We start from the raw sequence: 72,089 nt of genomic DNA on the forward strand, positions 1-72,089 counted from the left end.
AATACGGGGAGTCCGCGTTTCAATTTCTCTTAAATACCCCACTAAGTAACCGTTAAACACACGACCTTGCGATTAAACTGCCCATTATCCGTCCAACTTCCACAATTATCCGCCTTAACTGTTGTTATCTCATTAATTACGGTTTAATTACGGTTTAAATTCAAATTTTTGGATTAATTAAATCATTCACTTCCCTCCTTTTCTGATTAAATCAAACCGACCCGTCATCCTTCCAAATCGGGTCTGGGGGGCAAGTTGTTTGGGTCCAATTTAGTCCAATTGGGCCTAGGCATTAAATGATCCAATTAAAAGCCCAAGGTCAAGGTTCATCTCTCCAATTGTGCTAAAGTCAAAGATTAGTCCTCAAGGCAAGCCAATTGGACATCAATATTACATTTGTACATTCATTCAAGCAAAGCCTCAAGCAATTAATTCTCTTGCATAGTGTTCTCTTTCTACACACTGTACTGACTTTAGCATCGGAGGGGCCTTCCTCGGCAACACCCCCGAGGCTAGTTTACGTGTGTTTACTGTGCAGGAAATCTTCGGCCCAACATCACTTGGACCGAATCCAGTCTTCTCCACTTCATCGGACCTTCGACAAGGTCCCATTGTTTTCACCCGAAACAGAACCTAACCTAGTTTACCATATTTTCTAGCTCTTCATATATATAGAAAGACAAAAATCTAAGGATGAAAGTTTATTTCTAACCAATTTAGGCCTCTTTTTTTGTAAGAAAATTCTGCCTAAATAATCACGCACTACCAATTTATTAAAATGGGTTTAGATTCATCTATCATATGTTGTATATATGCCTGTATGAATATACAAGTAGTATATTTGTCAACTAAGAAAATTCTTGTAGGCATATTCCCATAAATCCCATAATAATATTAAGAACCATACGTATATCGTGATAATGGAACCATTTATTTCAAAGACAGCTCAACAGGCGACTAGACGACTCCTCTAAACTTAGCTAACAAGTGAAAAACGCAAATCATGCAAGGTAATGCATGAAAATTGCAACTATGCATAGTGTTGCTATTAATATATTATTACAAGAAATTATTTAGATCGTAAATTACAATGTACTGCAGAGCACATGTTACAAAATAGATATTTCGTAAGAAAAGAATCATCGATCTCATACTCAACTAATAAAGTATGATAATTTTTGTTTTAGGAATTTAGGGTTCATCATTTCTTTTGAAACATGTACCAATGCATTACTCTTGCTCTTTCTATTATTCGTTGATTTATATTTTTAGATAAGTTAATACTGTAATGAACTGACTTTTGACGAATAATATACCCTTTTAAACCTTGTACTTCTTATTTCTACCATTGTATTCACTTTTGTTTGCTTCTAGTAGTCTAGTATGTAGTTCGCATCTTTAAGATTTGAGCACATCAAATTTATATATCCACAATCCAATTGTAGTAAACCTCCATGTTTTGGTGTGAATGCTGTTTGATATCTCTGAAAATAACACTGTATCAGAATGAAATACTTGTTTTTTTAGTTTTAGTTTGAAAAATTAATTAAGGAAGTAGGACTATACTTTTTTATTTATTTATTTATTTATTTTTTGACAAAAGGACTATACTAAAGAAATGAATAAAGTCGATCATAAACCTTGAGTTCCTAACCCTTGACAATAATCCCTAGTACTTGAGAATTTGGATTTAAAATGCTCATTAAGGTGGCTTGACCAGAGTTCAACTAAACATCGCATTTGACTATGTCAATTTTAAATACTCCGAAGTTGTGAAAAGCTTTACTCCCTTTGTTGTTGAGTGACATCTTTTTAAGTTGGTTACACTTTTCATTTTTATTTGTTCTTTCTTTAAAGTCGAATAATAACTAAACAATTTTTGAACGAATTTAATTTCTAAAATAAAATTAGGGTTTATTATATTTTGTAATTACCAAACTTTATTATTTTTTTGTAAGAAATTACTACTGAACATTATACTACGTATACTTTTTGATGATTTGAGTATGCTTAAGCATGCTTAATTATACATTATTTGTTCCACACGGAGTAGAGTATAGTGTAATATGTATAAACACCATACCAATAACACAATATTATATATTTAATTTGTTCATTTTAAGTATCAATATACAAAGAAATTACTGATATTGAAAGTTTAACTGGCTAATACAAGAGGGGGGGGGTGAATTGTATTTGAGATGAAATCTAAAAACTTTTGCGGAATTTAACTAAATGAAATAATGACGAGAGAAGATATAGGCTTTTCTAAATTTCCACTATGTAATCAAACTCTTTACAAGTGAAGATTCAAACCCGTTAACAAGTTCCATAAACTAGGAACTTGTTCTCAACTCTCACAGAAGACTTCAGCAGCGAAGCTTCCTTGACCTCACCTTACACAAACTCACAATCCCAACCCCAAAGTACTTGAATACAATCTGTAATTACAAATACCTATTACACTCAAGAATATATGAAGGAAAATAACTCTCTTTATGTTAGTAAGTTGCTACTGGAATTTTTATGCTCAAGAGTTATGTTTTTCTGAGATAGTTTGCATGAGTATTTATAGAGAAGGCTTAGTCATTAACCTCCACTATAATCACGTCCACATGCCAACACCCCACTAACAACTTGTGGAGTTATCTTGACAGATGGTGATCAAGAAGAAGTTTCCTAGCCTTATCTCACTAATCCACTATCTCAACAACTTGATAAACATTAGCCGTATAATCAGAGATTTTCACAAAGAAAACTGCTTGCTAACTTTATCAAAAGTTCATTTTAAAAAGATTTTATTTTAAAAAGGATTTTATTTGAAAAGATAAATTAATTATTTATATTAAAACAACTAGATAATTATCTTCGATAATTATCTTTATTCGAAATTAGATGACTAGATAAAACTTTGATAAATTATCTTTTTCCTTAAGAAATCATCTTTTAAAACTAACTTTTATTCCATTAGTCTTTTTAATAACATAAGTCATTGAGTTCCTTTCCGACTTTATATTATTGAGTGCTCACAATTAAAACTAGAACGTGAGATTTGCATGAGGCTTTTTAGAGAATTCTACTCCGCATCCAAGTTCCTACTCCGGAACGAACTTTGCTTGAACCCTTTATTCACCAAAGACTCAAAACATTCATTAGTCGAGTTTGTCAATTTGTCACCTAATCGTAAAATGAATGTGAGTATCTTTGACTGTAGCCGTGCATACACCATTGTTGTGTTTGAAAGTATTTTTGAATTCAAACAAAAGCTTAGGGTAAATTGGATAGTGAGAACAATTTTGGAACAAATTCACCCATTCTTGATAATCAATTAAGGAGATGAATTCGGAGAACTTACTTGCCGTACACCAGTCATAATTGATGTGATAGCCGTGAGTGTAGTTCCAAGATGGAAACTTTTGAGAGATTCGCCTCTTTCTGTCACCTCCTTTCACGGTTGTAGCCTTTCTCTTTGTCGGAGCTTGAGGGTGAACGACGGCAAGTGGGACTGGTTCAGGGGAGCCGCCAGCAGAGGAAGGTTTGGGAGGAGGTATTCGGGTTTTTGGTGGTTTCGGTGTTGAGTTTAGATTGGTTTTCATGGTTATGAAGGTGAGTTGAAAGGAAGGAGAATATGAATAGTGTGAATAGGAAGGAGAGAGAGTGAGGCCGGTTTTTATGAGGGTGTATGGAGAAGTTAATTTGATGTGATTGGTGAGGGTGGAGTGTTAAAGAAAAAAGAGTTTAATTGGGAAGGGTGAGAAAAAGTGACGGTTTATATGGTGAGGTAGTAGAGTAGTTTTAGGGGTAGTAGGATTTTAATAGGGTGAATTAATTGCAACTTTCAAACTTATCACAATAAAAGATAAACGTGTAAAAGATAAGAAATATACGGAAAGTAAGGAGTAGTGAATATACTAGCTCCTTATCTTACGAAAAAAAAATCTTTTTGTATTTTTGAATTGTATGAGGAATAGAAAAAGAATTGAACATAAAAAATAAGGAAGGAAAAAGATAAGAAAAAATAAGGAAGGAAAAAAAATAATAACAAGAAGGAAAACAGAAAAAAAATTTAAAAGATAGATAAGTGCAAATTGATCGTAAATTATGATAATAATTTACGTGATCATAATACAGAGAATAAAGAATGATAAAAAGGGAACTTGAGTCAACATGGCTCAATATTTTTAACATATTAAAAGTATGTATAAGTGACTTTTCAATACTTCACAAATCTTTCCCCTGGGTAATTTCAGTTGTGTTATGCACACAAGATTGAGCATAGCATTGTTAGTTACATCCGATTTTACCTTAGGGGTTCCAAACAAAAATCACTTTAGCCGTAGCATCCCCAATTCCACACGCATCTTTTCAAACTTGTCTCTGCTTAAAGGCTTAGTTAATATATCAGCAATTTGACATTCAGTAGAAACAAAATCTAGCTTAATTAAGCCCTTTTCAACATTATCTTTCAAAAGTGATGCCTTACATGTATATGCTTAACTTTAGAGTGTTGTACTGGATCTTTAGAGAGGCAAATGGCACTTGTGTTGTCACAATGAATAGGAACGCACTCTAAAATAATGCCATAGTCACGCAACTGTTGTTTTATCCATAGCAATTGAGAGCAACATGCAGCAGCAGCCACATATTCTGCTTCGGCAGTGGATAGAGCAACAATGTTTTGTTTCTTGGAACTCCAAGAAACCATGCAAGAGCCTAAGAATTGGACCATACCTGACGTGCTTTTACGATTTACTAAGTCTCCTGCATAGTCAGCATCAGCATATCCTCTTAGGTCAAACGAGTCACTTTTTGGATAGAACAGACACAAGTCTTCCGTCCCTTTTAAGTATCGTAGAATCCTTTTGACGGCTGTTAGATGCGATTCCTTTGGATCCGATTGAAATCTTGCACAAAGACCTACACTAAACGAAATGTCAGGTCTGCTAGCAGTTAAATATAACAAGGAACCAATCATACCTCCGTATTTTGTTTGGTCCACACGAGTTCCCTTGGGGTCTTGGTCCAACCTTGTGGTTGTTCCCATGGGAGTGTGGTTTATCTTTGTGCTTTCCATACTGTATTTTTTCAATAACTCCTTCACATATTTCTGCTGATGGATCATTATTCCTTCGTTAGTTTGCTTAATTTGGAGCCCAAGGAAGAAGTTGAGTTCCCCCATCATGCTCATCTCAAACTCACTGCTCATTAAATCGGCAAAGTACTTGCACAAGGATTCATTAGTTGCACCAAAAATAATATCATCAACATAAATTTGTACAATTAATAAATGAGTTCCTTTTGATTTTAAGAACAAGGTTTTATCAACTTTTCCTCTTTTGAAATCATTTTGTAAAAGGAATTTAGAAAGTCTTTCATACCATGATCTTGGAGCTTGTTTTAATCCATACAGTGCTTTATCAAGCTTAAAAACATGGTTAGGAAAGTTTGGATCCTCAAATCCAGGTGGTTGTTCAACATAGACGTCTTCCTTTAAAAAACCATTTAAAAAAGCACATTTGACGTCCATTTGATAAAGTTTAAAACCCATAAATGCAGCAAATGCAATTAAAGTACGAATTGCTCATAATCTAGCTACAGGAGCAAAAGTCTCCTCAAAATCGATACCTTCCTGCTGATTGTAGCCTTTAACAACTAATCTTGCCTTGTTCCTTACAATTGTGCCATGTTCATATAGCTTATTCATGTATACCCATTTGAGACCAATAACCTTTTGATTCTTTGGTTTAGGTTCAAGGTGCCACACTTTGTTTCTTTCGAATTCATTTAATTCCTCTTGCATGGCAACAATCCAATCAGCATCTTCCAAGGCTTCTTTGTGATTTCGAGGTTCCAGTGTTGATAGGAAGGCGTTGAATGCACAAAAGTTTCTCAGTTGGGATCTCGTCTGATTTCCCTTGCTTAGGTCACTTATAATTTTATCCAGGGGGTGTGACCTTTGATGTTTCCATGGCTTTGGTTGGAATGATTGAGCTGGTATAAAAGTGTTATTTTGAGTTGCTCTTTCTTCCATTTCTTCATGGTGTTCTGCTTCTGCATTTGCTTCGCCTTCTGTGTTTTCTGTTTCTTCTGTATTTTGAGCAGAGGCTTCAGTATTATTTGGAACTTCAGTAGGTTCCTTATCAGTATTTTCAGTAATTCGAACAGGCTGCTTTCTGGGAATTAATTCTTCATCTTGGTCTGTTGAACGAGTGAGACCAATTTCAAAATCTCCATCTTCATATTCCTGTATACAATCATAATTATTAGTTTCATCAAAAATCACATGTATACTTTCTTCTACACACATAGTCCTCTTATTGTAAACTCTATAAGCTTTACTATTAGATGCATATCCTAAAAAGACTGCTTCATCACTCCTTTCATCAAATTTTCCAAGATTTATTTTATCATTATTGTGAACAAAGCATTTTCATCCAAAGGCTCTTAAATGAGCAATATTAGGTTTTCTCCCTTTTAACAGTTCATAAGGTGTCTTGTCCAACATTGGTCTGAGCATGGCTCGGTTGATGATATAGCATGCTGTGTTGACGGCTTCTGCCCAAAAATTCCTTGGAAGCCCACTTGCTATTAGCATTGTTCTTGCCATGTCTTCCAATGTTCGGTTCTTCCTCTCAACCACACCATTTTGTTGTGGTGTTCTTGGCGCTGAGAAATTGTGACTTATTCCCTGTTCCCTGCAAAATTCATCAAACTTGGAATTTTCGAATTCCGTACCATGGTCAGTTCTCATATGAATAAGTTGATTACCTATTGATTTTTGTGTCTTTTTCAAGAAAGTCATAAACATATCAAAAGTTTCATCTTTACTATGTAAGAATATGACCCATGTAAATCTAGAATAATCATCCACAAGAACTAAGACATATCTTTTTCCACTTCTACTTTGAATTCTAACGGGGCCACACAAATCCATATGAATGAGTTCCAATGGTTTTGTGGTGCTTACCATTTTCTTTGATTTAAATGATGATCGAACATGCTTTCCTTTGATGCAGGCTTCACAAATTTTGTCATTTAGGAACTTGATAGAAGGTAATCCGATTACCAAGTCCTTTGACCTTAATTTGTCAAGCAATGAAAGACTAGCATGTCCAAAACGTTTATGCCATAGAAGTGGATCATCCTCAATAACACTTAAGCAGGATAGTTTGTATTTTGGAACTTTGTTAAGGTCCACGGTATACGTGTTCCCTTTACGAGTTCCTTCCAAAACGATTTTTCCAGTGTTATTGTTGATGATTTTGCATTTTTCAGAAGAAAAGCTTACAGAGTTTCCTTTATCACAAAACTGAGAAATACTGAGTAGATTATGCTTCAAACCCTCGACTAAAAATACATTGTCAATTGCATGGGAACTTGACCTTCCTACTTTGCCAACAGCAACAATGTTGCCTTTCTTATTGTCTCCAAAGGTCACTGTTCCCCCTGTATAGGCCGTTAGTGAGAGAAATCTAGATTCATCTCCTGTCATGTGCTTAGAACAACCGCTATCGAGGTACCACTGGTTGTTCCCCCTCACTGCGACCTGCAAAAGAAATTAAGGGTTAGTAGCAGGAACCCTTTCATTCATGGGTTCCTGTGTTGACACATTTGAATCAGATTTCTTCTGCCAAACATAGTTCACATTCTTATTGTACAGATTTGCTTTCTTAGTACATTCTTCACTGCGATGTTCCTCTTTACCACAAAAAGAACAAACGGTCTCACTAGGTAAATTCACATACTTCTTTTTCTTTCCAGTGGACTTATTCTTATGAACATAGCCTAGACCTTCTGTTCTTTTTGTCTGAGCTTCCTTTACCCACTTGGGAACACCCATGCTTGCTGTATTTTTAATTTTTCTTGCAATTTCTAGGTCCTTTTCTAGTTTTTCATTTTTATCATTAGTATCCTTTATCTCTTTCTTAACATGCTCTAGTTCATTATTAAACATGATTAAAGGAACTTCAGTAGACCTGCAAGAATCAATGTTAGTACACAACATTTTATATTGAGTTAATTCAATATTCAGCATGATATTCTCACTCTTGACTCTTTCAAGGGATTCTTTTAGCATAATATTTTTATCTAACAATTCAAAGAATCTGCCTTGAACATCATTTCTTAAGCTATTCAGATACTTAACATGATCTCTACAAATTCCAGTTGCCTTTTCGGCTTGCCTTAGTTTTGCACATAATTCTTTATATTCATCTAAGGTTTCTAACAATAAAGAGATTAATTTATCCTTTGAGAGAGATTTCAAATAACTAGGTTGAATGACTACCTCATCATCATGCTTTGCCATTAGACAGAGATTGGCTACTTCATCGTCTGTGTGTTCCTGTTCCTCTTCTTCGGAACTTGATTCTCCCCACGTGGAAATCATTGCTTTCCTGAAATTTGTTTTAGAAAAGTTAGGCTTGGAGTTTCTGTTTTGATCAGCTTCTTTTCCCTTGCCTTTCTCAGATTCCCATAATGGACACTCTTTGATGAAGTGGTTGGTGCTTCCACATTTGTGACAAGAAGACGTGGCTTTGGATTCCTGATTTCTTTTACTGTATCCTTTCTTCTTGTCTAAAAACTTGTTGTTACGGTAGAATTTTTTCAGCCTTCTCACCAACATTGCAGCTTCTTCTTCATCAATGTCAGACTTCTCTTCGGATTCTTCATTAGCTCTTAGTGCTAGCCCTTGACTTTTGACAGTCTCCTGAGTCCGATTGTTCGACTGGATCTCGTGGGTAATGAGGGAACCCGCAAGCTGTTCCAGATTGAACTGGGTGAAGTCTTTTGATTCCTGCACAGCTGCAACCTTTGCTCTCCATCTGTCATTGTCTGGAAGACTTCTTAAGACCTTTCTGACCTGCTCATCTATAGAAATTATCTTACCAAGACACGTTAGTTCGTTAATAATACTTTTAAATCGAGTAAACATGTCTTTAATGGATTCTTTGTTTCCCATCAAAGCGCTCATACTGAGATAAAAGAATGTCTATTTTGGAACGTTTAACATCTGACGTTCCTTCATGTGTAACTTCCAGAAGATCCCAAATTTCCTTTGCGGATTTGCACCCTTTGACACGAGTATGTTCATCGGGTCCAAGTCCCCAAATTAGAAACTTTTTGGCAGTAGCATTCATTTCTAATTTTTCGAAATCAGTTTTTTCATATTCATCCATAGGTTTAGGGATTACCTCATTGTTAGCATTCGTTTTCGTAATTTCGTAATCTCCGACTTGTATAATCCGCCATACCTGACAATTCTCTGCTTGGATAAAGATTTCCATCTTATCCTTCCAATAAGGATAATATTTGCCGTTGAAGTATGGAGGCCTTTGAATGGATGTACTCCCGAATTCCTTTTCCTCTGTGTAAGCCATTTTCCCAGGAACTCACTCAACAGGGTTGCCTGCGTGCTCTGAGTTCCCGCTCTGATATCAACTGAAAGTTTAACTGGCTAATACAAGAGGGGGGGGGTGAATTGTATTTGAGATGAAATCTAAAAACTTTTGCGAAATTTAACTAAATGAAATAATGACGAGAGAAGATATAGGCTTTTCTAAATTTCCACTATGTAATCAAACTCTTTACAAGTGAAGATTCAAACCCGTTAACAAGTTCCATAAACTAGGAACTTGTTCCCAACTCTCACATAAGACTTCAGCAGCGAAGCTTCCTTGACCTCACCTTACACAAACTCACAATCCCAACCCCAAAGTACTTGAATACAATCTGTAATTACAAATACCTATTACACTCAAGAATATATGAAGAAAAATAACTCTCTTTATGTTAGTAAGTTGCTACTGGAATTTTTATGCTCAAGAGTTATGTTTTTCTGAGATAGTTTGCATGAGTATTTATAGAGAAGGCTTAGTCATTAACCTCCACTATAATCACGTCCACATGCCAACACCCCACTAACAACTTGTGGAGTTATTTTGACAGATGGTGATCAAGAAGAGGTTTCCTAGCCTTATCTCACTAATCCACTATCTCAACAACTTGATAAACATTAGCCTTATAATCAGAGATTTTCACAAAGAAAACTGCTTGCTAACTTTATCAAAAGTTCGTTTTAAAAAGATTTTATTTTAAAAAGGATTTTATTTGAAAAGATAGATTAATTATTTATATTAAAACAACTAGATAATTATCTTCGATAATTATCTTTATTCGAAATTAGATGACTAGATAAAACTTTGATAAATTATCTTTTTCCTTAAGAAATTATCTTTTAAAACTAACTTTTATTCCAGTAGTCTTTTTAATAACATAAGTCATTGAGTTCCTTTCCGACTTTATATTATTGAGTGCTCACAGTTAAAACTAGAACGTGAGATTTGCATGAGGCTTTTTAGAGAATGCTACTCCGCATCCAAGTTCCTACTCCGGAACGAACTTTGCTTGAACCCTTTATTCACCAAAGACTCAAAACATTCATTAGTCGAGTTTGTCAATTTGTCCATCAAAACCAAAAGGCTCAACAGATATATAAATCACCATGTTAGCCCTTATAAATATCATCGTATGCATTTTTCAAGACTTTATTAAGTAAATTATCCCCATGCTGATCATATCTTTCATTTTATTCTTCTTCTTTTTTTTTTCAGGATTTACCCCATATCTATATTCAAGTAACCAAATCAATTAAGAGAGTGAATGAAATGCTGACCTAATAGTTAAATAATCAAATACATTAAATTTCATACTCGTATCTTGTCCCCCATCTAATTTTAATTAATCGGAGTAAAGGATATCAAAATCATATATAGCCATTAATTTACATACATGTAGAGACACAATGAGATGAACTTAGAAATTTAAAATGACCTTTCGTAAGACACAAGTTATTGATGGCCAGCCATTACATGTAAAATGAGATTTAAATGTTTTAAATTTAGTGTAATTGTTGAATATAAGTGGGGGGAATTATATTTATGAGAATTAATAGTATATTAAGGGATGTTGTAAAATAGTATATTACGGAGTATGTTGTAAAAATAGTAAAAATAGTTGCTGGCATGCATGCATGATATCTCGGGTCTTTGTATGTAATATAAGTTCTTTTTTTTAACGGAATATAGGTGTAAGAAAATGGCCGGTTTGATGACAGAGAAAAATATAACTGATGATAAGTTACAAATGTTATGAAAATAAGTGACTAACATTATAGTCGGTGTGATAAACTAATGAGCAATAAACTTTCATAGATTAAACAGTAACGAATCCTCTGCTTTTCGAGCAATGATTGTAGATTTGAGTCTTGATTGACACATATTTTAGGGCAAGGATGTTGCTGGCGTAGGAGAGTTTTAATAGAGACCAACCTCGCATTTGACCTTATTATTTAGATGGGGATAGGTTATGATTCTTATGAGGGTAGAAATCATATCCAATATGGGTAGTGGGACAAGGCCATAAGGGTAAATTTTAGGGTGTATTTGCCCCACTATGCCCCCATATCTATCTACTAATATCACTATAGATGTCAATTATCTTAGTTATTGATACTCTTGAGAGCCACTCTATCTAAAACATGAGATGTCAAAGTATCTTAAGTATATGGTTACGATTATACGGAGTATTTTTTGTGTAATTAAGTGTGTTGAAATCATTCTCTCTTTTTCTGAATACTTACATAGTTTGTTACATTGACGACATACTTGACAATGTTAAAGTTTGACCATAAATCTATGCAATTTGTATTACTTGTAAAATGTTGATATTTGAAAAACTAGTGTGTAACAGTACAGTACATTACACAATAATTTATGATTTATTTAAACCAAGAAGAAAACATGATCAAACTTATTTGTATAATTCATCATTGCAAGTATGAAATATCAGAGAGAGTATAAATTCCTCCTTTTTTTTTTTTTTTTTAATGCAACAGTCTGATCGATATATTTGCCGAGACACATATTTGACCACTAATAACTTTAATTGCCAATCAGTGAAAAATATAAAAATTCAAATTATATCTCTTGATTAATCCAACAATAATACATGGTAGTATTTTTTTTTTACTGTAACAGTAAAAGAATTAAGTCAACTTTGCATGTTAAGAGATCAAAAGTCGGAGGGAGTAATTAAATGTATGCTTTTAAAACGGATAAATTAAGTGACGAACAGATTAAGTTAGATATTTAAGTAGTTTGTCAAACAAGGATCGAATCATTAATTAGATTTTGTAATTTTAAATGTGAAAGAAAATAAAGGAAGACGAACAGATTAAGTTAGATATTCAAGTAGCCAGTCAAACAAGGATCGAATAATAAATTACATTTTGTAATTTTAAACATGAAAGGAAATAAAGGACCAGTATCTGTATCAAACCCTAAATAAAATCCCTAAATCTAGGTGAAAACTCTCATAAAACTCATTCTTAAGTACAACATTTGGAATTCATTCATTCAAGTAGATCCAAAAAACCTCACTATCTTCTTCAAAGTCCACAAGAGAGAGAAAACAAGAGAGAGTGATGTCATCATCTTAAGTGAGAGAGTGTAGGAGACGAGTCGACTCACTCACTCTCTATCTCCTCCGCGTTAAAGCCAGCTGGTCTCTCCTGTGGATTCCTTGGTGGCGTGCATTGTGGAGCTTTTGGGTCCCATTTTTCTTTCTCTCTCCTCCAAATAATATTTTTAATTTTTTTATTTAATTTTCCTTTTTTTTTGTAGGAATTATTTAATTTTCCTTTTTTCTTTTTCTTTTTACTATTTATTATTCCCACCTTCTTCACTCTGCCTTTCCTCGTGCCCCCATTCCTTAACTCACTACACTCTCTCTTTTTTCTCCCCCCCCCCAAAAAAAAAAAAACAATTGTTTTCTTGTATAGTTGAATTTTAATTTTTATAAATTCTACAAAATTACTCACCAAGATTAAATTTTGATGAACACCCAATTCAATTGGGTGTGAGATTCGATCTGGGTTTCAATTTTTTTTTTTTTTAAAAAAAGCGAAATTTAATTTTGGATGGCAAAAACAGGGGTAGTTTCAGAGGGAGATACAATTAGGGTAAATGAGTTGAAAAAAGAGCTTAGATTATTAGTTAAAACTATATTAGAAGAAGAAGATCACATTAATCATCTTAATTATAATGATAGTAATGATGATTATTGTGTTTCAAATTCAAGTAATTCGTCTTCTTCATCTGTTGTTGACGCCATTGATAAAGCAAAAGATGTTCTTTCTGCTTTAAAAGAGGCTAAATTGAAGAAAACGACGTCGTCTTTGCGTTTACATGATGGGTCTTTCTCTTCTTGTCCTTCTGAGTTTCGTTGTCCTCTCTCTAAACAACTCATGCGAGATCCTGTTATCATCTCTACTGGCCAGGTTATTTTTTTTTAATTTAATTTAGTTTGATTTAATTTCTTTTTGACTGATTAATTGAGTATATATAATCATTATTGCTTAATTTCGTAATTAAATATAAAGTAAAGTATTATTTTGTTGGTTAATAATTGTAATGTTTTTATTTTCATTATTGTTTGCCAATTAATCTTGATTTTATAATTGTTATCACATTATTAATTTGATTTTGATTTAAAAAAAAAAATTGAATTACTTGCTTTTTGGGTTTTTGCTTCATAAGTGTCATTATCGGTGAAGAAAAAAAAAATTCTGATTCTTGTCGGAAGTAAAGTAATGGTTAGCTTTATTTCAATGCCAAGCATCTAATTCTGGCTTTATACAATGAATTGTGCACTATTGAGTCGTATGAATTCTTCAATTTTTGTCATTTGGAGAAGAGTTTCAACCTTCTTTTTAGGTGGGTGATTCAGAGATTTTGACTAGTGACACTAATGATTCCTTTTTTTTGGTTGTCGGCGATGATTAATGCAGTCTAGATTTGATTAATGGTCTTTGATCGACTAATCTAGTTGACATCGAAGACACTGGCACGAAGTATTATATACAAAGTATTTACTGTTTTTTGGGGTCCACATAAGCCATAAGGGCATTGCAAATGAGCCATAAGGCCATTGCAAATTATAAATGGAGATGGGAATTCGAATTTGTGACTTGTCGTACACAAATCCTCGGTCATTGTCTTGTCATACACTATCACACTAGTGATTAATTATAGGTTGATTATGTGCATCTGGTTATTATTGAGTATTTACACTAGTGATTAATGATAGGCTTGAGTGTTTGACTAAGTGCATTTGTTTGTTTTTGACACCCAAAAAAAAAAAAATGCTAAATGACTAATCTGTTCTTCATTGAACACCATTTGAAATTACATAGCTACCAAATAGTCTAGCTCGAAAAAATTTCAATATTTTCATTCCAGCATTTGTTTAAAATCCTGATAGGAGAATGTCTAATAACTGGTCCCTATAATTCTTGATTTAATTCTCTTTGATTTAAAATAATATTAAGAACCCTGGAAACCCTAGTGCACGAATCCTTCTAACCTGGTCTCCTGTAATTCTTGCTTTAATTATCCTTTTTGATATAATAATGTAATTAGCCTAATCCACTTTAGTTAATTAACAATTTTGTCGCGGTTTGGACTATGTACTTTATTTGTGACGTAAGAATGATACTGCTTATCTTTAATGTGCTTAATCTTTAAGTATGATACTGTTGTTTTAGATAAATCCCTTTTGTTATCAATCATTTGAAGAATTTGGATAATATTGCTTTTTTTATGTTGCTAATTGTGTTCTGTTTGATATGTATCAGACTTATGACAGACCGTTCATCCAGAAGTGGCTGAAAGCAGGACATAGGGTATGTCCAATTACGCAACAAGTACTCTCACACTCGCTCCTAACAACAAATTTTTTGGTTAGGGAAATGATCAATCAATGGTGTGAAAGCCGGGGGATAGAGAATCCCGAAACTGTTGGGTATGTAAATGAGGAAGGAGCCACTGAGGCTGATCGAGACTATTTTTCTGCTTTGCTTGATAAAATGTCCAAGTCCATTGGGGAGCAAAAGGCAGCAGCCAAAGAACTCCGACTCCTTACCAAGCGGATGCCCTCATTTCGTGCACTTTTTGGTGAATCAACTGAGGCTATACCTCGGTTGTTAAAACCCTTGACACAAAGGCGAGGATCCTTTTCATCAGGGAGTAATGAGATGACTCTCCCTGATCTCCAAGAGGACTTGATTACAACTCTATTGAACATATCGATCCATGATAGCAACAAGAAGGTTGTTGCAGAGTCACCTATGGTGATTACAATACTAGTAGATGCATTACAATGTGGAACACCGGAAACAAGGAGCAATGCAGCTGCGGCCCTCTTCACACTGTCTGCCCTTGACTCGAACAAGGTCCTAATCGGGAAATCTGGTGCATTAAAACCTTTGATAGAACTTTTAGACGAAGGACATCCAATGGCAGTGAAGGATGCTGCCTCGGCTATATTCAACCTATGCATTATTAAAGAAAATAAGACAATGGTCGTCCGTGAAGGAGCAGTTCAGGTGATTTTCAAGAAGATCAAGAATGGGGTACTCATCGATGAGTTGTTGGCAATTCTAGCAATGCTATCAACTCATCAAAGGGCCGTGGAGGAGCTGTCTGATCTCGGGGCAGTCCCATGTTTACTAAGCATAATGAGGGAAAGCTCTTGTGCTCGAAACAGGGAGAATTGCATCGCCATCCTCTATACAATATGCGTGAATGATAGGTCTAAGTTGAGAGAGTTGCGCGAAGAGGAGCGCGTGTATGGGACATTGTCACAGCTTGCACAAGACGGGACTTCAAGGGCCAAGAGAAAAGCTAGTGGCATACTTGATAGATTAAACAGAGCTTTTAATCACACCCACACTCATACTGCTTGATCATTAGACCATAAAACAATACCAAACTCAACAACTTGTATGTAAATTTTGTACCTTCTCCTAAAATCTTTGGTTTTTCACCTTTTTTTTTTTTTTTTTTTTTTCTTTGTAAATTCTTGGATTTCTTTCTTGTTTTTTGGGTTTTTATTTTTAATCTTAGGTTAAGCAATGAGCTATATAATCTGTGAATAAAATAAAGAAACAAATAAGAGAGTATTATGTCTACAAAAACTAAATATCTCTGACAAGGTAGCACTATTTATGTTTTATGTGGCAGTTTTGGTTTACTCCTTTGTATTTTTCCTTTGAAGTAGCTAAATATTGAATATTGACAGTTGTCCTTTTGTTCTATCTATAAACAAGTGTACCTCATTTAAGCATTCTTGAGGGTTTTTTGCCAGATTCTTAAAGAAGATACCAAATTGGTTCTTTTGAGTATTTAAATTTATTGCATATATGAATTTATTTTAACTTTTGCTTTCTTAATCTAATATTAGAGACAAAGTTTAGTAAGCAATTTTATTTTATGTGTAGGAAAATGAAAGAATTAACTACATATTGTAAACTCTTATGTTACATAGACCTTACAAATTAGCTGGTCGGGTTGAGTTAATAGTGTTTGATATAAATTGGTTTTTGAGTCTTTTTTTAGGATTATTTACAATTGGACAACCTAAATATCTTTTTGACTTTGAAATGAGTTTTCAATTTGGTTACAATCTTATACATTACTCTAATTTTTTTTAGGACAAGTTTGAATAGAGTTATCGGATTAGGTACAATCTTGCACAAGACACTATATTTCACGTAGGTTTGAATAAAGTTTTTGAACAGGTTATAAATCTTACATTTTACTCCATCTTTCAAACAGATTTAAATCGAGTTTTCAAGTTGGTTATAACATAATCTTACATGTTAGTATGTTACTCCCAAGTCCGTAAATCATCAACTAAAGGATGTTTGTTACAATTTGAAGGATACATCATTAAATTTTTGTTGAGTGGCTAAAACTAGAAGTGAGATAGGAAGATAGGATTCAAGTATAATGTGTATGTATTCAATGGACACTAATAGAGCATGTATCAAGTGTTTGTGGTCCACTTAAGCCTAAAGGTGTCAATTCCACATTTCATGTAAGACATAAAAAGAAGTATTTAATGGAACTGTTACCACCAAACTTTATTTTCATTGTTTAAATTTTCTAAGCTTTTGAATACCTCCTTTTGATGATTTTTATTTTTCCTAAATAAATAAATTATAGTGTTCTTATTTGATAATAGGAAAAAGGTGATTCTATTTTTTGTTTCACTCTATAACTGTTTTGACTTTTGGGTATTTAAGAAAACAACTTTGATATTGTGCAGAAATCAGAATATACTATGGTATAAATTAATAAATTAATACAGGACTTCACACCCCACAAATAATTATATACACACCTACCACTTAGTTCATCGTGCCACTCTACTCCGTATATACTCTATACTATGGTACGGAGTATTAATTTCATTAATTGATTCAATTTGTGTAAGGTGATAAAATCTGATATGTGAGTCATTGATTATTAATAATTTGGAAATCAAACCAAATTTAGCTTAAAAGGATCATCCAAAAAAATTAAAAAAAGCTTATAAGGATGGCAATAAATATTTGATGGAGTATAAAATTACTATATCTTAATAAGGAAATAAAAATATCAATCATTTATAGTTCAGGTGGTTAGAACTTTTCTCTTGATCAATTTTCATCACCTGTCCTTGTGGATCTTTAAACACCAAAAAATAAAATAAGAAAATAAATATGTTATGATTACCAAATAAACCCTTATTTTTTAGCAAGGACAAAAGTCATGCAAAAAATGAGGTGAAGTTTTACTATCCATCCATTTCAGACTACATAAAGGTTTGTATATGAAAATTGAATAAAGGTGATTACTTTGAAACTGAGAGAGTATGTTAATTTTCTCCTCCTATTTGCCAAAACTATGCATTAAAACGCCTGAATTAAAACTCCGTATATACTCTATACTACCTACTCCTATTAAAATATGCATGGATAATTTATTTATGTTAATCTTCTCCTCCAATTTGCCGAAAATCAATAGGATAATCAGCAACTTTTGTGTGCGGCTGACCACACCGTATGACCAACTGACACACACCAAGTAACCCCTAACCGATAAGTAACCCCCAATCGACCGAGTAACCCCTGACCTACCAAGTAATTTCTGATCGACCAAGTAACTCCTAACCGACCGAGTAACCCCTGACCGACTTAATAACCCATGACCAAGTGAGTAACCCCTATAGCACTAACAAAATAACCTTCATAATGGTTGGCCACACGATATAAAAGTTTGTGTAGGACAATAAATGCGAAATATTATGAGCAAATCTTAGATGAGAGGAAAAAATTAGCTCTTAAAAACATAGAGAAGGTCATAGAAAAAATTGCCAAAAATGAGCATAGCTCCATAGAAGTCAAATTGTCATTATACTAAAATTGGTAATGATAAGATAAGAAGAAGAGTTATTTTTTGAAGACACACGGTCCGCGTGTAGTGGTGAACTGGTGATAATAGCAATCGGTCCGTGTGTAGTGGTGAACTGGTGATAATAGCAATTATTGAAAGAGATGCAAATTCAGTGGTCCTCTTTCTATCTTCAATCTACTTGTATAAGTGTTTTATGTACCACTTGCCTGTTTTTATGTCATTATTATTATTTCTTCAAAAAAACTTACCTATTTTGTTGTTGTTACTTGTTAGTAGTAATAGTAGATGTAGCGGTAGCATTGATAACTGTTTCGGGGTTTTCTGATGTCCTGCGGGAGAGTTACAATTCCGAGACTGGAACCGGACGCCTGTACCTGCAAAATAACGGAGACTCCTGAGAGCTCCGCCTCCAACGGTCAAGTTAGTACCTGATTAAGGAGTAATTAATACAGAAATTAAAGTAATAAGGTCTCTCTAGGTGAGAGTATTTAATGTAGGTAATCTGCTTTGCTAGCGAGATCAGCCGGTTATTAGTGTGTTCCGTAAAAAATTCGGTCCCTTGATTAATGAGGATTAATCGAGTATTTATAGCCTTGGGAAGCGTGCAACTCTCTAGGTTTAAGGTAAACCTAGGGCCGATCGGGCTTCTAGACTGAAATGGGCCTTGATGGCCGGTTGTCCCATTTGGCATGGGTGGACACGTGGCGTGTCTTAAGTGGTCCGTGGAGGACGCGTGGCGGAACCTGGTTGGTCCACTTGTCAAACGGCGCTTGGTGGATAAAAATCCCCTAATCATTTGCCCCTCACAGGTGGCACGCGACTGGTCACGTGTCGCCTGTGACAGGTGTCGCACGGTGACAGGCGACGGCCCGTTACAGGTGTCACCTTGCAGACGGCCGGGAGACTCTCCCGCCCAAATTTGAATTCGGAGGCGACCCTTCGCCTTCTCATTTTGCCTATAAAAGGAAGTGCTGACTTCGGTCATTTTCACATTTGAGAATTTTTGCGAGAACATTCGGACCCCTGAACTTGCTCTGACATTTTCGGACTTTTTCTGCCTACCGCCTGTTCTGACAAGCCGACTGACCCGAACTTTCAGGACTTCATCAACTGTCATCCGTTCAGGTAACTCAGTTCTCTTACTCTTAATTTTCTTTTTATTTTTTGAAATGGCACCATGGAAGCACACGACACGCCCTAAGTTAGTGATCAGCCGGTCACCGGGGACGGCTGAATCTAGGACTAGGAGTGCCGCCTGCCCTTTTCTGGACCCATCTTTGCCCTTTATACAAAGTCCGACTGAATCTGTGTCTATGCAGAACGTGATGGCCAGAACAAAAAAGACTGCTAGAATATCAAACTCAGACGGCTCCTCCCAAAGGGTACTCCTTAGCGAAACATCTGACCAGGCGCCAGATGTGGAACGAGGCGACTGTCAAGCTGACAGTTCTGAGAGAGGGACCAAGGTGTTCCCTTCTCATCTAACCGTGGACATGTCCAATTTACCTTCTGCTCCTTCTAAGGGAGAGGAGGCGGGCCCCTCTAGGAGAGGGGAGGAGTCGTCCTCTTCGGACTCGTCAGGGGACGAGTCCGATTCCAGCTCTTCTGACCATAGTTCTTCTGACTCAGAAGAAAAACATAACCGCCTACAAGAGGCGAGAAGTTCCCATGCAGTGGAGAAGGGGGATAATTGGGCAGAGCCGTCCGCCTCTTACAGAGAGGAAAACACCCCCTACTACTGCAGGGTGCCCCGGGGCCGGATCGCAACCATGCGAGACAACGTGGCGAGCTTTATTGCTAACCACAAAATGGGCCCGGAGTATTTACTGTTTGTGCCGGATCCAGAAGATACTGTCGTCTGGCCGGCTGGTACCAGCTATGGTGACGGCTGTTTTGGCTGCTATGTGGCGGCCATCAAAGCTGGTCTGCGCTTCCCATTACATCCGGCTGTTCAGCGGATTTTAGATGGGTATGATCTGGGGTTATGGCAGTTAGCCCCCAACTCTTGGGTAAACGTACTCGGCTATGTGGCCGGGTGCGAACTGAACGGGGTGGAGCCAAGTTTTGAGGCTTTCGCCCACATGAACTATCTCAGCCGGACCCCTAAGTCGGGAGGTACCGGCTGGTATCAACTAACAAGCCACAGGGGTTACCTCATGACGAGAGGTAAGGCAAACAAATGGAAGGATTGGCGGAACACCTTCCTTATTATCGAGAGTTCAGACACGGAGCTGAACAAACGTTTTAACAAGTGGAACAGGGATCCGCCTCTTCTTGCAGGCGGCCGCAGCATGCCGCCTGTTCCCCCAAAGGCTAAAAGAGAGATCCTAGACAAAGGACTCTTCAAAGTAGAGACTAGGGTGAACTCTACTTCAGGGGTACGAGAGCAAGTACCCCTACACTGCGTCCCGAGCTTCAAGTGGCTCTATGATGAGTACTTCTTGGCCGCCTGTGGCCTCGGCAGTCGGTGCTCTAGAGGTAGCCGGCCTGACGAATACTCTGTTTTCTCACGCCTTGTTTACTTGGGATTTTTACTAACTTTGCTGTTTATTTCTTTCAGCCGACGCCATGAGTAAAATAACAGCATCTAAGACTGCGGCGGCCATGCTGCGGGTTTCGCTAATGAAGCAGTCGTACGCCGACTCCCCCAGCAAGGAGGCACCCTTGGTAAGCTTTGAAAACTCTTCCCCTTTAAGTTGTATTATGCATATACCAACTCTTTTTGTTTTCAGTCTGGCACTCCAAGGGCTTCTTCCTCGCAACAGCCGGACCCCAAGGCCCGGAGAACGACTGTTGCAAGCTCTCCTGGGTCTTCCAGGAAAACAGTGGCGGCTGAGAAGCAGCCGGCCACTTCTTCAAAAACCCAGGCGGGGCCGCCTAGATGTATGGACACTTGTTTGTAAAAACTCACTCTTGCTTCCTTCTTGATTAGGTCTAACTTGTTTTTCCTTTTGCTTAACGCAGCCGGCCCCCAGGGACTTGACTTGGTTGAGGTAGCCAAGTCAATGGTTAAAGTAGTTCCTCCCTCTGACAGGGAGGCGGTCAAGGGTGCCGGCACCCTTGACCTCGATGGAATTTCGGGGATCTTAGCTGAGGTATACCCTTTTGAAGTTCCAGGACGCCTGTTAACCCTTATGATTGGAAACTGACGCCTGTTTTTCTTTGTTCTTAGGCCCTGCTCCGAGTCAACAGCCTTCGCAAGCCGATTGATCGGAAAAACAAAGAGGTAAAGGCCGCAAAGGCTATGGCCGCCTCCAGCTGTGATAAAGCAATGTTTCAAATTGCCCAAAATGAAGTACTGACCATTGATCTTCTTTATTATCAGGCGCAGGCGACCGCCGCTGTTCGGGCTCAGCTAGAGGCGGCCCAAAAGAAGGTTGACGAGCTGGAGGGGACCGTCACCAAACTTAAAGCCGAGCTGAAGCCCCTTCGTCAGAAAATGCACTCTTACGAAGCCATGGAGAAATCTTTGGCTAACGTAAAAGAACGCCTGGTGAACCAGGAGAAGAGTCTTACCCAAGAGCTCTCGGACAAGGCCGAGCAAGAGAAACAAGAGCTCGTCCGGGAGATGGTGGAAGACTCCGCCCAAATCCAACGCATGACCTGGGAACGACTGTTCCCCAGTGCCGACTTTGCCTCATGGGAAAGAACGTACCGCCAGTGTTCGGAAATATATAATCAACAGATCCTGGCGGCTGCTGAAGAAGAGGCGATGGACGTTGCGTTGGAGGAGGAAGAGCCGGTTGTGGCGCTTGTGCCACTTGGGGGTAAGGCATCAAAAGATGATGCAGCTAAGGCCGAGTCCAGCAAGAAGAGTGCTGACCAGGCGGCTGCTGCTGATACTGAACTGCCCCCTTCTTAAGCTTTAAGTATATTTTTTCTTTTCACGGCCTGCGTGCCGTTTGCTTTGTAATTACCCGGCCAGGGGGCCGGGGTTTTGAATATTCTGCTGGTCTTTTATGGCCGGCTCATTTTAATCAAATTTTTTGTTTTTGTTCAAATTTGTCTAAGTATTTGAAATTTGCTCACTAGACAGACTGTTGTGTATGGCCGAACGTTAAGACAGGTACAAATAGTAAGTATGCCGCCTATGCCCCTGGACGACTGGTTGTCTGTTTCCAGGATAGATGATCAGTCGGCCATTTAATCAATCGGTATTCGAACTCTTTATTCAATTTGACCAAGTAAATAGAATTACCAAGTAGCCAAGGAATTTAAGTAGGAAAACAAGCGGCGGGTACCGGTTGTTTCCCTTTATTGCCAATGTTGGCCTCTAATTTGTTATTTGTTAACCTAGCAAGAGTATTGGTTGAGAGCCTTTGTTTATTAAAAACAAGTGGACGACTCGTACCTTTTAGGCTCAGTACTAAGTTTGAGTGACTATTAAGTTAACATAGGAGTTACTTAGTCTTCGTCACAATCTTGATTGAGTAGTAAAGGTATCAGGCGGCGTAGGCCGGCTAGACCCCTTGATTCACCAATGTTTGTTGGCTATTTACTCAATAGGTTATCCAGTAGGAATAGGGGTTCGAGTGCCCTTGTTTGTATAAAACAGGCGGACGACTCAAACTTTTTAGGTTCCATACCAAATTTGAAGGAGTGACTATGAGTTAACTTTGGAGTTACTCAGTCGCCGTCACTTTTGTTTGAGAAGTAGAGGTACCAGGCGGCGTAGGCCGGCTAGACCCCTTGATTCGCCAACGTTTGTTGGCTATTAACTCAATAGGTACCCCCTGCATTTATCCCAAGTAATACAGGCGGTCATCTGACTCAGATGTCAACTGCTACCACTGGTTTGGTTAGTGATAGAGTTATCCTTGTCTCAAAAACGGCTACGTGGTTGCCCTTTGGGACAGTCGTATAGGTGCCGTGTAATTAGTTTATAGAACAATGTTCCACCCAAAAGGGAGCTGCTCTCTGCGACGAATTTCATCCGAATGGATGCCGCCGGACGCCTGCTATAATGTTGGGACAGGTCGGATTAGTTTTTAAAAGTTAGATCAGTTGACTAGGCGCCTGGTCTGATCATTCGGCCGGTGGCCTTGGTAAGTTCTTGGTGAACGTAGGTGCTAAGTCAAAGGAGGGTAGCCGCCTGTTAGGCACAGGGTCGGCCAGGCCCTAATCTTTTTAGCTAAGTATTGTGAGTAAAATACTCAATGGAGAGTAGCCGACTGTAAAGGTACAGACGGCATGCCCCTCTGATGATAGAGTGAAAAAACTCAGTGGAGAGTAGCCGACTGTAAAGGAACAGACGGCATGCCCCTCTGAAGATAGAGTGAAAAAACTCAATGGAGAGTAGCCGACTGTAAAGGTACAGACGGCATGCCCCTCTGAAGATAGAGTGAAAAAACTCAATGGAGAGTAGCCGACTGTAAAGGTACAGACGGCATGCCCCTCGTAATACAAAATTGAATAGTAAGTGCCAACTTTATTAAGTAGCTCTTTACTTTACATCATTCAAAAGAAATATTTCTTAAGGTTATCTATATTCCAAGTTCGAGGCAACGGTTGTCCGTCTGGTGTTTCCAGACGGTAGGTACCGTCCCTGACTTCCGCATAGATTCGGTAGGGTCCTTCCCAGTTGGGAGTTAGTTTGCCAGACTCGTTAGCCCTACCAACTGCTTCCATTTTTCTAAGTACAAAGTCCCCTACTTTGAGTGGACGCCTGTGCACTTTTTTGTTGTATGATCTAGTCATTCTCAGGCGGTAGATTTCATGGCGCAAAACAGCATTGCCCCTCTTTTCAGGAAGTGAGTCTAATGCCAGGCGCATAGCTTCCCAGTTTGCCTCTTCGTCATATAGCATTACTCGAAGAGTCGGCTCGTAGTGTTCTATTGGAAGAACAGCTTCTGCACCATAAGTTAGGAGGAATGGAGTTTCTCCAGTCGCCCCTTTTTCAGTCGTCCTAATGGCCCAAAGAACATGTGGTAGTTCATCTGCCCATAGGCCGCCTGCTCGTTCAATTTTTTTCTTGAGATCGTCTGAGATGATTTTATTAAAGGCTTCTATCTGGCCGTTTGCTTGTGGACGGCCGACAGATGCAAAGTAATGTCCAATTCCTTGGTCTCCCAACCAGCTTTTGAGAACAGGCGTCTCAAATTGGGGACCATTATCAAAAACCATAGACATGGGAACCCCGAACCGAGTGATGACGTTTTTCCAAATGAATGAAATTACATCTTTCGTCTTGATTCCCTTTACAGCCTCCGCCTCTACCCATTTAGTGAAGTAGTCAACGGCAACAAGTATATACCTTCTGCCGCCTGTAGCAGGCGTATATGGACCCAGAATGTCCATGCCCCACTTAGCAAACGGTAGTGGGCTGTGAATGGTAGTGAGGTCAGTAGCCGGACGGTGAATTAATTTGCCAAACCTTTGGCACTTGTCACATTTTTTCACCATCTCCATTGCATCTGCTTCCAAAGTAGGCCAAAAGTAGCCCTGCCGCCTTGCCCTTTGAGCAAGCATCCTACCACCTATATGGGAAGCACAGAAACCAGAGTGAAGATCATCTAGTATCTCTCGTCCCTTTTCAGGAGTAACACACTTTAAGAAGGGTTGAAGGTGCCCCCTCTTGTGCAGTTCCCCCTGTATCATTTCAAAACAGGAGGCTCGTTTTTTCAGTGATGCCGCCTGTTGAGGATCATCCGGCAGTGTACCGTTTGTCAGATATGCCCTGATTGAATCCATCCAGGTTGAGCTTCTGTCTAGAATTCCAATAGGATTTTCCTCGATGCTTCTCTTCTCCATTACTTCCCAAAACACAGTTCGAGGAGTATCGGAGGAGGCGGATGATGCTAATTTCGAGAGTGCATCTGCCTGGTTGTTTTCTGATCTCGGTACTTGGATCAGATGGAAATTCTCAAGGGAGCCGACTGCTTGTCGGACCGCCTGTAAATATTTGATCATGGCCGGATGTGTTGCTTCGTATTCGCCATTGTACTGACTATCAGTTGTGAATCAGAACAGGCGTCTATTTTCCTTGCCTTTCTGGCGGACTCTGTCTGGGACGCCTTTCTTTTTCTGTCGCCTGTTTCTTGAACAGGCGCACTTTCCTTGACATTGTCAAGGTCTGTTTTTTCTCCACTTGACCCAGTGGCCTTAGCAGTGGGTTTGACATCCGAGAGATAGCACTCTCGGGCCATCCTCTGATCTCCCCTTAGGGAGCCGACTGTTCCATTGTCCCTTTCAAACTTAAGCAGCATAAGTGACGGGATTATAACAGCCTTGGCACTATTCAGGGTTGGGCGACCCAGAATCATGTTGTAGGCAGAGAGTTCCTCTACAACTAGGAATCGGACTACCATGTGTCGTCCTTCCCCTTTTTCGCCCAGGCGGACGGGTAGATCAACTCGTCCCAGTGGGTGGACGACTCCTCCTCCAAACCCTATTAAAGGGTGGGAGGCCGGATGTATGCAGTCCGTCTGATATTTCAGTTTTGACAGACATTTGCTGCTGATGAGATCTGAAGAGCTCCCAGTATCTATGAGGATTCGACCAACTCTCTGGTTGGCCACTTTACATTCAATAACGAGAGGGTCGTCATGCGGCCCCCTTATTCCTCCTAGATCCTCTTCAGTGATGACAATCTCAGGAAATGTATATTTGGACGGTCGTTCTTGGTGAACGGAATTTACATCTAACCGCCTTATATTATCTTTGTTGCCCCTAATAGTGGGGCCGCCTCCTGAGAAGCCGCCTGCAATGGTGTAGACGACTGCATCATCAGTATCGGAACTGTCGGCCTGTTGATTCTTTTTGGCCGACTGCTTTTTTGAGGAAGTATTCCCCGTAGATTTCTTGACATAAGTGTCAAGATCACCTTGATCAGCCAAGCGGTCTAGGTACCGCATGAGACTAATGCAGTCGTTGGTGTGATGACCAATGTCATCATGATAAGCACAGATTTTGTCTTGGTTCCGGTTGCTCGCAGAACCCTTCATGGGGAGCGGTTTCTCAATTGAGAGCCGTCCCTTTATTTCTTTTAGGATAAACTGGTTATCCTTGTTAAACACATACTTTGGGGAGTATGGTTTGAATTCCTTTTTCTTCTTGGCCGGCTGTTTAGAGGAATCAGCCGCCCAGACCCCTTTTCTTTTTTCATCTTTGTTGGACGACTGTTTCTGTCGTCCTTCTCTATTGTCGAACCTCTTCCCGTCCGACTGTTTCATTGTACACAGATCAGTCGCCTGTATATAGGCTTCTGCTTCAATCAAGGCCTCTTGAAGAGTCGCCACCCTTTTTCGAACTAAATCAAATTTGAAGGTAGACCCGTCTTTGAGACCTCTAAAAAAGTCAGTATAAGCTACCTCATCCGGTAACCCTTGAATCTGTATTCTCATCAGGTTGAACCGCCTGATGTAGGAACGAAGCCCCTCCTTTTCACCCTGCTGAATTGTTCCCAAATCAAGGGTCGTTTTCTTCGCAGGGATGTTCATTGCAAAGTTGGAGGCAAATAAGTAAGCAAGCGTCCTGAAACTGTTTACACAACCAGTCGGCAGGTTGCCGAACCATTGCTGTGCAATTCCCTTGAGAGTTGCTGGGAAACACTTGCACCAAGTGGGATCATCCAACCCTTGAAGGTACATCAGGTTGGTGAATGCCATCAGATGGTCTTCCGGGTTAGTAGTGCCATCATAGGCGCCTACTAAAACATTTTTTACTTTGGCCGGCTGAGCGGCTTCAGTAATTTCCTTGGAGAAGGCCGACGGCTGTTCACCAAGTCTAAGCAGCCGTAGCTGCCAGTCCATAGGTTGGACGTTTTTTGCTGCAGGTCCACCAAATGGAGGTGGCTGCATAAAATATTGTTGTTGCGGCACAAATGGTAAATTTGGTACCGCCTGCGCACTATGAAAGCCAGACTGACGGGAGGTGCCGCCTGACTGACTCTCATGGTACGACTGAGTTGGCCTCATCGAGGCATTTTGCAAACTGTCCTGAAAATTTGAAGTAGAAGCCGACTCTGATAATCGGTCACTCTTCTTCTGCTCTAGCAGGTGCCGAGCATCTGTGAACGTTTGCTTTGACCCGTCCGCCTGAATATGACGAACCGGTTTCCTATTTCCCGTAGGATAACGGAGTTTTGTGAAATCAAGAGCAGACGGCTCCCGCTTCTTAGATTTAGGATGGGGAGTCGCCTCTCGCCCTTGAACTGGCTTCCTCTTCAGTGAAGTGGAAGGTTTTTTGGCCGCCTGCTCTTTGACTGAAGCAGGCGGTTTTTTGTTGATCAACTCTTGGATCTCTCCCTTGAATCCCCTCATGAAGGTCATGAGTTCGTTCCTTGTGATGGGAGCAGACCCATCAGTCGGCTGTTGCCGAGCAAGCGGTGCGCCTGCTGGCTCGCTTCCTGTTTGAAGATACTCCCGTTCCCTTATTTCAGTATGACGGGTACGGCGGGCCCTTAGGGTCCCGTCTGGAGCTGTATGAGTTTCAACTTCAAATTCACTTTCGGTATCATGGTCCGACTGAACTTGAGGGTCGTCTAGGGGACGCCTCTCTTCTGGGGTCGGTATAGTTCACTGAGCCAACCTTTCAATTTATGCCTAATAATATTAATCTCCACAATTTTCGGTTTTACGTAAATTTAGAAGTATTAACCTACAAACTCTTAGGAAAGGGAGCCTATTAGCCTAAGTCATCATCATTTTGCTATATTAAAATTAACCAAGTTAAGAATAAAAACAAAAAAGTTCAATTTTTATTCTATGATATTATTAACATGAACAAAAGTTATAAAAAAAATTTATTTGTGAAAACATATCAAACTAATCAAAGTACTACGTAGATATTAAAGCAACATCGCCTTACACAAGAACTACTATCCTCTACTAGATTTAAGAATTCATTCATAGGGAGCATAATTTGGAGTGTAAGGAGATTCATCTTCCAGATCAAATATTACTTTTTAGAATATCAACTTTAGCATCTAATTTATTCAAATACTCCGTATAATCGTTGGACTAATTGAGTTCCTCTAGAATTTAAGTTACAATGTAATACCTTTAGTTACTTTGCATCTCAATTTGATAATTTTTTATTCTATTATTGTATCAAAATATCAAAAGTAGTTTAGTTATATGAACACTAATATGGATTCATAATTACGACTCTTCTTTGTTAATGCAAACTCTTAAATTTATAATTGACATAACTAAGTAGGGCAAAGCTACATCTACCCACCAGGTAAACTACCCAGGCCAATACTAATACAAAATTAAAATATCATTAATTATGTTGACTTGGACTCCACTATCACTACTCTTTATTAGTGATGGGTACGGTAGTTTATCCAGTAGGTAAACAAAAAAATTCCAAGTATGTTGAACTCAACCTAGCTTTAATTTAGAAACAACGTTATCCAAAGTTGAAATAACTAATTCCAACAATTATAATAGTGGGAGTGCACAAACAAAAATGTTGGAATAATAGTTATGAAAGAAGCCAGCAAAAGTTGGATTTTTTCTCCATCAAACTAGTCATAAAAATGGAGAATACCGACACTAAAATGAGGTGGAAGTACCTGCTGATTTGGACCGTAAATGACTAAATCACTGTCTTTCATATAATCATTTACTATTAGTAATAGTTTCTGCCTAACTCCAACTAACTTTGAGCTTATTTGGACATTATAGAGTAGTACTAAGAATTTTCTTTTATTAAATTAATTTTTTTTTTTTACAAAGTTTATAGTAGCATTTTTGCTTTATCTACTCTTACTTTTTGATGTCGTCTTCCTAAGATTTATGATCTCACTATTTAATAGTATCTTGCATTTAAATTGGCATCATCTTTTTTAGATTCCTCCTTCTTAGCTAGAGTTGTGTTGCGGGTGAGGATATACATGTAGTGAAGTAAAAGCCATTTGTAAATAAAGTTTTATATACACTCGGCCACTCGGGTATAGTTAACGTTGAAGCAAACTATATGTTATAGAAGAAGGATATAGCTAGTAGTTTAAATTTATATCTTAAAGTGTATATAAGTGAAACATATGCAGTTAGTTGATTACTTTTAAGATGAAAACCTGAACACCTCTTTTAGTCAAACTCTAGCTCCTATATGTGTTTGGTTTAATTCAATGAAAAAAAATTACATGGTATCAGAGTAATCTATGATCATGCCTATAATTAATTATTTCTTAGCTAGGAGGACCGCGTACCTATATATTAATTTGAAGGTTGTAGGATGAAAATGATTTGAAGAAATAATTGGAGCAATATAAGGATGAGTACGCGTGAAAAGAATAACTCACATGTAAGTTGAAATTAATTGTCCCACATTGAATAATTAAAGGAGAACGAGAATGACTAGCATATACGAACGCAGTAATTTTGGCATACCACTTCACTCATTACCACCAAGTATTCTCCTCTTACTTTGGCTTGATTTAGCCCTATAAGATTTGTCATTTGTTGCCTTATTTGAGTTGCTCAAAGGAGATAGAGATTGAAGATGTTGCCCCACCTTTAAATGGCATTCCTCCAATCTAGGGTACTTCGCTAGTGACAAATGTATTCCGTTGTAAAGTTTATAGGTAGAACACCACAACATAATGACATTTTATGCCCCTTGATAGTTGATACTACTTGGTCCATTATTCATATTAAATGATTACTGATTAGATAATGTTAAGATAATAGATGCATGTAGAAGTTAATAATAAAACAATAATAATCACGTTAATATAAAAACAATAATACTAACATACAGACGAATATCTACATCATAACTCAAAATTATTATAGATGTGTTTTCTTATGGAATATCATTGCTACTTACTAACTTATTGCTTAATGTAGAAGGGGTTTATGTTACCTTGTTTGCTGAAAAATAAAGAAAGACGAGGTATTCTATATCATATTCATATTAGATGTCTTAAATATATAAAATAAATGAAAAACTCTTAAAATAATGCTTATGCATGCAATAATGGGTGGAGAATCATAAAATTTCCTCATGTAGAAATTGTACATAGAAGTCTTTATCATATAATTTAAAATTGAAATGACACCTTATTTCAATCTGATATCAATGTTATTAAAACATTGTAAATACATTATGATAAATTCCCTCAATTTCAATTTGCCTCTAAGAGTTTTCAAGAGTCCCGTTATTAGCTATGAAAATCATAAATGACATTGAATCCGAAATCATCCAAATAAAATTGATGGTAACCATATTAGATTACCAAGGCTTTATGAACAAATTAAAGTCAAAACCATAACTTCAAGTGCTTTTAAACAACCACAATAATAATTTTATAATTAATTCAAAACAACCATTATAGACCTTAGGAGGGGTTTGTTGTGGTATGTACCTTATAAGATCATCTAGTTACTTACCCATAATAAGAGGAGTTGCTCGTAGATTCATGATATTAGAGTAAAAAATTTAGTGGAAAATGTTTATATTTCAATCCCTTCCTCCTATATCAATGTAAAAAATTCCAAAATTTGTTATTGTCGTTCGAAAATTGAGCGAAGAGGTATGATCCATATAGATATATATATTATTATCAACGCTCCACGTAATGAGATTTATTTATTGTTGTCTAAAAATTAAGCGAAAAGGTTTGATACCTATAAACGACTTTATCAATGCTCTAAGTTGCGCGCCCTCGTTAGCGCTCAAGGACAAAAGAAAAAGAAAGAAAGTTAATAAAGGAAGCAAAAACACTTAGAAGTGGTAAGGAGACAAAAGGTCTACCATGTGGTATAAGGCACAAGTGCTTATATAAACACCCAACTTATTAATTGCGGATGTTAGAGCCTAGTCTCTTCGTTATATCATTCATCTAAGGACATTATATTAGACAGGGTGGGCAATATATCATTTCTGCCTAACTCCAAACTTCTCTTCAAGAAACTACTACACTACTTATCCAAAAAGTTCCTAATGATATGAACCAATGAAGATAGGACACGAGTACAATTGTACAAATTCAATTTTATAAAGGTAGCAAAAATAATGGAGCATTTTGTGTTGTGGATGAATTATTGGGGAGATGGCCCATCGGAGCAATTGCATGCTTAACATTAACAATGTGTTAAACAATACTATAAAACTTAATTATATGTTATGGATCATTGGATGATTTGTCGCTGAGTAATGAGTGTAGGGTTTTTTTTTTATTTTTTTATTTTATTTTATTTATTTAATTTTTATAAATATTGGGGGTGTATTGTTTAATTATTATCTTTTTCCTTTTTTTACGGGATTTGTTAAACATCGCCCACAAATTACTACATAAAGCCCGCATTTTATAATTTTTTGACAAATTTGCCCTTTTTATAATTTTAACCGAAAACAAATTTTTCGCACTAAAAAAATGTGGATCACCGAAGAGACGTCGTCGGCGGCGATATGCACCGGAGAGTCGCCATCGTCGCCGGAAAACGAAGTTCGTAACGTATCGTAAGGACGAAATGGTGGCTGGCGCCTAGCCGAGAAGGCCATGCCGTGGTTGTGGCGCCTAGCCAGGACGCCGCCACCGTGGCATAGGCGCCTGGTGGGGAAGCCTCACCCATGGGAGTGGCGCGTGGCCAGGACGCCGGAGCCACGGCCGAGGCGCCTGGCCAGGACGCCGCCACCATGGCGGCGGCGTCCTGGCCAGGCGCCCCCACCGTGGCTCCGGCGTCCTGGCCAGGCGCCACTAGGGGTTGCTTTAAAAAAAAAAATTTAATTTAATTCTCTTTTTTTTTTTGTTTTAAACTTTTTTTTAAACAAGAACATAAAATTAAAAATTAAAAAAAAAAAAGAGGAACATAAAATTTTTTAAAAAAAAAACAACAAAATTTAAAACAAAATAAAAAAAAAAAAAAAATCAGAAACATAAAATTTAAAATTAAAAAAAAAGAAAAACAAATTTAAAAAAAAAGAAAAAAAAAATTATTTTCGAAAATAAAATTTCAAATTTAAAAACAAAAAAAAATTAAAAAAAAATATATTACGAGGCGCCTAGGCCAGACGCCGTGACGGTGGCGGCGGCGCCTAGCCCAGACGCTGGTGCCGTGGTGGTGGCGTCTGGGCTAGGCGCCGCCGCCACCGTCACGGCGTCTGGCCTAGGCGCCTCCGCCGTGGTGGTGGCGTCTGGCCTTGGCGCCGCCACCGCCTCCAAACTTTTTTTTTTTATTTTTTAAAAACAAAATTAATAAAAAATACCTTCTCGCCGGCAAACCGCCGTCCACCCGCCGCCGGTGCCGCCACTTCCTTGCCGGCCGCCTCGACATCGCTCGGAAAGTTTTTTAGAGAGAGAAAGTGGAAGTAGAGAATAGAGAGAAGAAATTGTGTTTTTTACTTTGAGGGCAAAAGTGTCATTTCACTCTAATTTTGTGGGCTTTATGTGGAGATTTGCGGGCGATGTTTAGCAATCCACTTTTTTACATGATCAAATAGTTAAAAAAGTATTTGGTGACTGACTTTTTCCAACTAGTTGATAAGCGAATTTTTTAATCCAAAATGAAAAGGCTACGTCTATTTTGGCATCGCTGGATGTAAACTAGAATAGTTACAACCTTATAGGCATACAACTAGAGGCTAATAGTTGAGTTTATCAAAACACTTCTTATTTGTTCAAATAGTCAACTTAAAAGCCAATAAAAACCTTCAATCAAAACAACCTATTAAAAATAGCCAATAATTGACACACATAAATAAATAAAAGTTAATTAAGCGGTCAGATAATATGAAATAAGTGTTACGTAAGTGATCATACAATTTAAACGGAATTACTAGCAAACGTCAATCATGAATTACTAGAGGGGATGTGAGGGGTGAAATGGGTGATGTCGAGTAATAAGTGATGGGGAATTTAGGAATCTTGTATTAGGGTAAATCAACTGAAAAATCAAAGCCAGCACATATATCCTGACTCCTGAGTACCAAAAGACTGATTCCTCATTCGTTGGGGATAACTGAAAAGGAACAACCATCCATTTTGGAACAAGAACAAGAATCCAATAATGTTATGATAAAGACCTTCATGAAATTGACGTTGAAAAAGGATAGATTCCTGGCTTTTTTTTTTTTGAAAAAAAAAAAAAAAGATAGATTCCTCATTAAAAGAAGAAAATAATTTGTTTTTTTTTTGTTGATGAACGTATCCTATTTAATAAACGAGAGTTGCCTTAAGGTTTGAGGACTAATCGGAATATTGGATGCTACCCTGTCGCTTATATAAGTAAACAACACTTACCATCACATTTCGCAAGTGATACGATCGTATATGGTACTACCTCCTAATTCTTTAATTAAACTAGTTTTTTTTGGTGTTTCACCCGATTCACCCTTTGAGCTAATTCAGATTCGAGGATCAGTTCTGAGTGATTAGATTCCAATCCTCTCCCAAATGTTGTTGCGGAGGATCGAACACGCGGTCCTCCCTAACAAGTGTAGCCCCAATCACCACTACACCAACCGCCAATTGGTTTTTAATTTAATTAGTTGATATCTATGTATTCTATCTCTGAGTTATTCTTTCCAACATAAGTTTCCTGCATAAGTTACCGATCAAATTCTTTCCTCAAAACGGTTCATTGCTCGCTGATTGGCTTGGAGTCCATACCCGATGATACTAAATCTTCTCGTCTGTTACTATTATAATGCTTAAGCACCAATAATCTATCATTCCATCTTCTTTCAAAGAACATTTAATAGATAGATGTTTCATTGCCAACTGCTGCATATCAATCACTAATCATACAGGCTAACCAAAGGGGTGAAATAAGAAATTTCCGAATCATATTACTCCGTATTGTTTAATAAATCTAGCCTCACTTATAAGCGTAACTAGTTAGTTTAATGATATAAGCGTACGATCTCGGAAGTGTTTAGGCATAAGACCCTATCAATCATGAATTAATGGGAGTTCCAGCTTACGTTGCTTGGACACTAGTATAAAAAATCATGTGATAATTTGGATAATATACTCATGGGAAGACAACAGTTAGCAGCCCATACATAATTAAACTAAAATCAGTGTTCTTTGCACAAAGACAAGCAGTAGGTCAGGTTCACAATTGGTCAAACACTCAAACACCTCAATTCTACATTGGATCCCTCCATCTTCAATTTCACAGGTTCCTACAGGCCAGGATCCTGTATTATTACTGGTTTTCTGTCATTCTTTATCAGACAGATTCTTACATATAAATAGAGGGGACAGACTAGTCATTTAATCTAGCTTTATATACGTCCCGAGCCATTCGAAATGGATTCAGGTCGAGTCAACTTCAGATTGAGTCATCCAAATCTATTGATTAAATCAGCCATTAATTAACTTTCAAGCCAAGTAGGATTTATTTTGGTTCATCAAAAAATCAAATTTAGTCTTGCTAGGTTTAGATTTAAAATGGTTTTCAGTCATATATTGGCAGGACGTTACCAACTAAGTTAGTTGTCATCAACATCTAATATCCACAATAATTGCTTCAATATAATTGCATGTCAGATATCCAACCTTTGCACTATTCCATAAACTGTCTTTGTCCTAGTCTGCAAAAGATAAGGCATGTTGAGTGAGAACTGAAGATAATACCTGCAGTCTGCAGATATTTAAACATCAGAAGAAACCAAAGAAGCTGAATCTCAGAAAACTTCCAGTTACAGATGATGACAGGTCTCAGACTTACTCGTAGTAGATATTGCAAGCTATACACGTGAACCAAAATGGTCATCAAATCACTATTACTTGTATAATTTTGCTCATGTTAGATCCTCATAACAAACTGCATTCGTACACAATCACAATCACATTGTCCCACCAGTCAATTTTTCACAGAAATAGGCCACAAGCTGATCTAACTCAAGATATCAGAGAGATTTTCAGGTTGGAACCGAATACTAACGCGTCTTTGTATGGTAAGCGCGATAATTTTAGCAACTCTCAATCAGATATGGGAAGAAAATCATTGCAATCTTTTTACAAGTACTTTATTAAAGAAACAACGGAAATCATTAACACCTTAACAAGTCGAGACAAGAAATAAGTCACAGATTGTTGGTTGGTATTTATTCATCGCATTTTCTAGTCAAACCAGAAATGAACTTCAATGTACATGAAATTAGCTAAATAATATGATGCTCTTAGCATATTACCGCATCAATTCAAGGAGACAACAGATTATCAGCAAAGACATTGAGAAGGATTTCACATTTCCTTTTCAGCAAGAAAATACCAGCAAAATCAATCAACCACAGAAAATGAATTATAGAGGCCACACACCTTTGGTTTTTCACCCAAGGAAAAATTTTCATTTTTTCATAATTCCTGCCTCGGACCACAAAGTTTCACTAACTGTACAAGACTACAAGCTTTACAACCCCTAGTCCTCAACTATGTCTCATAGTAACTGTACAATTTAAAAGATAAATATTACCTCTCAAACAGTTGAATGACAGTTATACTCTATAATGTAAAGAATTGCACAAGATGTGATTAGTAATAGGACCAGATGGGAAGATCACAGGTGCCACAGGAAGGATGTCCTTGAGCTTACTTTGAGTTACGACCAGATCCACGCACCATTGAAACCAAGAAGTTTAGCATATCACTGCTAGTCTGTCTTATAAGCCCACCCGTGATCCTCTAGATATGCCTGAACTGCTTCTTTTATGGCCAAATTTGGAATCAATTGGGATTGATCAAGTGGTTCACGAGTGATTGGGTCAAACTTGCCCATCTAAGTTCCAACAGAAAAAATAAATTCTCAACATCGTGATAAAATATACATGCAATTAAGAAAAAATATTGTCAAAAAGACTCAAATTTAACCTTCTCAAGATGCTCAAGGATAATGGCTCTCTCATATGTGACCCCACTTGGTGTAATGACAGGATCGCGGAATATGTCAAGTGTGATTCGGCAGCATAGATAGTCAGGCACCTGAAAGATGATTTGTGATTTCTGCATCAATAACTGCCACAGAAGTATCTTTGAAGCACATCTGATAAAAAATGCAATACAAGTGCCTCCCCCCCCCCCCCAACCCCCCAACCTCTCTCTCTCTCTCTCTCTCTCTCTCTCTCTATATATATATATATATATATATATAAACAGAGTTGAGTACCTCAGAAGGTATGTCATGTTCTCCAGCTTTCCTAAAAACAAGATCCAATGCATCTAACTGTTTCATAAGACCAGCATCTGCTTCATTAATAAATCCTTCCGTCTTGGAGGAATCCATTATATGTTGCTCCTTAAGAGCCTCTTGACATGCTTCTCTGAGTGATAAACAAAAAGGAAGCGAAAGAAGTAAACTTCAATGTAGAATATGATACTATAAGAAGTGGTCAGAGAGCAGAAGGAAAAAGCTAACTTAAAACATTGCATACTTCAAGGTCTGCAACTCCCACGAACGCTGGCTAGATTCCTGTTCCCACAATAGATATCTTGCTTTCGCGAGCTCTTGCCAGATCTCCTCTACCATATAACCTTTTGGATTTGCACCTCTTCCTAGATCTAATGCCTGGAGGTCCAAAAATACCCAGTACATTCAGTAAGTTACCATAATAACTTATTGTTTACACTAGTAAAAATCCGATCAACTAGACCAAATAATTAAGACCAAACACCACCAAATTTTCTTATTTTCATTTAGTTATTGATAGGTACGGAAAAACCTTTAATAGTGTAATGTAAAAAAATTATAAAATTAGATCTCACATGATCTTATAAATTAGGGTAAATATACGTTAAAGTTCAGACAGACCAGACCTTAATAAATGCGTACCAGAACACCCTATTTCAAGAGAACAGATCAAGGCCTAAATCAATAGAACATAAAGCTTAATGATTGTATTCATATTTATATATACATATATATGAAATCAATATTATAAACACAACCAAGAGAAACCAGAACCGCAGAAATTTCATAACCGGTAGTCATGCAGCAAAAGAAAGACCAACTGTTTTCATAAATCATACAGCACCAACAACTATTAAGTCAATACCTGTTTTAATAATTAAACAGAACCCAAGATCAGCAACATCAAAAACATCAGGCGCCCTCTACAATTACCTTTTATAACTTTGCTATGAGACTACTATGATATTCGCTACCTTAAAAGGTGTCACAGAACACAGGGATAAGGGGGCAGAAACGGAAAAAAAAAGGGGATCAAAAGCACCAGATCTTGTCTATCTTAATACCTTATCATGTCCATTGACCGTATCCTCCATAAAAGAACCTCAAGCAGATCCTAGATCTTTGATCGGCTACAGAACCTTCTAACATCATAATAATTATTCCCAATCTGGACAAATGTTAATCTTAAAGTCATGTCCAGTGATATGGAGTCCAGATGCTTAATACGTAGACAACTTTTGAAAGCAGAACAACATGAAGACAATCCTTACAGAAATGTAAAAAGTACCAATATATTCTCAACTCCTCATATCCCAACTGAAGACTAACTGATTGACCATAGGTCCATAACTGAGAGGAATCATGGTATCAAACCTAAACAGTGAAACAAACACAAGGTCCTAAAAACTCTAAAGTCGTGAAGCATTGGTGCTAATATACACCCTAGAATTTTAATAACTCACTGCTTGTTCTGCACAGGTAGGGTAATTAGACAATGGTTTATATCTTTCTAGACCTGTGGCTAAACCCTATGCATTTCCCTCTTATGTCTACAACTCTACCTTATAGAGCCTTTAGCACTTCAACCGAAGCTTCCATTCTAAAAGTGCACCTTTCGCATGATGGCTCAGCTAGGAAATAGAAATAGTGGCTTAAGCCATTAGATGTATTTCCAAAGCAATTTAGCAGTCTTAGGAAAATTGCTTTCGCAGTGCATAGATGAGCACTCTACTTCAACAAGTGCCAGATAGGTCTTTATAAAGCACTAAACTCAAGCTTTCAAATTGCTTTTGCAGTGCATAGATAAGCACTCTACTTCAACATGCACCACTCAGTATAATCTTACTTTGACCTCACATAAGTTGCGAGAAGGTCCAACAACATGTTACTGTAAAGTAGCCCAAAAGACCTATTATTTTCACCTCACTTACATAAGTTTCAAGTCTGAAAAGTCCTAATAAGGCTCAATTAAGTGCGAATTAAATGAAATTAAGGCTCAAAAGTAATATTCACAACTTAAAATAAGTTCAAATAAGGGCCAATAAGTTCAACGTTTACAGGTACGAATAAAAAGCCTCAAAAGAGATACAAGGACCACAAGACCCTCCAAAAAAAAATACAGAAGCCAACAAAAAAAAACAACGAAACTTGACAAAAATCATGGAGAGGTGGAGGGAAGTAAAAGGAAAAGAGGTATGAAAATACCAGCATCAAAACCTAAACAAAAAGTAATGTGATGAAAAGGAGAAAATAGATACAGGACATTTCCTCAAATAAATATATATTTTATACAATAGTAATTCAACTTCAGTCAGTCTCAAGAGCACTCTGAGCAAAGCAGTCATGCAGAGAGGATTGAGAGGGTAAAGCTGGACTAAGTTAATTTTACGTAAGCTTTGGCAAATAAGACTGATTAATCCCAAAGAACTAATTAGTTCAACAGCGCTTCCAAATGAAAAATGAAAACTTAGTCCTATTTCCAACATATTCATCTACTACTGATAGAAAGAGAACAAATCCAAAATGTAAAACAACAGAAAATCAAATTCAGGCACAGAGTTAAGAATTTAAAAGAGCTCAAAAGAGCCAGCTGGCAGTAAGCAATTGGTGATAAGATTATAGAAGGGGTAGAATGGAAGACTACTTTACCTACAACTCTACAAGTACAAATCATAAAATCAAACAATATTCATCATTTATCAAAAATCCGTAACATACCTTTTCCAGTTCTTTGACTCCGTCACTATAGTCTTGTTTCTGTATCAATGCAAGACCCAACATATAATGTGCCTGTTATTGGAAACAAGACAAATTATCTTTTACTGAGTAGTTAGAAGGACAAAAAACTAAGATTCGCTCTTAATATTATTACCAAAATGTCAATCAGTGATTTTCTGAGAATACTATAATGTATACTGCTAAACATCTTACAAGACTAGAAAAAAAGGACAGCTCTATGCCATCAAAACATGAGAGCATACATAGTATATCGAATTTAAAAAAAAAAAAAAAAAAAAAAAAACCTTGTTTGGTCTACAGTCTTCAAAAGAGGGGGAAAAAAAAAACTAAGAATTAAAGACTTTACAGTCATAGAATTGCAGTACTATAAAAGAGCTAGGATGAACTGGTGTATTCTTCAAACTAAAACACAGGAATCTGAAAAAACCATCCCTGCAAGTAATCAGGAGAAGAGGGATAAAAAAAAAAAAAAGAAATACAATTGTCAATGAGAAATTTTCTTTCAGCTCCAGATCTTTACTTCAGATACAGAATGCCATATGCTCTACAAGGTACAATTTATGTCTTCTACTAGAACAAAAGAAAAGGCAAAACCCAAAGCAATTCTTATTCAATGTATGATTGTATTGTGTAAAAGGAATTCCCTACACTAAAATGGAAACCTTCCTTAACTCCTACATTAAAAATAAAAACTCTACAACAAAATTGATTTTTAAAACTAAATTAGCTAGATTCAAGCAAGTTGTCTGTGAAAAATACCATTAACTCAAGTTATCCCCACTCACCCACCCAACTAAGGAAAAAGGCTAAGGCTCAGATTATATATCAACTCGCTCAGATGGGAAGTCAGAGTGTAAATGGTGATCTGCAACTTTGCACATTCCAGAATGATTAAAAAAAATGGCTCAACGCTCAACACTCAACAAATTCTCCAATTAAAAGTATAATGCGGCCTAAAACTAGGGAAGTATGAAAGTTAGATCTCTACCGTTCAGTAAAGGTAACCTACTCATAATCAAATTCCCAAATCCCGAAGAGAAACCATACTTCATAGGCACTGTTATCACATAGCAGCCTAACATGATCTAATTTCTCAATTAGCAAATTAATGTCTTGAGCTTGGACAATGTTTCCATCTTGCCATGCTTAAGGATCAATATTCATGAGGCACTACAGGGGTCTACTAATTTTTGTGGGTTTGAACACAACATGAAAGGTGTTACAAGCAAAATCGACTAATTTCTATCGAAGAATGTGATAAGTGAAAAAAAAAAATGTTCTGGTTTCCATTAGATTGTGACCTCAAAATTGCAAATTGATCGATTTGCTCAGTGACTATGTCGCCTAATTCCGCTGTCTTGACAGGCCAAAGTACTAAATTTTTTGTTTGAATGTGACCCTTTTCTGGGTGTGAGAGGGGGGGGGGGGGTTATTTGGGGTAATGAATAATAAACAGTTTGAAGTTTTAGAGTGTTACGTACGTGTGTTGTTCTTTCGGTTTTTAATTTTTAGGAGGAAGGAGTACATGGAACGGTAACAAAAATTTACAACTTAAGGAAATCTTTGTCTTCTTCGCTCTTGACGTCTTAGTTAGTAGAGGGAAATACGATATTTGGAGTGACTGAATTACGTAATTAATTATACATGTAATCGAAAATATTTTGATTGTTTACTAATACAGTTGATGGAAATAACGCATGTGATGAACACGGAATAATAGAATCACTGAACTACAAGTAGATAGGTAGTACTCCGTATGAGACATTCAGATTATCAGTGACTTAAGGTTGTAGTTTTTCAAAAAACCATTTTTTATTTTATTTTTTACAGAGTAATTTTTTTCCTTCCGTTGGTAAGCACTAAGCAGTCAAATTATAATTAGACAGAATAGTTCTACTTATTAATGGTAAGTTGACCTTTTAAGGAAGCAATTTTAATACCTAAATCAATATTACATAGATCACTATTCGAATAGGTATGTAACACTGGAATGGGTACGTGAGAACCTACCCACAAAGAATCAAGTACAATTAACATTTCTGATTCTTTAGTTGATGTTTTTTCAGCTTTAAGATTCTCTTGTCAGTTATAAATGGTATATATTATAAGCCATAAAACAACAAAAAATACACCCATTACTACCTTACCCCAAAAAGATAAAGGCATTAGAATATTACAAATAAACTGTTCTAAATTATAAATACGCAACACCATTGACAGCGGCGCATAGCAAATGGATTCCAAAAAAAAAAAAAGGCAATAGAGTTGAGCACCATCCCTTAGTGAGTCATAGGATAGGAAAGAAAACGAGGCTTCATGCAGTGATGCAACCAAAAAGATTGTAATTCCACCAAAAACGATGTCTGGAAAAGTTAGCCACCAATCCTTCATGGACAGCAGACCACTTCTACTGGTCATTTCAACATGAGAAATAATCGTCTTGTCTATTCTTTTGTATCTTGGTTTTTCCCTAAATCCTAGTTTGGGTATGTGGAAGAAACACCTTAATTACTTTACCTCGGGAGATAGAGAGCTGATCATGACAGGACTCTTTGGGGGCACCCAAGATTTGTTGGCTTGGACCACAAGGCAGGTAAGCTGATACGTACTTAACCCAACCTTGTTGCACTCATCCCAAGTACCAAAATGCTGAAGCAAATAAGCTGTAAGGCAGAGTAACCCATGACATGAATTCAGCAAATAGCAATCTCCAGCATTGTGGAATGTGTCCCTTCCAAATGAGTGAAGCCTCTGACCAACTCTCCATCTTCAGCTAATCCTTCAAGTGATTTTGAAAGAACTAGCAGAACAAAGTCTACCTGACAATTCTGAGGGCAACAAAACTCTAGGCAGAGAAAACAATGAAATCTACAGACTGTAACATATCCAATCAAGCACTCACCAGGACCTCCTTAATATTAGGAGGGGGGGGGGGGGGGGGGGTGGGAGGGGGGAGGGAAGGGGGGCTGAAACCAGACTCTCCTGTTTGCTTCCAGCTTGTGGACATCCACAAAGGCTCAAGAATTTATATGTAACTTTAATGTGCTAGTGGCACCCTCAGTTTTCTAAACCCAAGGGAGATATTTACTTAGTAAGAAAACCTGGTATTCATACCTTTGTTTACACATTTATGTAAAGATTGTTTCTCATATCAAACTATAACCAGAAATAATAGCAACAGAATAGAATGCCACAATGTAAGTCTTCTTTTTCTTCTCTCCTAACCCAAGAAAAAAGTTGCAAACCCCTCATTGGTGAATCTGTTGACTCCATGATCTTGTGTTATCATAAATGTACTACCACATATCCACTGAGTAGTTTTCTACTGCCTAACAGTCAATCCTGCACAATATGTGCATAGAAGAATTTGCAAAACACCAAAGTCCAATAGGCAATACTCAAACAAGGTGCTGACCAAACCCTGACTTCAGTATAAGGCCACGTATCAAGTGCAAAAAGTCTTTTGATGTACGGAACTTGAAACTTTTACTGTTATTATTGATTAACGGCTGTTTCGCAAATCGCAAATGAGGAGGGAATTTATTTTTTTTGGTTCAAACAATGGTTACGATTCAAGGACACAAAGAAATTGATCACTAAAGAGCTATTGTTAGTAACACCTTTCGTTTGCTGATAATTGAAACTACCCGTCCCTAAAAAAGAAATTTACACTATGGATGTCCCATAAAACATACAAAGTAACACTTACCTTATCAAGTAAAGTTTCACTCTCTCCATCTCTGCAATATGTGCCAAAGCAAGTGTGAAATCTATTTAGGACGATAATCCTTTCTAGTTTCTACATATAGGTAAGACCCTAACTCAAAAGCACTACTTCAGATATTGAATGGAGAAGTAGAGCACATCTCCCCCCCCCCCCCCTCTCTCAAAATAAAGACATTCAAAAGCATTCAAGTACTGAATCTCCCTCCACACATGCCCATTCATAAAGTAGTGTCTTGTCTAGTGGAAAGTCACAAACTTGCTATTGGAATTACTGTTTGGAGCTCTGGTTCATCCAGAATTGTTGTTGGACAGAAGCTTACGTTTTGGTGATTTCTTCACTTTTGCTCTTCTACTACTTTGCTCATTCTTTATTGTTGGTGTTTGTTGGTGGGTTTGTAAACCTTTTGTAGACTGCATTAAATTAATTTTACACTCAATTATCAATAAGAGATGTATACGGTAGACTCCTCAAATTGTCACTCTCCACATCAAAGGGGTTTTCCACATATAATTTATGTGTGGTCTTTGCAATTTAATCTTCTTGTAATTGTAGTCTTTATAATGCATTTGTTGCTATTTTTAGTTGTTGTGATTATTTGAGTTCATTAGATTGGGTTGTTGGTCGGTTATCTTGAGTGTGTGACATTGTAGGTGAGAAGTCTATTCTTTTAAAAAATAAAAAATAAAATCTTTTTTTTTCTTTTTTGTCACTTCTCTCAAGTTGTGAGTATTAGATCGAACCTTTTGGGCAATGCTTTCTAAACCAAACTGTCCATTCAAAATACGAATCTAGGGATCAATCTGTAACTATGTATAAATCCCATCTCTTGTTGCTTTGTTTATAACACAAAAGGGGTATTGTCACCTAATTCCTACAATAACAAAAGTCTTCAAAATGGCCACTTGGCCACAAACTTATCACAGGGACAGCCAAAGGCGAACTCTTTGAAATGGTCACACGCTTAGCAAATAAACACTCAACAATAAACAATATAAAACACACAAGAATGCATATTATGTCCTTATACATTCCTAAGCTTCTCTAGTATAGTAAACTTCTGTCTCCATATCCTGGAAGAGTTCATCTGATTTCTTTTGCAACACCTCAGAACATCATCAAAGCTACCAAAGTCTATTTGTACTCACAAATCCTACCAAGGAACTCAATCTAACATTCCCAAATGAAACGACATTTACTCTAACTTCTTTCCTAGTGCAATGTCAATCAATACCAATGTAAGACATCAAATTAAGGGCACATATTATAAGAGAGACGCCATAGTTGTGCAACACAAAAAAACCGAGACAAACTACCTAAAACTGCCAAACAACCATGAAAGATTACAGCAACAAAAGATTCAAAGAGTTACCACACACCTTGACCGAACTATTGTCAAGTTGTACTGCTTTTCGACAATCTTCCATAACTCTATCCCAATTACTACACAGTAAACAAACAAACAAACAAAAAATTCAATCAAAACATATTAAAAAGGAAAATCGACGATCAAATATAAAGATACATACTTCTTCTTCATATGACATAGTGCACGATTCGTCCAATAAACCCGAATATTAGGGCACAACGTAATTGCCTATAAAAATCACACGAAATTCACCAATCAAAATGCGCCTATAACAAAAAATTCGCTTTCTATTTCTCAATTGGATGATAAATTGTTACGTAAATCATAAATTATCCACAAATTTCTACGATTAAAAACAAAAATTAGGGATTTTTTTTACAGAAATGAATTAATACCTCAGTATAAGCATCAATGGCAGCTCCAAACCTTGATTTCTTAAAGCAGTTATTGCCGTCTTGTCGAAGTTGCTCCGCTTGTTTCGCCACTGAAGAGATGGCTGCCATTGGAGACATTTCTTGTTTCTCTCTCCTAGTGTAAAATTAACGGAAGATTCTGGAGAATTTGAAGATGGAAGATTTGAGAATGTTTTGACCCAGAAAAATGGTTATTTGGGGTAATGAATAATAAACAGTTTGAAGAAGACAAGGTCTTAAGTTGAAGAAATGAATATAAAGGGGGAAGTTTTAGAGTGTTACGTACGTGTGTTGTTCTTTCGGTTCTTAGTTTTAAGGAGGAATGAGTACATGGTCATGGTCTCATGGAATGGTAACAAAAATTTACAACTTAAGGAAATCTTCGTCTTCTTTATATTGAGTGTTTTAGTTGGTTGACTAATTACCAATTCCCTTTTGAGTCTTAATCCCTAAATCCCTACCCATTAATCCACCACCATTGATAGTCATGCCACAATCCTTGTGGAAACTACACACTATGTTTTGTTATCCCTTCGATAATCATAGTTCCTAAATGCATATACAATGATAAAGTGCAAAAAGAAATTGACTACATAACTTTTACGACTCATTTGGTAGGCGGTAATAAATGTGGTAATGGTAATGAATTTAGAAAGTTTAATCTCACTAGTAGTATTACAGTAAAAAGTTGGATCCAAAGTTGAGTCAATGGTAAAAGTTAGGAGATAAACTATTACAGTAAAGAGTTGGATCTATAAATGCCTGATTTTGATTAGCAGGCTAAGATCTCAATGGTAGTACAGTACTCCGTATATCAGTAAAGAGTTGGATCCAAAGTTTTGGAGTAAGTGCTTAGAAGATTTATTACTTCGCATTTCCAAGTTCCTACTTCCCAATAAGATTGCTTGAATAATCTTCTGTTTGACCTCCATAATAATCCAAATTGAGCTATCAAAACTACTCCATACTAACATAAATTCATAATCCAACGTCTAGATTTTGAGTTATTGTTTCCCAGAAAAAAGGGGATTCCCAGAATAACTATGGTCTAATCCTTCTGAAATTGCTTCAGAGTGAGCTGAAACTGTATTGATATGAATCTGTCAATTGAGGACTCAAACTGATAGACTTAGTGTAGAATTTTGAACAAGTCAATCAAATAGTCCAAAAAATACATGGGTATAAAATGATACAAGTAGTATTTATATATTCAATGTGTGTTATATCCATCAAATTGATTGATCACAAAGAGTACTTTTTTTTTTTTTTCTTTTATACATTGTTGCATATTTCGGCACGCTTTCGTGAAAACCAAACTAAAAGAATAAGCATTCATTAGTGTACAAAGATTACATTTAACAGTGTCATCCTCTACAATTCCCAGCCAAAGCTGATCCTTGATCCTTGCATTCCTCCTCGTTTTTTGCAAGCAAAAGATGTTCTCGTATGCTTTCCACAAGATGAGGTGCTTCCTCATCCAATTTCACAGATAGTCGCCTCAGACTCTACAATAATTACACAATTATCAGTTTTTATTCCTAAATGGTTGGAAGCATGAAGCTATTACATAAGGAGAAGGAATACCTCTGAATCCCACAAGCGATCATGTGCCTTTCGTGGAATTATATGGATGTGTGTCTAAAGATGCCACAAAGAATTGCAGGGAATTTAAGGTATATGATCAGTAATACTGATAAGTAATAGCTAAGTAGAGCAAACTATAACATCCTTAGTTAAAAAATAAAAAATAAAAAAAAAAGAACAAAAAAAACATTTTATGGAATAAAGCAATCAAATTTGAAAGACAGAGGTTTATAACTTTGGAGGGATATCTAATAAGATAGAGGATAACAGTATTTTACTCACATGGAATATGACTTGGCCAGCAGCAGCACCGTTGTTGACTACTAAATTGAAGGAATCTGCAAGATTCAGATTTGATTGTGTCAAATTCCAAAATGATAGCTTGACGTTAGCTTTCCTTTGAAAAGAATAGCATTGTTAGCAGATTTAGTCATACATATGGCATCAGAATCACAATACTCCCCAAATTGATTAAAGGAAAGATTCTAGGTAACTGAATGCAGAAGGGCACAAATGCTCTTATGAGGACAACATGCAAGCATTTCATCTTTGGAAGTGTGAACTCTGCTTTTTGAAATGGCAATATACTTTACATCAAAATGAATGTATACCATACAGACAAGTGAGCTTCACAAGAATCCAACTTTCCAGATACCATAAAAGACAAACCGTCTAAGGATCAAGGGATGTTTACAAAGAAGAGTGGTCAAGCAAGTCCGATCAGCATGTATGAGAATATACAACGTTACCAATATCATTGTCACTGCACAAGATGAACTTGATCATTATGAGCAACTACAAAGCATTCAGTTACGCTGTAGCATATTAAAAGATGATGTCGGTATCGCTAGATTAAAGAAAACTCCTCTTGCAGCCAGCATGTAATACTTGTGAGTTGTGAGAATAGAATGAACAATGAGCTCCTCGTTCTAGGAAGCATAAAACAACCAGGTAAATGTGATGGATCACGACAAAGTCAACGGTCAAGAAGCGCCAATCGAAGAAAAGGGAACAGTAGTAGCAGGAAAGGGTTGAAACATGAGTCAAGAGCAAGGTGACAAAATCAATTAAGAAGAAGTTAGGGAAAGCAAGCAAGAAGCTTCAACAATGTCTATTTAATGTTTTGCCATGTTAGCTATCTTTAGTCTTAGATTTCTTGAGTATAAGTAGGGTAGTAAACTTAGTAGTTAGATTATGCAGAAATTAAGTGAGTTCAGTGAGTTCTTCATGAGAGTAGTAGCCTCAAGCTACCTTGAGATTTATAGCCTAAAGCTATAGTTATCCTTCTTAGTTTGTATTCTAAAATCATTAGCAATTAATTACTCAAGCTTTAAGCCTTAAATTACTGTTCTTTGTGTTAATCCTGGAGTGGGAAATCTGGTCTATTACAGTAAACCAAGGCTTCAAGTAATGTCACCTAAGTAGGGAAGGTCTAACAATCCCAAAATCAGTCTGTTGTGAGTAATGAATTCAATATTTTTGGGGACATACAGCCACAAAACTTCCTGGAACAGAATAGAAAAGGATGAAATGGCTCTTGCAAACTACCTAAAGAGAAGGGAGGAGGTTTAAAGTGTTGACATTGGCCAGGCCAATAAGCTCGATTCAATCAGCAGTAAGGTTACACGTGCAAAGAATTAGTCATGTCCATGATAGAGTTACATGTGCGAAAGAACTAAGTCCAAGACGTTAAGCCAATCTTTTCAAGGAATCCTTCACATCCTAGGTTACAGCCTTTTTCTTCCCTGAAGGGCGTTTTTGCATAAAACAACCCTTAGCATTTATGACAATAAAATTTGCATTTCATCCAGAATCAGACGTTAAGCCAATCAATGATAGCCTACATATTGTTTAATTGCATAAGACTCCCCCTATAAGCAAATGCTCATTAGAGAAGGAGAATGACGCGCCCCGTCTCCAGATCCTGTAGTGAGAGCCTTTATTGGTAGCAGGGACTCCCATTATTGAATACAAGGGCATTATTGCTCTTACACTTAGAGAAAAATCAGCTCAGCGAAGCTAGAGGTAGTGAGTATGAGCCCAAATATGGTCAATCATGAAACAAGTGGCTTCATCTATTTAAACAAATACGAGTGTTCTTTAATTTTTTATTTAGATAAAATAAACCATTCTCCATTAAGATAAATTAAACTTTTAAAAGAACCTCAATTTGAGTCTTATGATCATAAATTGATGTCAAAAACTTAATTTAACCCTCTAGCCAAAGAACATACTGAGCTAACATGCTGGCGAAAAAAAATAAGAGGGACGGTGAGGGAGGTCAAAATGAATTATCAAAGCTGGCACAACGGCTATAAAAGATCAGGAAAGAGCCCTGAGGACTTACCGCAGCCTGTAGCTTTCTTAATTGCATTGCTAATGAAGGGTATTTTTGAACACATGGCAGCTATAACCTGCAGCACAATCAACTCAGATGTTGAGAAAGAGAGCAATTTGTAGAATGGGTTTCAGCTAATATTCTCCATTAGTGACAAACTCTTAGAATTTTCAGCTAATAAAACACAGAAAATAGAATGAAAATTTGATACATAGCACCTTTTGAAAAAATCCTTGTGAGAAACTAACTTTTATATTTATTGTTTGTGAAGAACAATCTTCTATAATAGTTTCGGTGGCATAATTACACCTTTAGCCATATTCTAGTAATTAAAGTCGACAAACAAGTACTATCACATGTTTGAGCACAGATGTCTTATCTCTCTTTTTTGGCCCAATCAACTGAAATCCTTCTTTTCCCTCAGCCCACTGAATGATACAGGACAATAGGAGAGCCATCCCCAAAAGCTAGCTCAAGAGGAGGAGAGCCCATTGTCCTATATAAACCCCACATCAGCCATTCAGCCCCCCATATGACCGATGTGGGACTCAAGTCCCATACCTTACAATGGACCATAACACTGAACTACTTCCTCTCCCTTGTCTCATATTTCATTTCCACCTCTTCTCATCCATCCTCACCCTATTATATTCTACAACTGCAACAATTTGAGGCACCGTCAACAAGGCAATGCAATCCTGTACATACAAAAGTATCTTTTTTCTTCTGAACATCTCATTGATATTAGGGTTTCAATAGGAATAAATATGCAACAAAAGGGTGTTCATATTCCAGCATAGCTACACTAAAATTAGGGCTTGCATTGAAATTAGGGATTATAGAATGCAGGGCATCGAAGGATTAATTTTTTGGTTTGTAGGGCTATTTTCATTGCATTAAAACCAAATTAGGGGTTATCTGATGGCATGATCTAGTTTCTAATAATTTGAGAGCCTCCTAGCCTTATGCAGGTGAAAGGTGGAACATTAGGATTAAGTTCATCACCGGCCCCTTTGCTTCACATCAAATGTCACTGTGGGCCAATTGTAGCAATTTTTGATGCTTGGAAAATGATAGCCTATTGGGGCTTGAAAATATTGTGATGTGGAAAATATTTATCTCATCTTGTATTTTGTCTGATACTGTATGCACTATGCAGCACCTTATTCTTGGTTGCATTTTATATATATTGCAAATTTGCAATTACATGTTCCAAGCAGTAAAAGAGAAGTAGAAAGAGAGACAGACGAATAATGGAGGAAAGAATTTGTAAGGAATGATAGATAGAGAACAAAGAAGTCAATAACGGCAGATCATATTTGGGATATAAATAAAGTAATGCGAGTTTAAAAAGGAGAAGGATGGGCAAGATAAGGCAAGGACAAATCATATGACAGGGAACTTAGGTTTGCTGACTTTTCTCACCACAAAACAGCCAAAAGATATTATCATACAACCATAACTTTCATAAAAGGTACAGTAGTTCTCCAGCCCAAAAAATTGTAAAAGGTATTGCTCAACCCATTTAAAAGATACTATTTGACAAATTTTACAAAAAAATCATAGCTTCAATTCTCAATCAATCATAATCCATAAGTCTAAGGTGGAAAAAAAAAAAGAACAGTCACGAAAATAAATCCAAGGAGAAATGCTTGGATCTCATATCATGCAACACCTTAGTTCATCAATATTCCTAGCATAAGATATAGGTGAAGGGGCAAGCAATATTGACATTATAACTTATATCAGGTAGGAAGTTCACTAGAACAAGAAAAAACAAGTCTGAAGAGTATCAGTTTTACCAAATATATCTTTGTGCATAAATGTTTTAAGATTATAATTCAGTTGCATGGGTTACTTCACTGATTTTATCAATACACGAGATCACTTACTCAAAAGATCACAGTGCGCAGTAGCTCATTGAAGCAGTTCCTGACCAGACACATATTCTATCAATTATATATTGACTTGATAAAGGTTCAAGGGAGGAGGGTAGCAGTTAGCACATAACAATTAAGTTTGCAGTTATATAACATTGCAATCAAGGATCTTACTAAACCCTTAGCTATAACAGGTTACACATTAGAAAGACATTAAATAGATTATGTGAATAACCAAATGCAGCCTCGGTCCAACTACAGCATTAAAAAAAATGGAAAATCACAAGCTTCTATCAAAAACTATAGTTCAAGGAATGCATATCATGTAAGATAGCACTAGCTTTCAATCAGATTGATAAGAACCAGCCAAAATTTTTTTTAAGGAGCACAACTCGAGCAGAATAGGAAATGACCACACAATTCAAATTTTTAAAATGATTGAAAAAGCCACTTATTACTGTTGGATTACAATGAATTAGCCATGACAATACTGAAAACAGTGGTACAGAAATTACAAACATATAAAATTCGTCAACCAAGGCACCGACAAACTAGCATCACAAAACCAACTGATCATTTCAACAAAAAATTTACCTATTCTCAAATAACATCAACCTAATGGAATTAGACTAGCTACTAGATCCAATAGGCTCTATGGCTGTGTAATTCTTAAACAGATGCTAGCAGAAAGATCTTCTCCACATCCCTCGTGAACAGGAAAAGGCTATGCAGGGGGTGGCATGACAAAAAAAAATGATAACTTAAAAAGGTCCAAGTAATATAATAAATAAAAAAAGACAATTCAGGACATTTAGATGGTGCACATTCACAGAATTTTTTTTGACGAAAAAAATCAAATAATATAAAGAATTTTTTTTTTGACGAAAAAAATTAAATAATATAATATACTTCCATCGTTCTCTTTTAATCACAACATATACCATTTCAGGAGGTTGCAAATTGATTGCAACATTACTTTATTTGGCCAATGAATCAATGATGTTTTTTATCTCTCTCCTCATCACATGGGTCTTTCTTTTTATCTCTCTTCTCTCCTAAAATACCGTGCATCCCCTCCACGTTGCAATTAAAAGAGAACGAAGGAAATAGGATCATAGTATCATACAATAGACACACCCAATATCATGCAGCAGAATTTTGTCCAGATTTGAGCACCAAGGCAACAATATATGGCCATAGAAACTGAATTGAGTACAAATATTTACGGTTACTTACTGAAGGATGAGTTGTATCCAAGGAACAAAAATGACGTTTTGGAATGAGAAGAGAGTGCCTGTAAGTCAAAGCATGAAAAAAGAGTAAGTACGACAGCATGATGACAAAATTACACTTTAAGGACAACTTTACCGGACTTAAAAGTACGATAAATGGATGGTACCTTACCCACGACTGAGTGGACTTGTATCCAAAATGCAAATGCATGTGTCATCTTCGTAAAGCTATGAGAGAAAACATTAAAACAACTGTGAGCTGGCTAAGTGGCCATACAAATGAAGATCACAAGTTTAAAAACAATCATTATTCACCAAAAATCGCCAGTCAACCACAGTGAGTCTTCCACAAGAAGGATGGAAATTTCACCAAAGAACAGCTTGTATAAGGTCAGCATTAAAACACTATTTTTTTCACCATAAAAATAACAAAGTTAAGGGGAATTAAGTTCTACTCGTAATAGTACGTTCTTAAAACAAATAAAGGTAATTCTACATGGTGGCCACTTGTTTTTGCAAATTTCATTGGGTGGTAAAATTTTGTGGATTCCTCAAGTGACCACCTACTTTTGCATAATTAATTAGTCTGCCCTTACTTATGCTTTATGGCCTTATGGCTAACCCTTGGTGTTTTATGGCTAACCCTTAGCTTTGATAATCAAACTTACTAGCGTACCCTTCTAATTCAACCAACCTCCTCTCCCCATGACCGTACACCAACCTAACCCCACCCACAGCCCTTGTCCAACCCAACTCAACCACCCATAGCCACCTAACCAGCCCAACACCATCACCCAACATAACAGAAATCACTTGCCACCTATCGAAACAACAACTACCAACCAAACATTGAAATCAACCACCCAATTTATAAAACAACCACCCACCCACCAAGAACCATCACTCAACCTTCAAAAACCACTGGCCATCCATAGAAACCACCAATAACCAATCTAAAACCAACGAATAAACTCTAAGACAACCACCTGCTAACCAAAAACCACAACTCAACCTCTAAAACTAATTAGCAACCCACTAACAAAAAAACATACAAAAATCATTGCCCAACACTCAAAATCACCACCCATCCACCAAAAACCACCACTCACCCACCAAAATCCGTCACCTAACCTATGAAAACCTCCACTGGTGGGCAGGGTAGTAATTGTGTGGATGGTGGTGGTTGATGGTTGGAGAGTTTAAGGAAGCAATAAGTTTAGGGGTAAATTACCTTTTTAATCTTAAGTTAGCTGTCTTAGTGACAATATGGCCACTAGGTAGAATTGTGCAAAAGTAGAGAGTGACTTGAAAAAATGGCAACCAAAAAAAAAAAAGCAGCAAGTGGAATTTGCAAAAACATGAGGTCAACATGTAGAATATCCCAAAAAAATGAAAAATCTGAGAAGTTCCAATATGATATAAGTCAAAATTTAAGTGATGAAACACACCCTAGGATGATTACAAATACAATCTCCTCTCCCTCCCCAACCTCGCGCATCCAAACATCGGATTATCCCCATGGCCCATATTAATTCCCAAAACCTCTCTGCCATTGTATCAGACTATTAGTAATGATAAACCCTTGTTGGTCTACTTTAATTTTACACTAATCAATAAGCTAATCAAATCAAGCAAGAACCCTTTCATAATACGGAGTAATAGATAACATGTGCATATTGAGGATCATCCTGACTACTTTATGCAATCAAAGTCCTTTATAGTACTTAGTTTCAATTGTGCTAGTTCCCCACTTTTTTCTTCCAACCCCACCCCCACTAAACACACACACAAATACTCCATGATACATCATGCCCAATTAACAAACTTACCTGCCCATTCGACGGCAGTAATAAATAATGGTAATGGAAATGAATTTATATTCTACGTACTCTCTTTAATCACAGCAACCATAAATTACGGCGACATATCATAAACTTTTCAGTACCATTTCTGACTTCTGTTGCAATATTCAATTAGACAACAAACTCCAGTAAAAATACAGACATGTTAATAATAAACAACTTCAACACAATCACTGCCCCAATAACATAAATGCTGAACAACAAAACCCCAAATTTCAATCAGATTACAACACACAATAATAAATTCAGCCCACCCCACATTCAAAATTGGGTAAGTATTGTTAATTGTACCTTAAAAGCAGGGGAATTACCCCGAATAATCTGGCAAAAAATGCAAGTATCTTGAGAATTGGGGCTTTTCACCAAATCCCTAGTTTGAACTTGAGCTGTAGTTGACTCAGATGAACAATTCGAAGTAGATACGATATGGGTATTTCGTGAATTGAAGTGGGAAGGGCATAGATGAGAGCATAGTACAGCAATTCGTCTTTGAGCTTCATAATCCATTGTTTTTTTTTTTGGGTTTTTGGAAAGTTTGAAATTTGATTTTGTGGGAGGAAGAAGAGAGAGGTAGAAGAAGAGGAGGGAGCAAAAGAGAGGAATTTGTGGGATTGATTGCTCTTGGCTGCTTATCCACTTGAATTCATTGAGAACTGATGGGATTAATCCTATGATTTTCATCAAACTGTGTCCTCTATCCTATAAACATTATGAGATAGTTTGACATTGACAGCAAAAAAATATGTACGTGCTTGTATATTGTTGCCTAATTTAGGGTTGATTTCTACTTCCTCTATCCCTAATTTTTTTTTTTTGCCCTATTTGATTTTGCACAGTTTTTAAGACGCGTCTTATAACGTATATATCTTTATCTCCATACATACACGTAAAATAAAATATATAAAGAGACGAATCTAATAAGATCCCATAATATGTAGTCAAAGTTTTCTAAGTTTGTCCCAAAAAATAGCAATGGAGCAAAAATAAAGGGACGGAGAGAGTACTTATTTGAGGAAATAAGTTTTTGATAAGTTTTTGAGTTACTAATTTAGATAAAATAAGTTTCTTGAAAAATAATTTTAGATAAGTAATTTTCAATAAAAATACTCTCTAAGAGTAATAGTCATATGTGAATAACATGTCAATAATACACAACCTAGAAAACTACGGAGTAAATAAATTGATCATGGTGAGTTAGTTGGTTTGGCCTTATATGATGAACCAAGTTGTGTTGGCTTGGTATCCAAAACTATATACCACCTCTGCTTTTTTAAATGCATCACTTTCTATAAATGGAAGCTTTAATTTCGATGCATCACTTTTGTTTTTAGCTACTTGTAATAAATTATCTCTATCTCTCGCTTTGGTTTTTCTTCCAACCGTCTTTGGTGATGAAGATGACCTTGTTATCAATCTCCCTCTTCTCCAACTCTTCTCCCTCCTATTTTTATTTATCAATTAAAATCTTTCTTTCTCTTAACCAAAGATTTCGTCATACATTGGTCATCCTCTTAGGTTGAAATAACTTACCTTCTTTAAAAACTTGGATATCTCATACCCAGTCATTCGTTTAATTTGTTTTCAATTTTCGTTGTTAATTCAACAAGTACACACTTTAAGCCATCTTAGGCCTTTTCATTATCCAAGATTAGACCGCTATTCAAAATTTTAAAATTTAAGGCTTAAGGATTGAATTGTTTATGCTAGAACCAGACATAGATCGGACTAAATTGATCAAATCGTCCAAAATCCAGACTTGATCGATTTGAATTGGCTTTAGAAAGCTCTCAATAGTTTTAATTTTGATTTTTTTAACATGATTTTTTGATTTTTTTATACTCCGTAAGATGATTAGAAAGACAAAATTTTAAAAATGAAAACTAATTACTTAATGCATTTTTGGAAGACTTATATAATAAAGTTTGTAATATGTATAAAAATCTTCTCAAAACAATGAATAAGAAAATAAGTCATTCTAGGTTTTAAAGCATAAGTAATATATATAAAAATCTTCTCAAAACGAAGAAAATCAACCATTCTAAAGGTTTTAAGGCATAATTTATACAATTTTGTCAAGTCCAATTGTTAAAAGGTATTTGACCAAATTGAATCGGAGAATCTAAAATTATATTTCTCAATTTTAAATCAAAGGTTATGTTCAATAATCCTTAATAATTTGTTTAAGTTTGTTGATCTCTAATTAATAACATCTGCGTTAGATATACAAGAATTTGTGTCAAAGTATTTTATGGTAAAAACTATATAATTTTGATATTGAATGCATATTTTTCAAGATCAATCGTTAGTGAGAAAAGTATTATGTGAATCCAGACTTATGATGAGATGGATGTAATTTAGTGAACTTTTCTTTAAGTTTTTGATCATCTTGGCTTTTAAAATTTATATACTTTGTATAAGTTTTTAAGCATTTCATAAAAGTTTTTATAAATCTCAAATAGGTTTTTGAAAATTCCATTCCATATATTAGTTTTTGAATTTTATGTATTGAATGGGTGGAGTTAGAACACACCCAATACTTTATATTCTTAAATATGAATCTAATTATTGGAATATAAATTCCTAGAATAATAGCTATTAAGTTGCAACATCTAATGCCATAATTAGAAACAAGTTTTGTGAATTCCTATAATCATAAATTGAGAATTTGAAATCCTTAAAGAATGACAAAGTTAAGATAAGACCAGAATCGAATTAGACCGGTTTATCGTTCCAAAATTAGAATAAATCTCTTTTAGAATATTTTCTAAATATTTATAATAATACGTATAAAGAGAAATATATCAAAGAAAACCAATTACTTACTGCCTTTCTTTAAATTTTTAATACAAAAGAGCTTGTAATACAAAAGAAGAATTCCAACATATTAAAGGAAAATTTATAGCATTTTGTAGATGTGTTGTACAATATATGTGTTGTACAATATTTTAATCAATAAAACAAGTGTCCTCCGTTAAAAATCAATTTGTAAAAGATTTTGGCCTTAGTCAAATTGAAAATTTAAAAATTAAACAAGTGTCCTCTATTAGAAAGCGATTTTTAAAATATTTTGGCCTGAGTCAAAATAAAATTGAAAAATTAAGGGTTCGTTTGGCATTGTTGTACTTTTCTGTTTTTTGATTTTTTGATTTTCAAAATCATATGATATATGTAATATAATGAATAAAAAATTAGTCAAACTTATTAAAATCCTGATAATTTAGAAAACTGACAACAAAAAAGTGGAAATACCTTTTTCTTGTTTCCTGTTTTTGGTTTTAAAAAAATCAGAAAACTAAAAAAAAAATGTCAAACAAGCCCTAAATTTCTGGTATAGAAGATTAGATCTGTTCTCTTTAACCCGCTTTAAACCAGGCCGTTTTTTAAACGCTCATATTTCAAACAATTTGGTCGACCATAATATATAAATGTACATTCTTTAATGACATAATATGAATATTCTATATACTAGTATAACATGTTGTAATTATTCAAAAAAAAAAAAAAAAAAAAAAAAAAAAAAAAAAAAAAAAAAAACATGTTGTAACCTTGAACCACCTAACTTCCTTTTCAAATTAGTCTTGAACCTCTCATTATAAAATACACAAAAAGAACATAAAACCCGTGACAAGGCCCATAACCTTGTTTTTGGGAACAATGAACACACCTTGCTTCCCAAACTAAACTAATTTCTCATTTTCTCTCTCCTACATTTATTGACCAACCCCATTTTTCTCTCCTTTTGATTTGAATTAAAATCATTTTTTTTTTTTTTTTATTTCTCTATCATTTTTCCATATCAAAAGGTCACACCTTCTTCTAGAAACAAGGCATAACATTACGTACTCCATAACATCATTACCTTCCTCATTCTTCAACAATTTCCCTCATTTCTTGGCACCTTCATTTTCAAACCATATTTCTTCCTCCCCAAGTCATAAATCTAACACTTTAAACACCCTTTTTTGTGACAAAAATACCCAAAATTTCAGGGGAAAAATAGAGATGAAAGAACAATCAATTGTTCCAAAATTAGAATTAAATCAACTCAAAGTTTTTGGCCCAGTTGGAAGAGGAGCAAAAGGGGTTGTTTTTCATGTCAAAATCAATGATTTGGGTGAAGATTTGGCGTTAAAAGTGGTGTTGAAATCCGCCATTAAATCCAAAAGTGAGAAACAGAGTAATGGGGTTGTTGAAGTTCAAAACAGAGTATTTTTTGAACAACAAGTTTTGAAGGAATTTAATCACACCCTTTTGCCTAAACTTAAAGGGGTTCTTGAAACTGATAATGTTTTTGGGTATGCCATTGATTATTGCCCTGGTGGTAGTCTTAATTTTCTAAGAAAGCTTCAAGTTGAGAAGATGTTTTCCGATGATATAATTAGGTAAGTTTGATTAGGGTTTCGCTTTACGTATCCGTAGTGGTTAACTATAAGCATTAAATATAATTTATCTGGTATCCTAATTACGGAATTCAATACAAAATCACGCGTTTTTAATGTTTGTTATTTTTTTCCATAAGCATTGAATACAATTGATGGAATTGCATGTTTATCGTTGTAATTAATGTTTGTTCGTTTTCTTTCTTTTGGCAGATTTTATGGGGCTGAAATAGTTTTGGCATTGGAATATTTGCACAAAAAAGGGATAGTTTACAGAGATTTGAAGCCGGAGAATATATTGATTCAAGAAAATGGTCATCTAATGTTGGTAGATTTCGATCTTTCAACCAAACTCATTCCTAGATCGCCTAAAACTCGGTTGAGTTCGGGTTCGAGTTCGGAATCAGTAAAAACACCCGACTTAGAGAAGAAAAAATTGCAGTTATCCAGATTTACCGCATTTTATAAATGCGGTAAATCTGGATTTTCACTAGAAGAAACTTGTTCGGGTAAAACCGAGGACGAGTTAGAAAACTCGTTCGAGTCGGACACAATGGGTAAATCCAACTCGTTCGTCGGAACGGAGGAGTACGTGGCACCGGAGATCATCCAAGGGAACGGTCACGATTTCGCTGTAGATTGGTGGAGTTTTGGTGTCGTTTTACATGAAATGTTGTATGGAACGACGCCGTTTAGAGGTGTAAATAGGAAAGAAACATTTTACAGAATCATATCAAAGTCACCTGATTTGGTTGGTGAAACGACGCCGTTGAGAGATTTGATAAGGAAGTTACTTGAGAAAGATCCAAAACAAAGAATATCATTGGAGGAAATCAAGGGTCATGATTTCTTTAAAGGGGTTGATTGGGAGATGATCGTACGGTTAGAAAGGCCTCCTTTTATTCCTGATCAAGAAGAGGTTGACGATGAGGGTATAGATGGAAATAAAGCAATTGATGTTGAGAGTATTGTTTATGGAATATTTAAAAAAGATGTGGTTAAAAATGTAAGTGAGGGTAAAAATAAAAATTGTGAGGTAAATAATAGTTGTAAAAATAGTTGTGGTAAATTAGATGAAGAAAGTAAAAATAGAGGTGTTTGGGTTGAAGGGTTAGAGCAACCTTCTATTTCTAGCAATTTTTTGGTTTTTTAGATTTTTGCATATTCTTGGCTTGTTAGTTATTTTACCTTTTTTGTATGAAGCATTCTTTTTTGTAGTAGAAAATTCAATTTATTAAAGAAGAGGAATTCAACAAAGTATAAATTAAAAGAAATGGTTGATTCTTTGTAGTTTGGTGAATTTTGTTGCACTCTTTTTAGTTTATTATTAATTGTAAATGGAGAACGTGTATATATACTTTGAATCTTTGATGAGAATTGATAGATATTTTAATGTGTTGTATCTTTTTCTCTCAGAAATCAAGGTATCTATTCCATTAAAAAAAAAATGTAAGTTTTTATAATGTTGTGTTCTTTATAATATTCTCTTTTTGTTTTAAAATAATACAATTTGATAAAAATATATTCATCTTGTACCAATCGTTTTCAAGGTTTTTTTTTTGGGTTAAATACAAATGGTGTAGTTGTTGATAGGAAATTTTCATGTAGAATGCCTCAATGACATGTAATCATATCCTTAATTGTCGAAATTTTGAGAAGATATTCAAAGAGTCAATTCTCACTTCCTTTTGTGCCTTTGTGGAGCTTTTTCAACACCAAAAATCATGTAACAATATGAATGTGTGGCTTATAAAACCCTAAGCTATAAAGGTCATGCAAACTATTTATAGATTATTACTAAATTTCTTATATTTTCTTTGATAGCCAAATATTTAATATTTTGCAATTTTTACCAACACCACAAACTATTAAGATTATGAATAATAACACACTAATCGATTTTCCTCGAATTGGAAAAAAAATAAAAATAATAATAATAAAAAGAAAAAATTAATGCACCATTTGGTTTTGCATGGTCTATAAATTAAAGCAGCATACTTTAACTATTATGATTTCCAATAGCATACTACGAAGTATTATTTTCCTCACATGATTATACATTGAAACCAAATAATTAGACAAATTTATCAAAAAAATTCTTTCAAAAATTAAAAAAAAAAATAACAAAAACTTACATGAAATTTCAATCAATGTTTATAAAACTTAACGTCAAAAAGGAGATGCTATATGTATTTTGTAACAAAGAAAGTAAATATTGTTCACTTATAACAATTATTTGTGAGACATAAAAAATTATTTTGTTGCAAATAATAAAAAACGGGGTAGTAACAATTATGCTATAATAATAGATGATAAGGGAAGAAACACGTCGTCAATTTGTCAATCCCTAAATCAAATACAATTTATGACGCTCAACTAACCTAATACAAGTATATGGCAAGAAGAGGGGTCGAACCACAGAGAGAAGCTAAGCACTACGATCATAACCAACAATTAAGCTATCTCGAAAAGGGGGAACGAAGTTGTCTAAGATATTAAAACTAAGAGTGAAATGAATTAGAAACAATGCAATGAAAACACTAAGGGAAATGGGTAGATGTAGGCTTCACTTGAACACACATAGGCATGGAAACAAATTAATCATGAACTAAAGATGCTTGAATATCGATATAAGGTCCAATCTAGCCACCTATCGGGGTCAATTGGCTTCTCCTAACATAGCCTCTATGTTATCACATTAGAACCATATATTGGGAGGTGCAATCAAGTAACAATCTATATAAATGAATCTAGCTAGCTCAACTATTGCATCACCTAGCATAAATTCACCCTCAATCAACTAGAAACGTGCACTTTGCAAGAAGATCGAAGAACATCAAGCAAATAAAGGCTTTAATCACAATCAACTTGAATTCCAAACCAAAGCATGAACAAATTCCAACTACATCATCATCACACCCTTAGCTAAAGAACTACTCACTATCCATGGCAATTAACAAGTTAATCATAAAATCAACAAGCAAAGGCATGATTAATGAGTAATCAACAAAACAAATGCAAACTAAAGCAAAATCAAATCGCAAGATTAAGAGAAAAGAGTAAGGAAATGCTCATTGATTGAAGTTGAAAGTCTACAAAGAGGTTGATTAAGCTTCTTCTTCAAAATCAAAGCTCAACAATGGAGAAATTCACACTTTCCCTCTCTAAAAAGCTAAACTAAGGGTGTTTCTCTCTCTAAATTAAGGCTAATAAAACCAGAAAATTAAGCTAATCTAATCTACCCCAAAAACATTCTAAAAAAGGACTTAAATAGTCCGTACAAAGTCGGCTGAGATCGGGAAAAGGTTTGACCGAACTCTGGGTAGGTTCGGTCGGACATCTGGGTAGGTTCGACCAAACCTCCTTGCTCCTTGTTTGGTCGAACTTTTGAGGTTCGACCCCTTCTGCAAAATCGTTGAAAACTGGTTTGAAACTGCCTCATTTGCACCTTGGAAGTTCGGTCAAACTTTTGAAAAGTTTGAGCACACCTTGGTTCGACCGAACCTTTTAGAGGTTTGGCCACACCTCCTCTTGCACTCCCTCTTCTTGCTTCCTCTCCTTCTCTTTGCTCCTCTTGCCTTTATTCATGCTTCCAAGCTTGGCCAAGGGGGCCTCCCACCGTGATTAGGACCGCCATGGAACCTACAAAAGATAACAAAAATCATGAGAGCAAGGGGATGACAAAATAATGCATAAAGATTATCAAAATAAGCGCAAATAAGCATACTTTTCATCAACACATAAAGAAGTCACAGGAGGGGAAATGAGATAGAAAAACTTAAGAAAATAAGAGGAAAGAGACCTAAACACTACTCGTCCTAAGAGTGTCACTATACATCGTGTGGAATCATCAATCATGCTCATATGATGTCGATAGTAGTGTCATTTTCTATTAAGTGTGCATGAGAACTTAATTGTGATTCTTGAAAATAATCACCAAAATTTGTTAAAATATCCGTAAATAATGTCACCAAGTCGCACTACAATTCACCACATACTTTTTGTCCTAAACTCTAGTCAATTCGTGTTGCAAATCAATTTCCAATAAGCATCACATAATATATAATAGTCGTCTTCATTACCCATATGAAGTTTCGTTGCTAAAATTGCCACAATAACTACTTTAATTTAGTAAGTTGTCAATTTATACATACTCTTCATTCAAATAACCATACATAATCAAAGAAACTTTTAATTTGTCAAAATTGTTGACAATATGCTATAATAGAAAAGGACAACATCAAACCATTTACTTGCCTTGATGAAAAGACAAAATTTTAAATATAGTTCGTTATCGATATCTTAAAGTTTTTCTTAATTAATTTTTCCATGTTAGAAGGGTTGAGAAAAAGGTGATGAATAAGGCGGTAAGTTTAGTGCCGTTTTTTTTTTGTGTGTGTGATAATTAAAGAGGGTTGATTGAAGATGTTCTAGAGGAAGCTCTGACTACAAATTAAAGTTGCAAAATTCAAGACCTATCCTTTCAATCAAAAATATTATGATCATGTTAATGATTTATCAAGAATTGCCTCTAGTAGTGCAAGATTTTTTGGTAGTCGCTTCATGCATCTATTATTCCAATGCAAGAAGATTGTGATAAACTGAAAATGACTCAAATAACTATTGATGAAACCTTGGTATGGTGTACCATGACCAAGATACTATACAACAATGTTAAGATATAGAACGTGATCTTAATAACGAACTATTTCAGTGAGCCAACTAACTTTGTTTCTTGTTATCATATAATATCCTATTCCTACTTATAAAATTTTGTTAACATACACTAAGTTAACAAAAGGAGAACGAAAAAGACAACGTACACCTTACAACCTTTGCTCCAACATGACTAATGACTTGTAATATTGTCACCAACAAAAAATTTGCACTAGCTATGGATTACTATATCAAATGTAACTAACAACCTCAAAACATACATTAGTGGATTCCATTGTATGATCACTCGCTCATAATTTGTTATCCCGAATCTGAAAAAAGAGATATGAGAATATTTAAGCAAAAAATTATGATATGATATGATATCATGTAAAGAAATATACTTGTATATGGATTTGGACCGTTGCTGGCATATATATATATATATATATATTCTTGGTATAACTGATTGATCAAGGTATTGGGAATAATTCCTAACATCAATTAATTAACATAAATTAAATTGCCAAAAATTGTTTTTATATATAAGTGGAACAACAAAAATAATGCAAGATACTGAGCTATATTATAAAGAGTACGGAGTAGTTTTTAATTTTATATACCTGTATACTTTTCGTACAGTCCTATAGTTTGGTAATTACTTTTCGGGCATGATTTCGTTAACGTTTCCTAGGAATTAATCTCTATTTTATAACATCAAATCACTTTTTAAGATGCTTAATCATTAGAATTTGTTATCATGAACATGAATAATCAGTCATACAGCTGCTTAAATTGACGAGTTTAAAAGCATGTTGTTATTAGTTTAGTAGCTAGCAAATTCAAATACCATGTGAAACTTAATTAAGATGAGTTTTAATTATATGCCATGGGGAAAAGTTGCTTAAAATTATAATAAGGAACTTTAAGACATCTGGAAAATGTACTCTTTCAATTCATCTGATTTTGATTTTGTATGAAATTATATAATCACTAGGGCGGTTAACGCGTGTATCGCGCATGCTATAGCTAGACATATTCAGAGAGCTCTTTTGGTTTGGCTCTATATCACAACTTTAATTTAGTTGTTGGTAACATTAATGAAGGAAAATATATAAACAAATATTTTTAGTAGTATACATGATCGCACACCAGTCTTTAGAGTAAAAAAAAGAAGAAGCAATTAACATTAATAAGGGTGAATAAGTAACTAAACAATTTAAAAAGTATAATTGTTCAAACAATATTTATAAGAGTTAACTCAACCTTTTTAAAAGGTAGAGATAAAAAAATTAATTAAGTTTAAAACAAAAAGAAAATAGAGCAAATATATTTAATTAACGGTAAATATGTGAATACACATTTAAAGTGCATAATTGTCTCAGCACTTATTCATAAAAGTTTAGTCATACTTTAAAAAAGGGTAAATATGCAAATAAATATTTTTAGGGGCATAATCATCTCAGCACTATTCATAAGAGGTTAATCATATTTTTTAAAAGGTGGGGATATGTAGTGAGTGTGTCACAGTTTTTAATTTATTACAGTAAAACTTATGTTGTTTTAAATTATCTTTTTTTTTTAACTAAGATAAAATAAATTGAAACAATCGAAATCTTATTGTCCAACTTATAAAGATTATTAATTCCCTTTGGTGTTGAACAGTTATGGGTAAATCATTGTCCTTATGAGATTTCACCCTATGTTTTGACGGGTAAAAAGTTATTCCAAAAAATAAATAAATTAGAAATTAACTTTAATAGCGGTTTCAAAATTATCGCTATTAAATGTTTTTTTGAAATTTGGCGGCAATAGAATTAACAGCACAACATTTACAGCGGTTTTAATATGTTGTAAATGAGATTTGTCACGGAATCCTAGAAGCAGATTTTATAGCGGTTTTATGAACCGATGTAAAAAGCTCATATTGGCTTTTACAATGGAGCGATTAATAGCGGTCCAAAAACAGCTGTAAAAAGCATTTTTGATCGCTATAAAAAGCATTATCTGTTGTAATGATTAATCTATGCTAGCTCCCGTTTCCTAAAGGAAAAAAATGCTAAAAAATGTCTTATTCACACATATACAACTTGTAGAGAGTGAAGAATAAGAGTATAAATGATAAAACTAAAGGTCAAAAATTACAAAAGTCGGATATCTACCACATTAATTCAATACGATTATTTATTCACTACATAGTAAAAGTTAAGGCTCCACATTTCTCTCATAGGAAGAATCATAAAAACACTACATTATTTCATTTCTACACGAATTGATTAGATAATACCAATCTCTAATCAATCAATCAATCATATAATACTCCTTTATTGATAATATCTTTACAAAAACCTTAATGCATAAATATGGTTTTGAACTATTTTTAGAAGAAGGGAGTCGGATTTCGAATATCATGACTACTGATGAAATTTCATAACTCCCTTCGTATCTAAATAAGTGCATGCATCACTTTGACTGTCATTAATTTAATTTATAAGAATTTAATATTATGCAGAATATATTGTGTTTAATCCAATAATAGTGTAAATTATATAATATATATTAAAAAATTAAGTTAAATTAGTATGTAAATAGCGCAAAAGTCAAAATGATATGATTATTCAGATAAAAAGGGAGTACCTCTCTTCATAGGTTTTAAGAACTGACTCGATTAACCTGTATGAATATAATGATTTAACATAATTCAACTTTAAAATAGATTCGACCTAACATGACTTTATTGAACTCAACGTAGGTATTCGAATTGACACCTTTACCTCTCTTTGTAACTCTCTTCAAATGTTAGTCAGATTAATAACAGTCGTGACATTCTTAAAAACTGAGGAATAGCCAGGCTTGTACTTCTTATCTTTGGGCTTGCAAGGGTCTGAACCCAAATGTAATTGGGTCATTAAGCCCATATTATAATATTATTACCAGATTAAAATCTCAACCAAAGCCCAAAAGTAATGCTTCTTGCCTTCTTGGGAGCTACACAAAATTGAAATTTGCATAGTACACCAGGGTGTACCATGCTCACGGTACACCCTACAGAAAATAAAGGCATTCTTCAAATCATTTTTATTTTTTTTAAATGATTCCTCCTTAATTTAAGGGATTTGTTAGTTATTCTCCATATTAATAGTTTTTAACAATAGATTTGATATTTTTGGAGAGACATAATTACAATTTCGAAATACAGAGAGAATTTCTAGAGAGAAAAAATTTTAGCAGAGAAAATTAATGGCGGGGTGTAAGAAATTCGACATGATTCCATTACAGATTTGTTGATTATACGTATGAGAATGAAGGTTTGGTTAATAATGAAGATGAATTTGAGGATTTCATAATCAAATGTGAAGGTAATTTTTTTTGGATTAATACCGTTTTTTAATCCCAACTTTCACCAATTTAGTTTCATTAATCCCAACTTTGGATTATTCCTCAATAATCCCAACTTTAAGGTGGCCTATCATTCTTCAATCCCAAAAACCGGTTACCGGTTCAATGGGTTAATTTTTATTTTTTTTGGTTAAAGTGACATGTGTCACAAATTAATTGGTTAAGAAAATATTTAAAAAAAAAACAAAATTTGTTAAGATTTTATATTTTTTGTTTTAACATTTTTGTAAATAATAATAATGATTTTAATTCAAAAAAAAATCCTAAAAAATAAAATAAAAAATCCCTTTACCCAGCCCCCTTTCACCGGAAACCACCTACCCCCTCCACCAGACCACCCCCACCGAAAACCCCCTCCCCAGCCCCTATCCTTGTTTCCGACCCTATTCCCCTTCCCGTCCATGTTTTTGGTGCCCCCTCCCCTTCCGGTCCGTGTTTCCGACTCCACTCGCACCCCCCTCTTCCCTTCCCCTTTCCGTTTCAAGCCACCCTCCCTTTCCCGTCCTTGATTTCTACCCCCTTTCGTCCTCATCCCCAATTTCGACCCTCCTCCCTTCCCCGTCCTCAATTACGGCCCCTAATCCCTAGCTATCCCGTCCCTATGCAATTACGACCCTTCTCCCCTTCACGCAACCTCCATCCTTTTTTGGTAGGTTAGGGTTTTGGGGAAATGGGTTTCGGGGAGGTGGTTTGTGGAAACAGGGAAAGAAGGAGATGGTTTTCGAGGCTGTGATTATGGGTTTTGAGGCTGCGATTGTGGGTTTCAGGGAGGGGGGAAAACGGCGACGCAAGGGGTGGGGATACGTGGCGTTCCGGCGAGGGGAGTGGCGGCGGACTGGGCAGTGGTAGTGGAGGTTAGGGTGGGACGGTGGGGGAGGGGAAGTTAGCTGGTTTTTTTTTTTTTTTTTTTTATTTTATTTTTAGACCAATCAGGACTTGACACGTGTCAAGTGACCTGATATAACAGGTTTAGTTACCGGTTGGGTATGACGAATGATAGGCCACCTTAAAGTTGGGATTATTGAGGAATAATCCAAAGTTGGGATTAATGAAACTAAATTGGTGAAAGTTGGGATTAAAACACGGTATTAATCCTTTTTTTTTTTTTTAGGTTTTTTTCGTATTAAAATTTTATAATTATAATTACGATGTTGATGCTAATGATAATGTTCTCTTAAATTATTAAATTTCATAATTTGTGGATTTTGTAATCAAAGGAAATTGTTTTCTTTTTCTTTTTTTTTTTTTTTTTTTTTTTTTTTTTTACTGTTTTTGTATTATTTTCAAAGGTTGAAGATGATGTTCTTCTGATTATGATGAATGTATCACGTATTCAATTTGTTAATTATAATGGAATATGTTCTTTAAGTCCGATGAATATGTTCTTTGAGTCTAAACTATATGTTCTTTACATTACAAATTATATTCTTTAAGGTATAATGTTCTTTGTGTTTCAATAATATGAAGTATGTTCTTTTTACTTGAATAATATGTTCTTCTATGTTCATGTTCATTTGTTTTAACTCTTATGTTCTTTTGGGTATTTAGTGATATATTTAATTATTAAACTATTCATCTTGAATATTATTTATTAAATTTATATTTTATGTTAATAGCATTAAATAATTGTGTACATTTTTTTTAATTCAGGATCACGAAGGTTGATGGAGATATTCGTTTTGGACATATCTATTGATGATTGATTCTCAGATCCAAAGAACATCCATATCATTTATAAAGAATATGATTATATTATGTAATAAGCACTACTTAAATTTAAATATTTAAATTTAACAAGGATGGTCCAAACAAAAATTTAAAGAACATTTTCACAATAAGCAATGAATATTACGTGACAATAAATGTACATTACAATTGCAGTTAGAGAACATGGACATTTAAATATTTTATCAAAAGATCTAATAAAGATCATAATATTAATAGTAGATATATGGAAGAAAAATAGTGTTAATAATTAATTGTACTTTACATACAAAAATAAAGTACATCGTATTTTCTAATAAAGAACATTATAAAAACATATTAAGAATATCACAAGAATTACACATGACCATTATTATTATAACAAATATTATAATAATTACATAAAAAAAATGTTGAAAGAATATGATTGATTTTAGTAGAGATTTTTTAAATTAAAGAAAATCAAATAAAATAATGGTAACTGAAATTTTAAGTATGAAAATGAATTTTTGAATTTGAATTTTGAAAATAAAATCTTGAAATATTTTGATAAAAATAATTTTAGAAAGAGAAAATTATTCTGGAATCTTAATTTTTTTGAAAAGATTGTATCAATTAATGTGGGATTTGGTTGATTCCTTTCCGAAATTTAATGAATATACCTAAAAAAACTCGCGTTCTTTGTTTCACATCTACTTGTTCTTTTTAAGCTGAATGTTCTATGTTCCAAAACAATATGTTCTTTCCGCGTTTTTTAAATTTGTTTGTTGCTTGCATTTTATTTTTTGGGCAGCGTCGTTTTTGTCCGGGTGTACCATGCTCATGGTACACCCGGGTGTATAGATCAACGATTACGCAAAACCTTGTCCATAAAAACTACTGTATTAATAATTCAACACACACAAAAAGAACAAACTTGACGCACGTAATATAAGAATTGTGTAAATTAAGATAAAATCCAAGTTGATCTCGGTCATAAACTTAGATTGTTTATCTCATGGCAAAATTGTAATAAAAATGCATTGCTGTGCGTGCCCAGACAATAAAAAATTGCTTTTGAACAAAATTTCTGACATATTGCTAGTTAGCAAGGAAAAGTAAGAAGACGGAGATAACAAACGTCTTTTAAGCTTTAACCTCAAAAAAGCAACCACAAACAGTTTCAAGCTTCTTGACCATTAATGGAGTTCGAAAACGTACTCATCTTCAAGACTTCAATGGTGGAATTTCAATGGAGGAGGGAAATATAAATCACCCTTTGGGGTTAACCATGCCCTGAATTTCTCTATTTTTCATAAAGTTTTCGTTTAATTTGGCGGTGAAGCCGCCATTAATATTGGTGTTGGTGTTGGTGTTGGTGTCAGTGTAAGAAGAAGAAAGATGAAGGTGGGTTGGTTGCGCGAAGAAGAAAGATGAAGGTGGGTGGGTTGGGGGAAGAAAATTAAGATGGTGGTCGATTTTTAGTTGTGGATCGAAGGGGGGAAGGAGATGATGGTTGTTACCAGACTACCTCGGTGGTGGTTTATAGGAAGAAGCAAGAGATGGCAGTTTGTTCCAATATTGGTGATAAGTAGGAGGAAGGAGGAGGAATAAGGAAGACTGACGACGATTGCAATTCGGTTGAAAGGAGTTAACTCCACGTGATAAGCAAATGACCTTGGCACTCCTGACTAAAGACGTGAAAAGACCATTACGCCCCGTGATAAACGGTCCAGGTTTAATCACCAAGATCAACCTGGGCCAGCTAGTAAATCAAAGGTTCAAAAACGAAGAGAATGATAAAAGGCACGGATTAGACATGGAAAACAACTCCATTGTTGAAAGAAAGAAAATGGGCCGATAGTTTTTTTGGGTAAAGCCCAACCCAATCCATAATCACTTCTATCATACTGTAGGGAATATTTTAAACTCAACCTTGAGCCCCACTGTGATCATGCTTTTAGGCATGGTGGCGTCCAAAGGGAAGGAAGTTGGAGATAAAAGAGTCGCCAACAAGTTTTAGGAACTTGTAAACCGTTCACAGGTGTGAAGGTTACACCCCATTCACGATCACAGAGATCGCTAACTCCATAGTGGTCCAGAACCATGACTGGATATTCGGGGATGATGGTACGAATCCAACCTAAAAGAGATTGAACCCGCCCTAAATAGGCCTCTACTTAATTCTTATGATATTCATGTGCGCTTTTCGATCAACATACATACATCAAATTAGCCCTAAACCTGTTTAATCTACGTTGGTTGATTATTAATGCACAAATAAATTTATTATTGGCGATCAGTTGAGTATAATCATATTGACCTAAAACAAATTATTAAGGGTAATTATCATTGATACCTCCAACTTTTGGTTTTATCTTTGATACTCATCGTTAAATTTTCATTATCAGCGGTACCCTCATAATTTTCACCTAATTACTGCAGTAAGCACGCCGTTAATAAAACGTTAATTTAGGGTTAATGACAGGGTTTATGCTTAGACTTGACTTGACAAAAATGCCCCCCACCTCTTTAATTCTCCCTCCAAGCTCAACTGACAACATTTACTCCAAATTTATGATTGTTCATCTCCCTTATTCACTCCCCTGTTCTTATTCTTCATCAAACCCTAATTGTCGCGCTTCTGAAGCAAATTTCTTGGAGATTCAGGCCTGCTTTGTGGATTGTTAAAGGTTAGTGCTTATTTGTTGTTGTAATTTTTGAATTTTTTGTTGTAATTTTTGAATTTTTCGCTTTAAGTTGCTAGGTTTTAGATTCTTCTGAGTGGTTGAATTATGTTGAATTATGCTGTTATGTTGTTTGATTTTGCCTTGATTTATGAGGGATTTGCCAATGATTATGTATGCGTGCTAAATTTTGTACTTTGTAACTTACATAATTCAAAATTGTTGAGTTTGACTTTGCATGCTATAATGTTGATGTGTTGGTGGTTGTATGTATGCTTAATCTAGGTGTAAATATGTGTTCTTCAGTTTGTGAATTATGTTGTGCTTAAATCGTGGTAGTGTAATTTACTTTGCAGAATGGATGACACGGTTACACTGAGATTTAAGTATAAGAAGCATATTGTTGATATTAATGTGGACTATGATAAGTGCAACTTGATGGACTTAATGATAGAATTTGAAGATATTTTACAAAAGAAGGGAGTAGTTATTTTGAACCCTATACTTGCTTATGCATATAGGGGCAAACATTTGCCAATAGATGATGATGGTGGTTTGATTAGGATGTTTAGGACACTCCCTGATGCCAAGATGTATGAGATTTGGTTGGGACTACTTTAAATTCAACTTTTATGAATGACTTAGTATCTGAGTTTAGGAGGAACAAGTTAGCTACTGAATTAGCTAGCCAGGGTGTACTTGAAGAACCTGAATCACCACCTTTAAATGAAGAACCATTGATTGTGATTGAGAATTCCCAGCCTTCTGTAGAAAATACCACTCCTTCTGAGACAGGGAATGAGAACACCAAACTTAAGCCTAGGAGGAGATTGAGATTGAAGTACTCTGAGGATGCTGGTGCCCCTAGCAGTGTGGTTACTCCTAGTAGCCTTGCATTACATGAGATATTTGGGACTGAATTTAATCATGATCCAGAGGCAACCTTTGCTGATATGCAGGAAATATATGAAGAGAGTGTTAGTAAGCAGTATAGCAAAGAATATAGTAAGGGTAGGAAGGAGTTTGAGAAATACTATGAAAAGGCTCAGGGTAAGGGCAAGGCTGGTTCTAGTGGTGGGAAGGGTAAGGGCAAGGCTAATTCTAGTGCTGGGAAGGGTAATGGCAAGTCCAAACAGTTGGAGTCAATTGGGTCTGGGAGTGAGAAGTTACCTCCTTCACCTAAATCACCACACACTGTCTTCAAAACACTTGTTGTGAGAAGAAGTCCTAGGTTTTCACTAGCCCAAGTCACAGCTAATCAGACCACTCCCCTTCCCAGATTAAGTCCAAACAACCAACCATCAAATATTATCACTGGCCCTAACATATTTGCTAGAAAAATTCCTAAGACTGCTCAAATTAGGAAGGGTATATGGACTGGTCAGAAAGGGAGAGTGCCTAAACAAGTTACAGGACTCATAAAGCTAGGGGAGAGTAGTGCACCTAGTGTTAGAAGGAGGGTTACATATGGTTTGGTTGGTGTTGGTGGTGATCCTAATGGTTCTAGTGATGGTTCTGGTGATGGGTCTGGTGTTAGTTCTAGTGATGAATCTGGTGGTGATGATTATGAGGATGGTGATAATGAGGTTGGTGTGTATGATGATGAACCAGTAGACTCAGATGAAGAAGTAATCCCTGATGGTGATGTTCCTGAGGATGAGTTGCAGGATGTAACCTCTATTCCCCACATAGAAGACAACTGGGAACCTTCCTTTTGGTCAGCTTTTGTTGATGATTCTGATGATGAGAATTATATGGA

General features: G+C 35.8%; 4 protein-coding genes across 4 annotated transcripts; 2 read left to right on the forward strand and 2 right to left on the reverse strand.

The window, feature by feature from the left end:
• Positions 1 to 12,459: 12,459 nt before the first annotated feature.
• On the forward strand, positions 12,460 to 16,200 carry LOC110687814 (U-box domain-containing protein 9-like). Its single transcript, XM_021864458.1, has 2 exons — positions 12,460 to 13,339; positions 14,696 to 16,200. The coding sequence occupies exons 1-2, from the start codon at positions 12,980 to 12,982 to the stop codon at positions 15,803 to 15,805; spliced, it is 1,470 nt and encodes a 489-aa protein (XP_021720150.1). The 5' UTR covers positions 12,460 to 12,979; the 3' UTR covers positions 15,806 to 16,200.
• A 19,326-nt stretch (positions 16,201 to 35,526) lies between these two features.
• LOC110687815 (E3 ubiquitin-protein ligase CHIP-like) lies at positions 35,527 to 44,954 on the reverse strand. The gene is made up of 8 exons (XM_021864459.1): positions 44,613 to 44,954; positions 44,378 to 44,445; positions 44,228 to 44,291; positions 39,104 to 39,175; positions 36,630 to 36,763; positions 36,365 to 36,518; positions 36,070 to 36,180; positions 35,527 to 35,977 (listed from the first exon to the last, which is right to left on the reverse strand). Exons 1-8 carry the CDS (start codon positions 44,727 to 44,729, stop codon positions 35,852 to 35,854), a joined length of 846 nt encoding a protein of 281 aa, XP_021720151.1. The 5' UTR covers positions 44,730 to 44,954; the 3' UTR covers positions 35,527 to 35,851.
• Positions 44,955 to 45,790: 836 nt separating this feature from the next.
• Positions 45,791 to 54,395, reverse strand: LOC110687816 (adenylylsulfatase HINT3-like). Its single transcript, XM_021864460.1, has 7 exons — positions 53,818 to 54,395; positions 51,837 to 51,892; positions 51,669 to 51,726; positions 48,562 to 48,628; positions 46,497 to 46,552; positions 46,215 to 46,268; positions 45,791 to 46,135 (listed from the first exon to the last, which is right to left on the reverse strand). The coding sequence occupies exons 1-7, from the start codon at positions 54,205 to 54,207 to the stop codon at positions 45,995 to 45,997; spliced, it is 822 nt and encodes a 273-aa protein (XP_021720152.1). The 5' UTR covers positions 54,208 to 54,395; the 3' UTR covers positions 45,791 to 45,994.
• A 2,389-nt stretch (positions 54,396 to 56,784) lies between these two features.
• Positions 56,785 to 60,045, forward strand: LOC110687817 (serine/threonine-protein kinase OXI1-like). Its single transcript, XM_021864461.1, has 2 exons — positions 56,785 to 57,908; positions 58,119 to 60,045. The coding sequence occupies exons 1-2, from the start codon at positions 57,529 to 57,531 to the stop codon at positions 59,056 to 59,058; spliced, it is 1,320 nt and encodes a 439-aa protein (XP_021720153.1). The 5' UTR covers positions 56,785 to 57,528; the 3' UTR covers positions 59,059 to 60,045.
• The last annotated feature ends 12,044 nt before the right edge of the window (positions 60,046 to 72,089 follow it).

Source organism: Chenopodium quinoa, unplaced genomic scaffold (genome assembly GCF_001683475.1).
Source record: "Chenopodium quinoa cultivar QQ74 unplaced genomic scaffold, ASM168347v1, whole genome shotgun sequence".
Taxonomy (NCBI): Eukaryota; Viridiplantae; Streptophyta; class Magnoliopsida; order Caryophyllales; family Amaranthaceae; genus Chenopodium; species Chenopodium quinoa.

What these genes read in the sequence shown, in the direction of transcription:
- LOC110687816 (XM_021864460.1), bottom strand. Translation starts at nt 54,207, where the DNA reads ATGAAAATCATAGGATTAATCCCATCAGTTCTCAATGAATTCAAGTGG. An exon ending in GTAATTCCCCTGCTTTTAAG is followed by an intron (nt 51,893 to 53,817) that starts GTACAATTAACA and finishes TTTCTCTCATAG; the next exon opens with CTTTACGAAGATGACACATG. An exon ending in TAAGAAAGCTACAGGCTGCG is followed by an intron (nt 46,553 to 48,561) that starts GTAAGTCCTCAG and finishes TGAATCTTGCAG; the next exon opens with ATTCCTTCAATTTAGTAGTC.
- LOC110687814 (XM_021864458.1), top strand. Translation starts at nt 12,980, where the DNA reads ATGGCAAAAACAGGGGTAGTTTCAGAGGGAGATACAATTAGGGTAAAT. An exon ending in TTATCATCTCTACTGGCCAG is followed by an intron (nt 13,340 to 14,695) that starts GTTATTTTTTTT and finishes GATATGTATCAG; the next exon opens with ACTTATGACAGACCGTTCAT.
- LOC110687817 (XM_021864461.1), top strand. Translation starts at nt 57,529, where the DNA reads ATGAAAGAACAATCAATTGTTCCAAAATTAGAATTAAATCAACTCAAA. An exon ending in TTTTCCGATGATATAATTAG is followed by an intron (nt 57,909 to 58,118) that starts GTAAGTTTGATT and finishes TTCTTTTGGCAG; the next exon opens with ATTTTATGGGGCTGAAATAG.
- LOC110687815 (XM_021864459.1), bottom strand. Translation starts at nt 44,729, where the DNA reads ATGTCTCCAATGGCAGCCATCTCTTCAGTGGCGAAACAAGCGGAGCAA. An exon ending in TTGACAATAGTTCGGTCAAG is followed by an intron (nt 39,176 to 44,227) that starts GTGTGTGGTAAC and finishes TTCCAATAACAG; the next exon opens with GCACATTATATGTTGGGTCT. An exon ending in GAGTCAAAGAACTGGAAAAG is followed by an intron (nt 36,764 to 39,103) that starts GTATGTTACGGA and finishes TTGGACCTCCAG; the next exon opens with GCATTAGATCTAGGAAGAGG.